Source organism: Podarcis filfolensis (assembly GCF_964270895.1).
Source record: "Podarcis filfolensis genome assembly, chromosome: 13".
In the NCBI taxonomy this organism is placed as follows: domain Eukaryota; kingdom Metazoa; phylum Chordata; class Lepidosauria; order Squamata; family Lacertidae; genus Podarcis; species Podarcis filfolensis.
In genome coordinates, this window is record NC_139615.1 from 15,795,762 (window position 1) to 15,846,688 (window position 50,927).

Below are 50,927 nucleotides of genomic sequence, written 5' to 3' on the forward strand. Positions count from 1 at the left end.
TATTAAGGGCATGTGGTCAATAAAGGTCAGTCAGTGTGTAGATGAACAGAAGTTGTAAATGAGTCAGCAGTTGAGTCTCAGAGCCGGATGGCTAGAGGAGAAGGAATTATGTTGTTTTGTTTTTTTTATTTGACCGGTGTAAGTTTTTGTAAATAAGGAAGATGTTTTGTTCTAGGCTCTGGCCAGGACTAGGGCTGGGCAATATATCAATATATCGTCCAAACCCAGTTTGTATAGCATGAGTCATGGTGTGTGTGTGTGTGTGTGTGTGTGTGTGTGTGTGTGTGCTATGCACAAATCAAAATGTGGGGAAAACCGTACAGCATGTCAGTGATTCTGGTTTCCCCCCGCAGAAATTTTTATTAGAGTTTTCATAATACAATATATCCAGATTCCTGCAGCCCCTGTTAACTCTGCTGGCTCAGCTACCCTCTGCCTCTTATGGAGGGCAGCGAATCACAAGAGCAGGCGCGGGCAAAAATCACGATGCAGGAAAAATCATGAGAACAAGATGCCGGACTAGATAAGCCATGGGCCTGCTCTTGCAGAGCTCCCTCTGCCTTAGCCTCTCTGGATGTTGATGATTTCCTTGCTGGTATCTTAGGGTTGTGCCCCACGTTAGTAATACACTGAATCACTGAAATCGAGGGACCTGACTAATGCAGGTCCATTAATTTTGGCAGGTCCACTTGGAGTATAACTTTAAATGGGCAACAAACCATAGGCAACTTTTTGTGTTGAGTTTCCTTTGGCATCAGTTTGCACAGCGGGACATACCGCTTCCTTTCCTCACCTGGTCTTGGCATAATCTTAATATATTCCATTCAGGGACAAGCAGGAAATAAGTTAGAACCTGCAAATACCTGGGGCGCAGAGCAACCCACACACACCTAAGCTGGCTTCATTGCCTACAACTCTTTGGGTTCACCCCGGTCTTTGTATCCTCAATTCCTCTCTCCCTATCACATGTCACAGGAGGACTTGAACTCTGCCCAGGATGTTCCGAGATAGGAGCAAACAGTCATTGGCAACAGATGCTTTTGTTTTCGTTCTGATTTTCCATGATAAGACTAAATCCAGATAACAGGCGGAATATAGGCTGGGTGCTGTGAAAAACAGGTGCATATGAGCAACACCGATCCCAGAATAAAACACCTGTCTGGAATAGAGATGGCCAAATGTATCCATTTTGTTTTCTCTCAGTTTCTCTTTTTTCCTACTCTAAAGGCCAGTTCTCCACATTTGCACAACCGTTTGAGATTGGTGTTTGTTTGTTTTTAAAGACCTCCTGAAAATTCACCAGCATGTTAGTACAAATTTCCCTAATATACACATTTATGCAAGGCAATTTCCTCATATACAGAGGTACCTCAGGTCAGTGGCGTAGCGTGGGTTGCCAGCACCCGGGGCAAGGCAAGTAATTTGCGCCCCCTAACCTGTGGATTTGCTCCCCCTAACCCGTGGATTTGCGCCCCCTAACCCGTGGATTTGCCCTAACCCCAGATGTTGCGCCCGGTGCGGCCGGCCCCCCCTGCACCCCCCACGCTACGCCACTGCCTCAGGTTACGGACGCTTCAGGTTACAGACTCTGCTAACCCAGAAATTGTACCTCAGGTTAAGAACTTTGCTTCAGGATGAGAACAGAAATCGCGCAGCGGCAGCGGGAGGCCCCATTAGCTAAAGTGGTGCTTCAGGTTAAGAACAGTTTCAGGTTAAGAACAGACCTCCAGAACGAATTAAGTTCTTAACCCGAGGTACCACTGTAATGCATTTCTGTATGTTATTTCCACTAACATATGCATTTTATGCACACCTTTAAATGCAAACTGAATCAAATTTCTCTTCCATCCATAACATGGAAGCGCCCTTGGTTTTGTACATTGCAAGAACTCTACCTTTTTGTAGGAATTTAGTGGACATGATTCCCTCCTCTGAATCAGCATATGAAAGCTAATGAAACTAAGCCATTTGGCAAAACAGTTTTATTCATCATAGCAAGCAGTTTTTACTTCTAATAATAAAGCATCAGGTTGAATCCTTCCCGAAACACCAGTTTCCTGTAGTGATACACACAGAGAGAGAGAGACAGAGAGAGAGAGAGACAGAGAGAGAGAGAGACAGAGAGATGCTAATAGAGCCATGGAAGGGGCAATGCACAGGCACCATTTTGTTCTTGTGCTCTTCCCCTTCCATGGCTAACTGCAGCTTCAGGAGGCATTTGAATTGGGTGTACTGGTTACACTCCCATTTATTTTGCTTGTCATTAATCTCAGTGGAAGACCCAGCTGGCTGTCTTCGGCCGGTAACTTTGGTGTTTTCATCCAGACAGCATAGATTATTCAGACCTCCAGCTATTCCTTGAAATGGTTCAGGCAGCCAGATTTCATATAGATAGGCAGGGCTGGCCCAGGATGTTTTATCCCTAGAGGCAAAACAGAAAGGATGCCTCTGCCGCTTTGCACCTGTTCCCGGCCAGCCTCTGTACGGTCTACGCTGTTAACGGAGAAATCTGAGGGCTCCTTTGGACAAAAAACAAGGACACCAGCCAGGAATACCAGAGCAAAACAGCAGCCAGTAGGCTTGGTCTTTAGTGAAGACTGTCGCGACAGGACTCCCACCTGCCACAAGGTGGAACAAGATGGAAGCCCTGAACAAAAGAGCCCCCAAACTTTTATTAGCAGCTAATCCCCATGTTACACCCCCCCAAACTACATCACTCATACATCACGGTTACATCATGAAAGGGGAGGTCTGGTGGCAGTAATCTGAGCATCCTGGACCCTGCCCCTTGGTTCTCCTTGCCCTCCACCAAACACCCATCAAGTGTAACAAAAAAGATATTTACATTTCCCTGTTTCCCAGACAAGTTAATCACACCCTTTTGTCTTCATCTGGGTTTGTTATTTCTGGAATGGCTACCTGCCTGGCACTCAGGTATCAGGATGCCAGGGATTATCACTCAGGCAGAGGGGCTGCTGAGTAGCTGAGCTCAGGTGTCTATATGAATTTCTGAAGTTTTCCCAGTGAGCCTGTACATAGATACATTTATCAGTGAATGGTTACGTTTGGTATCGTGCAGCAAAGGCCCTTTGAATAGATAGGAAGAAACTGTGATGAAGTGTTTTGTGGGGACAAATCACAAAAGTCACAAAAGCGATTGTGCTGGTTTTGGTAGTGGGCTGCCTGTGCATGATATCTGCTGGAGGGGCAACAACACCACCCCCAACCTATACATAAATTTCTGCAACAACGCAGTTGGCAAAAGTGCAGCGGATTAGGAAGCAGAGGTGGCCAAAAAGCACAGGAGATGGAGCGACAGCTCCTCCCAGTTTCTGTGTCTCACCTTGCCTCATGGGTAGGCTGGCCCTGTAGATGGGACAAAAGAGTCCTCATTTTAGAGGCAATTTTAAAAGGTGCATCTCCTACAAGCTTCCCATTGGTTTCAGGGCGGGACCTAGCCAGTCTTCTAATGTCTGTCATTTGAGTGTTTTCTACCCTATAGCCATGAAGGCTTCAGGCCTTTCGATACACCTCTGAAGGATCAGAGCAGCCACATTTCAGAAAGATGGGATAATGGGCTCCCACTGTACAGGCAGTTTTGAAAGGCACCCAGCCTGCTATAAGCTAAACAGAGCTACAAGGCCACAGAGCGGAGGAATGAGCAACATCTCTAAGAAAATATCCAACAATCTGATAGTTACTCTGACTTGGAGGTGCTGCTAAGAAAAGAATCCTACAGATAAAACACTTTCCCACTCTGACAATTTCACTGCTCTCTCTTCTCTTCATCCTTCTGTGTAACCTTCCCTTACCTGACAAAAAAGCAAATATCTGCAATATCCACACCCATTCCCATTTCCTTTGGAATCCTCCAGCATCCCTATCCTATTGTTCTGGAGGGACTGAGTGAAGAGGTTAATGGGAGAGCCAAACCTTCAGCTGTGTGATGGAAATCCATGAACAGTCATTGACCTCTCCTGAAGGAGTGTCTTCACCCCCATCGTTTAGCCCGGACACTGAGGTCCAGCTCTGAGGGCCTTCTGGTGGTTCCCTCGCTATGAGAAGTGAGGTTACAGGGAACCAAGGCAGAGGGCCTTCTCGGTAGCGGCGCCCGCCCTGTGGAACACCCTTCAGATGTCAAGGAAATAAAGAACTATCTGACTTTTAGAAGACATACGAAGGCAGCTCTGTTTAGGGAAGTTTTTAATGTTTGATGTTTTATTGTGTTTTTAATATTCTGCTGGAAGCCACCCAGAGTGGCTGAGAAGGCCCGGCCAGATGGGCGGGGTGTAAGTATTATTATTATTATTATTATTATTATTATTATTATTATTATTATTTCTCAAAAGTCTTTCCAAATGCATTTTAAATACTACAGTGAACTATGCATACAGATGAAGGGAAGAAAAAATGAGAATGTGGCCTGAAGGAAAACAGTAAGAAAAAGGTTTCGCTTATGGCAGGTAGTGGGAGATGATGTATTAGTCACTGAACTGCTGACAGAAACACCAAGAAATTACACCCATCGCCATCAGGTAGAGGCAGCCCAGGTGACTATGGGCATATCTTTTTGATGTTCCAGCTGCACAGGGGCATGGGAATGTGGCTCTGCAATTGAGTACTGAATTGATGGTGGAAAATTCTCCTCCCAGTGTTGTAATATGTCAGCAAGACATAAAAGACCCATTGTTCCCAACCTTTACCTTGTCATTCCTGAATCCTGAGTGCAACCCCTTTTATTTTGCTTCAAATATTTCCTTTTAAACAACAATAATTACAATATTCAGGTTTTTCTTTTTTTTTTTTTTTTTTTTTTAAATAATTTTTATTACGTTTCTTTTCATAATTTTGACAATTCAATACAATACAGAAAAACCCAAATACAAGAAACAATTTTTGATTTTTTTAACAAAAAAGAAAACCATTGGACTTCCCCACACCTTCCAGATCTGCGTTCTTTGTAGTAGCAATATCAGCAATTTGTTACCTTATTTCAAACCTTGTTGGAACTTTCCATTATTATGTACCCATATTCAGTATATTGTATCTTAACTTTGTTACCTTTTAAAATAAACATAAAATGTTTGATTCACATTGACTTCTTTTCTCATTTGTCATTAATTTTACCATTTGCTTAATCATATTTGCTAAAGCGTAACCTTTCCAAGAACATGCACTGTCTTAAAGTTCATACAGCTTATAGTATTTTTGCAAATAGTCTTTAAATTTTTTCCAATCCGCCTCGACTGATTCTTCATCCAAATCTCGGATTCTGCCGGTCATTTCAGCTAGTTCCATATAGTCCATCAACTGCGTCTGCCATTCCTCCAACGTGGGTAAATCTTGTGTCTTCCAATTCTTTGCGATGAGTATTCTTGCTGCTGTGGTAGCATACATAAACAAAGTTCTATCTTTCTTTGACACTTTCTGGTCTACCATGCCCAGCAGGAAGGCCTCTGGTTTCTTGGGAAAGGTATACTTAAATACCTTTTTCAGTTCATTGTAAATCATTTCCCAGAAGGCCTTCACTTTTGGGCAGGTCCACCAGAGATGAAAAAATGTCCCTTCTGCCTCCTTACATTTCCAACATTTGTTATCAGACAGGTGATATATCTTAGCTAGCTTGACTGGGGTCATGTACCACCGGTATAACATTTTCATAATATTTTCTTTCAGGGCACTACATGCCGTGAATTTTATCCCGTTGTTCCATAACCTTTCCCAGTCTTCAAACATAATGTTATGTCCGACATCCTGTGCCCATTTTATCATGGCAGATTTAACTGTCTCATCCTGTGTATTCCACTTAAGCAGCAAGTTGTACATTCTCGATAATACCTTAGTTTTTGGTTCTAACAATTCTGTCTCCAATTTCGATTTTTCCACTTGGAAGCCAACTTTTTTATCCAATTTAAAAACCTCTTGAATTTGAGCATAGTGTAACCAATCTCGCACCTTATTTTTTAGTTTATCCTTACTCTGCAGTTTCCAGTTGTCTCCAATTTTTTCGATTATTTCCCAATATTTCGGCCAATAGGCCTCCATATTGGGTCTTTTTCGAGCCTTGGCCTCCACTGGTGATAGCCACCTCGGGGTTCAATATTCAGGTTTTTCAATAATGGCTATAGTATTCATTAATAGTGTTATTCAGTGCTCTTCCCCCCCCCCAAAAAAAAACATGTTTAAGGCGTATTCTAATTTTCCTACTCATATTTAAATACTGCCCCTCACTGAGGCCAAACTTAGATGCACAAAATGTTTACGGGTATGCGTCCCACCAGAAAAAAAAGCAGTAGTGCTATTAGTATGGGGGTGCCAGACCCTTAAATTCCTGGATCCAATACATTCTAGAATTTAATCAAGCATCCTGAACCCCTGGGTCCAGCAAGGGTTGAAATATAAGCCAGGCCAATTTCATGTTGAGATAATTGCCTGGGAGATGATCCAGTAAGAAAACGAAAGAAAGGTAATGAGCCATTCAGAGAGCCAAGGAGACTGGGTGGGGGCCCTCCTCCAGCTCAGAGCTAGTTAGAAGACAAAGCCAGAGTTTGAATTAGAGTCTTTAGGGTTGGCTGTGATGTGAACGAGAGGAACAAAAGTTGCAGGCTGATAAAGGCAGCAAGCTGGAGAGCAGGTCAGAGTGTGGTGGTTGATTTTTGCTTGAATCCAAGGCTGTGGCTGTGGGAGAAACAAGACCCTTTTAGGGTGTTGGTACTGCGAACCCCTCCATCGCTGACTCACGTTGTAAAGAAGCCATATATCCTAAAAACACCAAAGTGTCTGCTTGGCCTCATTCCCAAAAGGAAACACAAACCCTGGGTTAAGCATCCTGACCCCCTGGAATCGTGCACCGCTCAGAGATAGGGGATGGAGTTATAAGAATTTTAAGGTCTTAGATATGTAATAAATGTTCATAAATGTACCAAGCAAACACGTACATAAATATATAAACCACATGTCTGGAGCAGCACAGGAAGACCATCCTGAAACCATTTTGACTCCCAAACTGACCAAATGTTTTCTCTGCAAGGAGGGAGGGGGTGAGGGAAACTTCCCATTGTCTCAGGAATTGAGTAATCACCATTTCAAAGGAATGGCCAGACTACCAGGAAAGGCAATCAGATAAGGCATTATCAGACAGGAAAAACAACAGCATTCAAATTTCTGTCGCAGACCGCATTTTCTGTGATGTAGGTGTGATGTTTGTGGGGGGTGGTCATGGGTTACACCCCTTCTGTGATGTAGGTATGATGTATGGAGGGGTGGTCTTGAGCTCCAGGGCAGGGAATTTAAAATGTTTATATAAGGGCAGGCATACCTGTGTTCTGGGTCCTCCTCCGTCCTCCTGCGTGTGAGGGGAGCACCCTGTTGCAACAGCTTTAATAAAGATCAGGCTTACTAGCTGCTTTGCTTCTCAATATTCTCCGGTTGGCCTCTGTTATTTTCTCCTACCGATGGAGAACCCACATAAGGACTCTATATGGGCTCTTGGATACCCCATAAGGGGGAAAGGGCAGATTTTGTTTACAACAATGGCATGCAGCAATACCTCCGATAAATAAGGCATTTTAATAACAGCTGGAATACACACAGACAGAACACAAAAAATGCACAATATTATAGCGGTATACCAAGGGTTGTATCCAATGCTACTGTTATTCAGGGTAGACCTATTGAAGTTAATTAACACAACTAACTTACTAAGAACAACAATGGGCTTGACATATCATCTGAAGCATATTGTCTAATACAGACAACTACCCATTCAATATGTGGGCGACTGCGCACATGTGTATCCTGATGAACCCAGAAATAAAAACGTCACAAAAAAGGGGGCAGAATGGGGCTTTTTCAGGCTTTTTCTACAGTGTTTCAATTTCACTGTCATGTGCCAAGCCTCGGATTGTGACCCCTGCGTAAATGGGGGGATTGCCTGTATGTCTGTCAGCGAAGTGCTTCAAATTTCAAATTCAAATCAGTCCTGACCAACAAAATAGATGTTGATCAGAAGGTCGTCAGATACATGTTCCTTTTTTTATAATTATATTTTATTGATTTTCCATCAAAAAAAGAAAAAAATACATTCACACCACATTACAACTTCTATTAATTTTTCCATTTTTTGACTTCCTTCAGCCTCTCTGCCAATCATCTGAATTATAACTTCTTTAATTACACATTTCCAAATTTTGCTATTGCCTTTATGCCTACCCCCCACTTCTATTTTGCCTTTTTACAATATTTCTTATGTTATTACAGAGCTTCTTTAAATGCCACTAGCGTTATTCCATTATCACTTATACATTCCCAATACTCAACTAACTTTCCCCAGTCCTCGATGAACTTTTGATCTCGTAGATATCTGATCTTCCCAGTCAGTTTATCGAGTTCTGCATAGTCCATCAGCTTCATTCTCCACTCCTCCAACGTTGGTATTTGTTCTTGTTTCCATTTCTGGGCCAGTAATATTCTTGCTTCAGTTACTGCATATTGGAAAAGTTTATGATCCTTTCTATTTATTTCATTACCGACGATTCCTAAGAGAAAGGCCTCTGGTTTCTTAACAAATATATATTTCAACATTTTTTCCAGTTCATTATATATCAACTCCCAGAAGCTTTTCACTTTCTTACATTCCCACCACATATGATAAAATGTACCATCTTTTTCTTTACATTTCCAACACTTCTTACATGTTTTATACATTTTTGCAAGTTTTAGTGGTGTAATATACCATCTATATATCATTTTCATAACATTTTCCTTTAATGCAGTACATGCAGTAAATTTAATACTTTCATTCCATAGTTTTATCCAATCATTAAATTGTATATTATAACCAATATCTCTGGCCCATTGTATCATAACTGATTTAACTTTTTCATCCTTTGTATGCCATTCCAACAATATCTTATACATTTTGGATAGAATTTTATATTCGTTATTTATTATTTCTATTTGAAATTTAGAATCTTTCTCTGCATATCCATATTCTTTAAAATCTTTTTTAAACATTTCATTTATTTGAAAATAGTGCAACCAGTCATATACCGACTCTTTCACTTCTTCATAGGGTTTCATTTTCCATTTCCCCCCTTCTTTAACAATAAAATTTCCATATGCAATCCAATTCTTTCTCATGTTATTTTTTTTAACACTCATAACCTCTAAAGGAGACAACCAGTGTGGAGTTTTTACTTCAAGTAGGTTTTTATACCTATCCCATATTTCTATCAACGATCTTCGGAAAATGTGGTTCTCAAAACCTTTATGGATTTTCTTCTTTTCAGCCCATAGATACGCGTGCCATCCAAATCTGTTATCAAATCCTTCTAGGTCTAACAACTCTGTATTTTCTAATTTTATCCATTCCTTTAACCAACAGAGACATGAGGCTTCATAGTACAATTTCAAGTCTGGCAAGGCGAAGCCTCCTCTTTCTTTTGCATCAGTTAGTAACTTAAACTGAATTCTTGGCTTCTTACCCTGCCAGATATACCTTGAAATCACTCTTTGCCATTCTTTAAAAATCCCAGTCCCCTTGATTATTGGAATCGTTTGATATAAAAATAATAACTTTGGCAGCACGCTCATCTTTATCGTTGAGATCCTCCCCCAGAATGACAATTTCATTCGTCCCCACACTTCCAGATCTTTCTTTATCCCGTTCCACATTGGTATATAATTATTCTGATATAAATCTATATTCTTGGGGGTTATCCAAATACCCAACTATTTCACTTTTTTCACCACCTCTATACCTACTTGTTGTTGTATTATTTCTATCTTGTCTGGATCCATATTCTTAGCAATTATTTTGGTCTTTTTCTTATTCAATATAAATCCTGCCACTTGGCCAAATCTCTCCACCTCAATAAGTATGTTTTTCATACTTTCCGAAGGCTCTTCCACCGTTATGACCAGGTCATCGGCAAAGGGATACATGTTCCTATAACAGCGCCATTGCTTCAGATATTGATGACGCCTGTCATCAATTTGCTCAGCTGGTGTAAAGGGCAGCATCTGCAAAATGTGGGGAGGGCGTTGGCCAAATATGATTGGCTGTTGTCCAAGGAAATGGCACTACTACATTCTGTCGCACAATCCACAGTAAGTGGTGGCTCACCTGTCACATGACTTTCTCGGTGCCTTAGGACAGAGGGGAATGATCATATTTCATCAGTGTACCACTGCAGGAGAGTCAGTGGAAAAATACACCTATGTCTACTTTTATTTTTCTCAATTGCTTCTCTCAACACCAGCTTCTTTTCAAGTTCTTTCCCACCAATGTGGGGATTTCTTCTCCTTCTTTTCCACAACTCTCAAAGCACTGATTTCACACAATAAACCCTTCATTGCAACACTCCTCATATTTTGGCATTCAGGTAGAATCCTCCAGGTTGCTGCAGCTGAAGTTTTTTCCAGTATAGGTGCGATAGTGTTGCTCCTTGTTTACACTGCCATTACAGAGATGAATTGAGCCTCAGAAGGTCAGCGGTTCGAATCCCCGTGACAAGGTTAGCCCCCTTTGCTCAGTCCCTGCTCCTGCCAACCTAGCAGTTCGAAAGCATGCCAGTGCAAGTAGATAAATAGGTACCGCTGCGGCAGGAAGGTAAACGGCGTTTCCATGCGTTCTGGTTTCTGTCACAGTGTACTGTTGTGCCAGAAGAAGTTTAGTCATGCTAGCCACATGCCTGTGGACAAACGCCGACTCCCTCAGCCTGAAAGCGGGATGAGCACCATAGTCACCTTTGATTGGACCAGGGGTCCTTTACCTTTACCAGACATGGACAACACCTTGTGTTTTCAAAACAATATCATTCTGCAAGATATCATGATGTGACTGGACTCATCAGGTGTGGCTTTTAAACAGTATTGTTTTAATATTATTCTCTATTATTGTGATTGCTTGTGTCCACTTACAGCTCTGCTATACTTCACCACCTTCCTCTATTTATATAAAGGAGGTGGTGTAATTTACTGCACCCCCCCCCAAAAAAAAGATTATCCAGGAACCCAATCAAGTTTGTAAAATGTTTCTGCACTTTGTTGGTTGGAAGATATAGATATTTATCTGTGTATGTTAGAGATGGGGCCAGACATAAGCTGCATAGCTAGGCTTTTAACATGTTAATGATCTCTGGCGTTATTACAGAAAGATCAAGAGACAGATTAAAACTCAAAGATGGAATTCCTAGGAGGAATAATTAAAAGCAAAAACAAGCTCAGGATAAAATAAGAAGAAGCCTGTTTTACTCTTGATCTTGTTGATTAAAACAACCCTAGAAAAACAAGAACCCTAGAATCTTTCCTCCAGATCTTTGCTCCTCCCTCTGTTTCCTGCCTGTTTAAAAAGCTTGTGTATTTGGGTCACTGTTTTGTGGTGGTATTCCGTCACACCCCTGCAAATCCAGGCTGTGCAACTCAAGCTGGTTTGGAGCTCTTGTGAAACAAACACACTGACCCCCAAAAAGATCTGGCACTTTTTCCTTCTTGGAAAGCGGTAGTGAAATGCACTGGAAAGTGTGGATTAACATTTGCTTTGTCGCAACGCCAACTGAAAGCAAGCCGACTCAAAGGTTGCACAAGGCAGGCCGAGCAGTGAAAGCAGGAAAGGCCAAAATACAGGTGATGTGTAAGGGAGATCTCTGATCAGATCTCCTGACATTTTGTGTTTTCCTTTAAAGTAGCCACAGGGATTGAGGTGTGTGGTTGTAGCCGTGTCCAGATTCGATCGGAGCATTGAGGGTTGGATGGGGCTGATTCAGAGCCTCTGTAGCTGCTCCCGAACTAAAAATACTAGGACTGTTTCATGATCACCTGCTTCCAGTTTGTCACATATAGGTGTGTTGAGATCTCTGTTGGAGGCCTGGATCCACCTGCTCAACTGTCTGCGTGCCAATGAGTAGGCATATGCAGGACTGCATTGTACATTTGCATTGTTTACAGAGTGGGCAGCAATAAATAATACTTATGGCAGGCTCTTGTGATTAAATTGCAAAGGAGGAACATACTACCGGTATGTATTCTCAGATAGGCATTTTCAGGACCTACTCTATTCCTGTGACTGTAATTTGTTTTAATTGTTTTCTCTGTAAGGTAAAGGGACCCCTGACTGTTAGGTCCAGTCGTGAACGACTCTGGGGTTGTGGCGCTCATCTCGCTTTACTGGCCAAGGGAGCCAGCATACAGCTTCCGGGTCATGTGGCCAGCACGACTAAGCCGCTTCTGGTGAACCAGAGCAGCACATGGAAACACCGTTTACCTTCCCACTGGAGTGGTATCTATTTATTTACTTGCACTTCGTGCTTTCGAACTGCTAGGTTGCCAAGGAGCTGGGACCGAGCAATGGGAGCTCACCCCGTTGCGGGGATTTGAACCGCCAACCTTCTGATCGGCAAGTCTTAGGCTCTGTGGTTTAACCCACAGCGCCACCCAGATTTTACATTGTTGTAACCCGTCCTGGGACCTGATGGCGTAGTATGGGTAATAAACTGAAATAGCAACAGCAATGGGGGCACGAATCGCCTCAGATAGACCATAGCTCTACAGGAGGACCATGTTGCCTCAGATGAGCTTGCCCATCAACTGAGATATACTTCTGAAGCCCTACTCTAGATGCCTCCACCTTCAGAGATTAGGCAAACGACTAATAGGAAGAGGGGGCTTTTTCAACTGTTGTGGAACAGAGTCCCAAAAGAGCTACTGCCTTTGCCTGCTGATGCATTTCCTATACTACAGGTGCCAGTCCATCCTGTTTGCCTGGACTTTTAATGCTAACCAATACCTGCTCATCACAATGGTGTTCAGCATTAAGCCTTGCTTAATCTGTTGCTAAGGGCAGCTCTCCTTGTTTATTCTTGTTGATGAACAATGCACAGCATGCAAACTGCCCAGGAGGCTATGTTGAGGGCAAAGGCGGGGTAAGCTTTAAAAATCACATACATACATTTAACCATCCTTTGCCTCTTCCATTAATAAAAACATAATCTTAACGTAAGATGTGGCATAGATGCAGATGGGACAGGAAGGGCCGGTGCCTCGTGCATCCTGTTCCTGCATCTTCATCTTATTTAACCTGGGATGTCCTCGTCTCCCTTGCTGCAGGGGATGCAGCGGCTGGGATTAGCTGATGAGCCACAGCTTTGTATGCATAAAAAAATTGTTCCTCAGCATCTCCAGATGGAGGATCTGAAGCTCCGTAGCTGATGAATGGGAAGTAGCCGATGGGAAACCATTTTAAACACAAGGGGTTTGGGGAGAGCCATGAAACTGCAGGCTAGCTGGCTCGACCTCTGTTCTGGAAAAGCTGGCAGAAAGCATTATTATCAGTGACATTGTTCCAGCCTACAGAAGAAAATAAGACTCGTTGAAGAAGGATCGCCATGGGAAGGGTAAGTCCTGTTTCACTAAATGTTTTTGAGAATAAATAAGCATGTGATTGGAGTGATCTGATAAGACAGCATGTATTTTGACTTTCAAAAAGCTTTCGATGTAGTCCTTCGCTAAAGGACAACTGTGCCAACTTCACAGTGGGATAAGAGGAGGGGCCTGTTGATAACCAATTAAAGTGCAGGGGAAGATTGCAGACTGCTGTGATTTTCATGAGGGATTCATTCACAAAGTGGCAAATTCAGATCGATCGGAAACCCTTGAACAAGAAAATTGCTTCCCCTGCCTCCTCTATGTTTCGCGACAAGGAAAGTGATGAGGAAATGCACTAGAAAGAGTGAGACGGCTTTTGCTTGATGCAACTTCGTCTACTCTCCCAGCAAACAAATCAGGGCAAATGCTCAATAAACAGGTCATCTGGAAGCAGAGAGACTAAACAGTTCACACAGTGGGCGGATGAAAGACGTGCTCCCCATCCCTGCAAAGGACTTCTATTTTGGGACCAGAACTTTTGAACTTGCTCATCCATGAACTGCAGACAGGAGTGAGCAGCGAGACAGCCAAGGATGCCGATGACACAATAGTAAAAGCAAAATGTAACCGTGAAGAAGTCCAGAAGGATCCGCCCCCAGACTAGAGGAACAGGCATAAAAATTACAAATGTGGTTCAGTGTAAAAAAAATGTGAAGCAGGGATGGGGGAAATCTGTTGGTTTCAGTTTTTCATTTTGAAAACCTTAAGTTCAGTTCTGCACTTTTCCATATTTCTTTGGGGTGGCTTTTTAAAAAAAAGTCTTCATAAAGCTTAGGAAATTTCACCTTAATATACACATTTTGGGGGACAGGGAGTTCCTTAATGCATTTTATGTTGTTTTCACTAATGCACAATACCAGATTACCAAATAGGCAGAGTAGGCACCAGCCTATGGGCCTTTTGGGTTCTCCACAACAGCGGATCAAAATAATATTGATTTGATCTTGAAAGAAAACTAAAACCTTGTTGTTGTGCCCAATATTGAGCTGGAAGCATGGATAAAATTATGGAATGTTGGTTTGAGATTTACAGGATGTATGGCTTTAAAGGAAAATGTATTAAAAATGATGTATAGATGGCATTTGACGCCAATAAAATTGGCTAAAATGTATGGGAAAAGAGACTGGAAATGTTGGAAATGTAGGGAAATAGACGGAGATTACTTTCATATGTGGTGGACTTGTGGCAAGGTAAAAAGATTCTGGGAGTTAATCTATAATGAACTTAAAAAGATATTTAAGTATACTTTCCCTAAAAGACCAGAGGCATTTTTGCTAGGTCTGGTGGGAAAAGAAATTAAAATAAAAGACCAGAACTTGTTCATGCATACGCCACAGCTGCCGCAACAACTTTACTGGCCCAAAGATGGAAAACACAAGATTTACCAACCATCCAGGAGTGGCAGGTGAAGATGATAGATTTTGCAGAACTTGCCAAATTGACATGAAGGATCCGGGACCAAGATGACCAGAGATACAATAACAATTGGAATAAATTTATTGAATATATAAAGGAGAACAACAAAAATATTAAGACACAAGCAGGAGTGGAATGACACCTCCAATGTAAAACAGTAGAGTTATGACAATAATATACGCAAAAAGTATGTGATGTACCGTATATACCGTCGGGAGGGAGGGACGTCAGGACTCGGCAGAGTCAAAGGGATTATAATGTGACAATAAGGATTGTTGGAAAAAGAATTACATGTTTAAAACAATAAAAATTTATTTGCAAAAAGCAAGAAAGAAAGAAAACTAAAACCAAGCTTTCTTAGTTCAATGTTATCCCACTAGAGTGATGCACGAGGGGGGGCCTGAGATTTCAGCTGCCTAGGAACCTCCACAGGGTTTAATCTGGCACAGCTAATATATGCATTTTAAAGTAAAAATTGCCCAAATGTATGCATTTTGCACACATGACTTGGCTGGGGAACTGCATTGCAAAATTCAGAACGTTGCACATTTTGAAGGATGGCTGTTTGTTGGTCCATGTATGGTTCTGGCAAGCGTGGCGTGTGAAGGTTCACCTTTAAATACAAACTGACTCAAATATCTAGTGTCAAGTCATGAACGTGGGGCAGTGTAGGAAGCCTAACTCCACATATGCATCGCTGACAGTGACAGATCAGGAAAGGGATGTTCAGGTCATGATGAATATCTCAACCAAAACATTGACTCAGTGTGCAGCAACTGTGAAATGGGTGGGTTCCATGTCAGGAATCATCAACCAAGGGATTAAAAATAAATCTGCCAGAATGAGTGTACAAATCTATGGTGCAACTGTACTTGGAATACCGGGTTCTGGTCGCCTGCCTCAAAAAATATACTGGAAAAGGTGCAGGAAAAAAGCAATCAAAATGGAGGTTGGGATCTATGAGAAAAGGGAGTTTTAAAATGGCAGGAGGGGACATGATAGAGGTGTTTGAAGTTATGCATAGTGTGGTCGATTGTGTGTGAATAAACATAGTATAGAGAGGAAATCAATGCAGAGAAGTTTTTCTTCCTCTCTCATAATACTAGACTCCTGGATGATCCAATAAAGGTGAATTGAAATTCGCCTTTCCCACACTGCACACTCCCTACCACAAGATGTGATGATGGCTGTCAGCTTGGGACGGCCTCTACATGGGGATTAGGCAAATTCACAATCGCTAGTAGTCAGGGTGGCCTATATAACTTACCTGCAGCGCTAGAAGCGGCAGACCTTTGAACACCAGTTTAATAAAGTGCTTTCCTCTCACCGCTGGAGAAAAAGACTTTTATCTACTTAATTTGCATTGTGTTCAAGAACATTAACAACCACAGCAGCCGATGAGTATGAAAAATAAAAATGTGAGACGAAAAGAAACAATCTTGCCAAATAGCAACAGCATAATTAAAAATGGATTCAAAAGGTTCCACAGGACAGGGATCTCCCTAAACCAAGGGGGGGGGGACCTGTGGTTCGTCAGATGTTTTTGTTGGACTACAACTCCCATCATCCCTGACTACTGGCCATGCTAGCAGAGGCTGATGGGAGTTGGAGTCCAACAACACGTGGAGAACCACAGGCTCCCTCATCCCTCGGGTGGGTTTGGTGTGCTTCCAGGCGAGTGTTCATTTATGGGATCAGTGCTCCTCATTCATGTGCAATTTTTGCAGCTGCCTCATGATGTCATAAAATGTTAGCCTGTATTTCCATCCCCCTGTTTAATTCAAATTCCTCTGCAGAGATCCTTTAAAAACAAACAAAAAACTGATTCTAACAACCTGTTTCTGATAGCTGAATGATCCACTTCCAACATTAAGTCCCTGTCTGGAACCACCCTCAAGGCCTGCTTAAATAAGCAAGTTTTCAACGTTGTGGGAAGAGATGGGTGTTGATGCAGTCCCCCTATTCTTTACTTTTGGTGCCCTTTGTGTCTGCCTGCCTGCATTACCTCTGATGGAAATGCATACCCACTATACCTTTAAAGCAAGTCTGAGGTACACTCTTTCCCTCAAAGAATTATGGGCACTGTAGTTGCCCCTCACAGAGTTCTGAGCAACGCTTAAACTACAGACCCTCCAAGTGTCCCTAGGGTATGGGAGGACATCCCTCTTTTCATTGGAGGGTTTGGAGGGCCCTCTGCAAAGCGACCCAGAACACTGCTGCCACCTTCAGCTGTCAGGTAAAGGCTACCAGAGTCTACCAATGGAGGAGGGATCCACCCAAAATCACATTGCCCAAAGCCCCCTGAAACCTGAAGCAAGCCCCAAGTAGCTGCTGGCATAGAAAAGACAATGGGACACTATGATGATCGACAGGCCCAGCCCTACTGTTGGGCAAGGAGAAGCAGGCTTCTTTGGCAAAACTGAGGGAGACAGGCATTGCTGTGAAGCATGGGTGCCTGAACCCTCAAAGTGTCCCAATTCCCCAGGGACAATCCCGGAATTATGAAGGCCGCTCTGGCTTCTGATTTGATCCCAGAATGTCCTGATTTTCCCCGCCAGTGCTGCCACTGCCAAGCTCAGGGATCAGGATGAGCCAGTGGTTGTTCTGAGTGGTGACAGCAGCAAGGGACCATCCCATTGCCTCTCCATGGCCTCTGCATGACTGCCGCATCGTCCCTTGGGCAGCTCATAGCAGCTGCTGAAGAGCAGGTGAGGAGGAGGGGAGACTGTGGCCGCCAAGGCCCTCCCCCCAACACGCCATGTGACACTGAGGGGCAGGCAGAGGTCACGGTCGCCCTGGGTGGGAAGAAATGAGGAGCAAAATCTTGTTTTTTAAATACGTAAAATGCTTTGTGAATCCCCATCTAATCTTGCCCATTTCGTTTCTTTCCCCCCCAAATTATTTATTTCCCCAAATTATTACAGATTGAACCAAATGAATTTAATACAGTTTCTTAAAAATGAGGTTTCCCATCCCTTTTCCAAACATACGATCATCATCATTTCCTCGCATAGCCGTATCATTTCTTATTTAGAGTCCAGTTGACATCCTTCACTTGCTGTTAAACCATTCTTCCAGCTGGCCACTTTTTTCACCTTACAAACAACACCTCCGTTACATCTTATAAATAATCCATTTCATTGTTGTTCCGGACCTCGTGTGCTGGGAGAGTTAATTACTATCTTCCATTGTTCGGTTCGTTGCAGGGTTTATATGGATGGTAGAAGGTCACATTCCATTCCTTCCTCTGTTTACAGACTAGCGTACGAGCTGCAGCCATAAATTCAGAGTGCATATCCAAACTCCACCATTAAAGTTCCACTTTGGAGTTCTTCCTCGGCGCACAGTTAAAAGCAATATCTTTTCTCAAATTCGGCTTCATTCACCGCATCTGTTCGGCAGCAGTTCATTCCCCACCCCCACTCCATTCTTCCAACAGCACTCCTAGTCCAGTCCCTGAATAATTTTAAAGAAATTGCATTCAACCTTGGTCGAATGAGGAAGGCATAGTAAAACCTTGTTGGTCCAGGAGCACCTCTTGATTAATGCCAATTGTCCAAATTATTGAGGAACCAACCACAAATCATGCCTGAGACAGAGGTTCATCCATGTCAGGGACACACTCCCAGGTCGCACTCACTCTGCCTTTCAAGTTGGCAGACACTGTCATAGTCCTGTTCTGCCAGCCACGGCAGAGAAGAAGAAGAAGAGTTTGGATCTGATATCCCGCTTTATCACTCCCCCGAAGGAGTCTCAAAGTGGCTAACATTCTCCTTTCCCTTCCTCCCCCACAACAAACACTCTGTGAGGTGAGTGAGGCTGAGAGACTTCAGAGAAGTGTGACTAGCCCAAGGTCACCCAGCAGCTGCAGGTGGAGGAGCGGGGAAGCGAACCCGGTTCCCCAGATTACGAGTCTATCGCTCTTAACCACAACACCACACTGGCTCTCTGTGTGAGGGGAGCTCAGTGGAGGGGGAAGCCAGCCAACCAGCCAAGTCTCAGAGGGGAACTTGCCTGGAGGCAGAGTCCGCAAAAAAGGTCCAGTCCTTTCCTAAGGTCAGGAGTATCTCAGTTCATGTAGTCAGACGATACGGGGGTCAAGAAAGCCGAGGGTCTGTGGTCACGAGAAGTAAGAAGCAGCAAGGTCTGGTCAGGAACAACGAATGTCATTTCCAGCAACTGACCGAGGCTGGAAACTCTGCTTTAAAAAGCTGGAGCCAGCAGGTTCTCATCAGGAGCAAGAAGGCTGATGGAGTCACTTCACTTCCTGCTCCTTCAGGCGGCTGCTCAGCAGGTGAAGCTGACTCCTGGCCCATGACAGACACGGGCTTGAGTGGTGCAGCGGGATGCAGCGAGCTCCCCAGACCCCACTGGGGAACATTGCCAGGACTTTTGCATCATAAATCCTGGCTTTCCCCTGCCTGAACCTCCTCACTGCCCGCAGAGAGCAGCGAGGAGTTACCGCCATCGACTTGTGACGTAGCTGGAAACCTAATCTTGCCCATTTCTAACATTTAGTTATTGGTGTGTGTAAATCTACCAAAGAATAGCATAAAACATAAGATGGATTTAGGGGTTTTCTCAGGACGATGGAGGATGTGTGGGCTGTGTCCCACTGGCATAGTGGTGGCGGCACTTGCCCTTCTTCTGACAGGAAGTGCTCTGCAGTTGGGGGACAAAAAAAGTGGGTTGAGGAGGGTCAGTTGGTGGGGAGTGAGCAATGTCTCTATTTTCATCTGAGGAATATGAGAGGGTACGTGTGGTGAACCATCTAAAAAAAGGATTGGTCCTAGCATGAGGAAGGTGTTTGGTGCTTTGCTACAGGCTGCAAAAGGCTCTCATTGTCATTCTAAGTTTGCAAAAGAGGCGGGTTTGCGCGTGAGTCAGAGAAAATTGGATAATCTGGGAGACGGATGGTTCTTTCCCATTATCTTTAGGAAAATCGGGAGCTGTCAGCTTTTCCCACATTTGCGGTTTTAGGGGCAGAGTCTCGGGGCTTTCTCTGTGTATGCAACAGGAACCTTTGCAAAATATCCTCGGATGCGGTCTCCTCTGTGCAGAAGCATTAATCACACTAATGATCGGGACAAGCCTTTGTTTTGCCACAGCAGCCCGAAATGCCCTGTGGGCGGTTGTGGAATTTCTTGGCAGCAGAAGTGAGGCTGCCTGGCCAGGGCAGGAATCCAAGTGAGCAGGGAGTGACTCAATATATTGTTGGGCCCTGCCACACGTTGTCGGTGTCTTCACCTGTGCTCTCGGTCTGACTGGCGGGTTGTTTGGCTGCCTCCAAACTAGGATATACACTGCAGGATTCAGGATCAGCTGTGGTTTGGCAAGAGGGTCTGGACTCCAAAGCAGGACGGATGAAAGAAGAAGGGGAAACCCACGTAGCCAAGTTATCAGGTACGGAGAGGAGAGTGAACAGGGGTACGTACATTTATTGGCTAACAGGGACAAGGAGCTAACTTGGCCCAATGGTTTTGTTCTCTGAGAAATAAAACGAAAGAAGTAACTTGCCAAGGGGGCGACTCCATGGCAGGTTAAGTCACTTCGCGCAAGAAAACTCAGAACCTTGGGACAATACGTCATGTGGTAGGAAGGTACCAGAGGATGAGAGAGCCTTGAAGGCAGCAGTTCACAGCTTAGGAGAATTCCACCGCATTTATTAACTGATTGTTTAAAATGAAGGCGGATTAGAAATCAAAGCATTTAAAAAAAACCAATAGTACTAAAAGAAAAATCTCACAAAAATAAGCAAACATATGTACCGCCAGACAAGACGCCACATTAGTGTAAAGTAGAATTTTGGAATGCATTGGCCCCATGTTTGCTGGAAGGGGAGAGAAGCAGAGTTTTAACCAAAGCCCAGTGCAGCTGGCAGCGGGGTGGTCATCTTATAAAGTAGTTGTGTTCTATGTTATAGCTCAAGCACTGCTAGGAGATTCCTGGGAACTGCAGTTTGTTATGGTGCTGGGAGTTGCAGTTCTGTGAGTGGCCAAGTACAGTTCCCAGGATTCTTCGGGGGGAGCCATATGCTCCGACCCTCTCTCCAGCTTGCCGCCTTTATCAACATGCACATCACTCTAGGTCACATCACAGACAACTCTCAAATCTCTGCTTCAAACACCGGCTTTATCTTCTAAGTTGACTCTCAGCTGAGTCTGGCACAGAGCCCCCTCTCCTTGGCTTTCTTAAAGGCCCATTACCTTTCCTCCTAATGGCTCATCTCCCAGGCGATCTCCTGGACATTGTGAGCTGGGTCCAAGGTTTAGCAGTCTAGCATCCAGTTTAGCTCCCCAAGCCTTGACTGAATTCTAACACCTACTGGACCCAGGGAATTAGGGGAGCCTGGCACCTAGAAACCCATAACAATATGTTAGTGGCTGAAAGATTCCACTGTTGGGATTAGATGAGTGAAAACATGTGAGGAGAGGCAAGTCAGAAGGAAGGAATATGGGGGCTGTGAAAATGTCCCACCAAAGAAACGTAAGAGAGAAGGAAACTTCCAGAGACAGTTCTACCACGTCTTGCTTCCTGTTGATAGGAGGGGGCCACAGAGGCACTGGCACCCGCACTAGACATTTAAAGCAATATCATACCACTTTAAACTGTCATGGCTTTCCCCAAAGAATACTGGGAAGTGTACTTTGTTAAGGGTGGTAAGAATTGTTAGGAGAACCGTACAGTGGTACCTCGGGTTACATACGCTTCAGGTTACATACGCTTCAGGTTACATACGCTTCAGGTTACAGACTCCGCTAACCCAGAAATATTGCTTCAGGTTAAGAACTTTGCTTCAGGATGAGAACAGAAATTGTGCTCCACCGGCGCGGCAGCAGCAGGAGGCCCCATTAGCTAAAGTAGTGCTTCAGGTTAAGAACAGTTTTAGGTTAAGTACGGACCTCCGGAACGAATTAAGTACTTAACCCGAGGTACAACTGTATACATTTGCCAGAGCTTCTAGGGAAGAGGGATTGGCTGTTAAACCTCTCTGAGGATTGTACCTCTGGGGGGGGGGCGTAGGGGGTCACCTAACAACTCTGGACACCTTTAAGAACCTGCAGTCCTTGCGGGAGGGAAACCATAGGTGTCTGGATGCTGCTTTAAATTCATATGGAGCCTTAGGTCTGCTCCATGTATATTACATAGAAATATGCATAGAAAGCACACACAAAGGAAAAGAGGCTCACCTATATAGCAGCAGATCCAGTACCTATATCAGATCTCTAGAGAGAGAGACAGATCCAATACCCTAAGCTTCAGTCAACTCAACACAACACAACTCCCTCTCTGTGTTCCCATCTTTCATTCAGAAACAAAGGGCACTGCCCGGTGAGCTGCACACTGAGCATGTATCCTGATTTGTTTGCAGGGAGATTAGGCAACAGCTGCATGCACACCATATCTTTAAAGCACGCACCCCAAAGGAATCCTGGGAATTGTAGTCTGTACCGTCACAGATCTACAAATCCTAGCTCCCATAACAAACTACAGCTCCCGGGATTATTTGGTAGGTGGGGAGTGGTGTCACGTTATTTAAATGTATAGGGTATATGCAGCTAGAAGCTATTTAATGAATATTCATTCTGATTTGCTTGTGGAGTGGTTAGATGGCATTCCTTCAAAGGAAGTGTCACCCTACATTTCCCAGTGCATTTCCCAATAGTTTTGCTTATCACAAAAACTCTGAGCTTTTGGGGGAAGTGGGTCTGCTGAGCAAAGCCTCAGAATCGACAAAAATTGCACAACCTGAGTTTGAAAGTGTGTGACTGAAACCCATCCAGCAATTTCAAGAGTCAGAGAGGTATTCCCAACCGTCAAGAGATCATCTCCTAACTATTAGTTCCCATGAAGGAAACATCAAGCAACCATCCTGGACTACAAACCAGCAATCTGCCTGACAAAGGAATATTCTGCTAGCAGCTGTCATGCTAATGTTGAAGGAAGTAAACAGGCCTAGCCCTGCAATCTGGGCCAAGTGACCCGCTTCAAGCGGAGCAGAGGAAGGCAGGGACTAATGCCTGAACAAGGCCTCAAGACCTCGTGAAAGGTTGGCCTTAGCTGTGGGCAAATCAGAGAAAGGGGGAGAAGGAGACAGAAGGAAAGAAACTGATGATGGAACAGGCATGAAGAAAGGAGTGGACAAAAGAGGATGACCGTGAAAGTCAATAGGAAATGGAAGTTGCGGAAGAGGGGAGGAAGGGAAGTCCAGTGCTGGCTGGACCAGAGGTTATCAAGCTTGAATCACTGCAGGATTACGGGGCTGGTATGCTCCAGAAAAGGTTTCCCCAAGCCTGGGTTGTTTACTGAGGTTTCACTCTGGAAAGGAGCAGAAGACTGGAGACAGAAAGCCAGGCATTAGCGAACCTGGCAGGTAAGGCTTAAACAGGGCACTTCCAGACCGCCACAGTTTTCGGTTGGGATTCGATCACATACCTGCCAGTTCAGGTTGCCCAGTTGCAATTGGTCAGGAAGTTTTGCACAAAGAAACCACTTTCCCAAATGTTTGGACTTCTTCCAACCAGGAAAGCTTTGGGGAAATGCTTTGGAAAGTGTGGCATAACTCCTGCTTGGTGCAAGTCATCTAACCTCCGCACGCGCAAATTGGGTTGCATGTAAGATAAGGCTGTCAGTGACGACAAGCCAGCAATAAGCCTCTGAGCACTAGTTCCTGGGAATCACAAATTGCAAACAAAGTGTCCTGATTTTCCAGGGACAGTCCCGGAATTACAAAAGCCATCCCGGTTTCTGATTTGATACTGCAATGTCCTTATTTGCCCCACCAGCACAGAGCTCAGAGAGGAGGATGAGCCGGTGCTGTGGTAGTGCAAGGGAGCATCCTGTTGCCTCTTCATGGCCACTGCTTGCCGGCCTTCCTTTGGCAGCTCAGAGAGCAGGTGAGGAGGAGGAGAAGCTGCCGCATGACAGCCAGGGGGGAATGGAGCGGACTGCGAGGAGTCTTGATTTAAAAATATATATTAAAAAAATGTTTTGTGCATCGGCATCTAATCTCACCCCTTTCTAAAATTTATTTATTGGTGTGTTTTTTTCTTTTTGTAAATATACCAAAGAATAAACTAAAATAAAACCAGGATTAAGCAGTTTTCTCAGGACGGTGGAGGGCGTGTGTGCTGTGTCTTGGTGGTATCACTTCTAAAAGGAAATGCTCTTCGGGGCATGGGACAAAAAAAAGAGGGGGTGTTGTGCAGGGTCAGTTGGTAGGGAGTGTGGAATGTCCATTTTCATCTGAGGAATGTTGGAGGATATGATATTAGGAAAGTGCTGTTGCGTTCAGGTCCTGCGTGGCAACTGTGAGAGCAGGCACCTGTCAGGGACCGTGCTGAGGAGGGCTGCAATGAGGAGGAATGGTAGGAGCCACCTCCTCCCCCTGCTCTGCTCCTGAATCTTCCAAGGAGCAGGAGGACAGTATAGATTTAGAACAGTGGTTTGCAGAGGGGCATAGTTCAGAAAGCAGAAGCTGGGAAGTACTGGATGGGGAACAGCTAGCAGAAGAAGCACTGGGAGAGAGAGAGTTAACAGATTCACAGTCTTTGGATAGTATCCACACACACACCCATCTCCAAAGTCATGGAGAGCTCAAAAAATGTAAGAACAGAAAACACAGAGGCTACAAGCCCAGAATACAAGACGTAGGAGTGCAGTAGATTAATAGGGATGGAGGGGGGAGTGACCCTTAATTGGGAGTACCTCCATTCTGGGTAGACGCTTTCTTTTGTTCTTCGCTGTGTTTATTAAAGAAACTAACTGGTAAGAACTCCTTTTGCTTGATCTGCTCATTTACGGCCATGGGGGAGGAAGCTGATTCCCTGATGTCTGACAGCTGCAGAACTAGATGGGCCTTTGGCCTGATCTACTGAGGCTCTTCCTATGTCCACCCTGGAAGCTGAGGAAGAGAGTTCTGTGCTTTTCCCCTTCACCCCACAGCCCAGTTTGGCTCACCCCAAATAATGCAAGCACATTGACTAGATTTGGGGGGGGGCAGGAGGCCTTCTGTGGGCACCCCTCCCCGAGCAAGTCCATCTTCTCTATGTCACAGTGCCTGCTCCCCATTTTTTTGCCATGAGCCCAACGTGGCTAACACTCAGAAGGAGAAGGCAAGGCAGATATAGACAGCCACTTCCTCTCTTCGCTTGTGTGGTTGCTTGCATAGGGCAGGTGAACAAGAAGTGAGGGCAAGGAGGGGGCTAAAGGCTCTGTGGGTCGACAGTGGGGCCTCTGTTGTGGAGTGTACCTCAGTTATTGCCCAGTGGTACCAAATCCCAGTGCTGGCCCTGGGTAGAATTCCAATGCAGGTTCCTGCCTGAGGCCTAACCTCCCCTTTCCCACCCCTACCCCTGTCTCTCCACAGATGTCCATCATCCTCTCAGGTCTTATCCATCTCTTTCGACCATTGCTATCCTCCCTCTCCGGTGCACTCGACTGCGAGGGCTTGAACCCATGGTACTTCCTGCTGGGCCTCCGCATCATGGCCATCTTCTTCGCCAACGGCCCCTGGGACAAGATCAAAGACGACACCAGCTGCAGTATCACCGAGGGCGAAGGCGACCTGTCGCGAGACTTCTGCACAGCCCTGTGCTACAACCAACATTTTCCCGTCTCCATCGCAGCAACATGGGGGCTGGTATTCATCGCGTTGATCCTTCTCGTAGGGCTCCTGCGGCTCACCACCCCCAAGGAGAAGAAGAAGAAGAAGAGGAGAGAGAAAGAGGATAGGGATAAAGGGGAAGGCTTGGCCATTGTTGCCACAGCATCCCACAGTGGTGTCCCCGACATATCCACCATCTACAACGTTGGGCGCCGTGGTCTCCCTAGGCACTATGGCCACGACCATGCCCACCATCGCCACCATGCCCACCACCCTTACTATACCCACTGGGATGACTGGCACGGGGGGCATGCGGCTCCCATGGCCGAAGGGTATGGCCCCAGTGTGAGCTACGGTCCAACGGACACTAGGCAAACCAAAATGGCCGCACATCAAGGTCACATGAGGCAAACCACTGCAGCATCCTATTGCGGTGAAAAGGAGCAGTGCCACGTGGCCACCAAGAGCACCTCGGCCTCCCTTAGCGGCTCACCTTACAAAGGCAAAATGCCCCCTCAGTCTTGGTCAGGTGACGAGCACAGAGAACCCCTCCATTGGAGATACGCCGACCCTCAAGAATCGGGTGGTTTGGCTAATGATGGGCATGCTATGGGCACACCTAAAAGATACATCGGCCAAGGTATCCATGATGATGGCAAATACAGCACGGCCACCAAATGCAAGTCAGACACCGAAGGCAGCATGGGCTATGTCCCTGCCCATCCCTGGGTAGATGACAAAGCAAACATGGCCATCAAACGCAGGCCGGCTCAGGGGTGTAAGGTGCACGGCCAGCGCCACGTAACCTTTGACACCACAGGCAGGAGTGATGGGAACTTTGGAGGCAATGTGTGCAACCAGCCATGGATGGCTGGAGACTCCCACTGCGAACCCGTTGGCCAGGCACAGGTCATATCCGGACCAGGCATGGCTGCCAGACCGATGCTGTGTTACCATGGAGACACGGCCTGCACATGCACCGAGGCTGAGCCATGTCACGCGACCCCGCCGTGTGAAGCTGCCCACCACCACGACCGACACAAAGAATCTTCTTCTAGGCGGAAGAAGAGGCCCAGGATCACTAACATCTGTGGTGTCCCCCTCTTTGATATCTGGGTGGGACTTATCCTTGCCTTGGAGATCTCTTTCCTCTGTGTCATTTTCATCTTCCAGATGCCCAGGCTCTGGGGTGCGTATTGGGTATGCACCCCGTCGACTACCAGGTGCCAGCAGAGAATTGAGTGCACCATAAATGGCAGGGCTGAGAAGCGGGTGGCGCTGTGGGGGCTGGTTTTCACCTCCATCCTTTTCATCATCACCTGCGCTGGCTACTTCCACCTGCGGATGTGCTGGAACGAGAGCTGCCAGAGAATGTGCGGGGAGAAGGAAGCGGAAAGCCACGAAGAAGTGTGCTCTGAGGAGTCGGAGGAGAAGGATGACAACAACAGAGGGCGTGAAGTGGGGGTGTGAGAAGGGTGGCGAGAGGCCCAGACAACCACCTCAAGCCTCGGATCACAGGCTCGCATCAGAACTGAGCGTTCCTCCATACAAGAAGAAGTCCCCTCTCAGGAAAAATCCAGAGGAGGATTCTGGGAACTGTAGTTTATTGAAGGTGCTAAGGGTTGTTGGGAGACTTGTATTCCCACCCCAAAGCTATGATTCCCAGAGTTCCCAGTGAAGAGGGATTGCTTGTTAATCTGCTCTGTAAATTGCAGCTATGAGTGGGGAATACGGAGGGTCTCCTACCAACTCTCAGCATCCTTAACAAACTACAGCTCCCATAATTCTTTTGGGGGAAGCCATGACTGTTTAGTGGTATCACAACCCTTTAAAAGTACCGTATTTTTCCCTCTATTACACGCAGATTTTTTCTCCTAAAAAGTAAGGGGAAATGTCTGTGCGTGTTATTGAGCGAATGTGTGGTCCCTGGAGCTGACAAACGCGAGTGAAGGCAAAAATCAGGCAAATATCAAATCGTCCGGAGAAGGGAGGAAAGCTGCTGCTTTCCTGCATTCTGCCTCAGGGTCTTACTGCCCACCCGCTTCTGTTTCCTTACTGTGTTTGCTCAAACGGAACAAAGAGCAGAGAAAACCCCTCCCCTCCAGGCAAGCAGAGCGTCTAATTCCTCTCCGTGCGTCTGGGACTCGAAGGCAACATGCAGGTTGGGGGGGGGGGAGAAAAAGAGAGAGAGCTGGCTGGCTGGCTTGTGGGGGGGGGGGACTTTTGCCTGCCTTTCCTCCCTCCGGTAAAACCCCTCTCCTGCATTCTTAGCCAGCTGCTTCTCTGCACACCCCTCTCCTTGTCGCTTCTATGTTTTTCCTTCCCTCCCTACTTAAAACATGGTTCCAATCACGGATCCACATGGATCCTCAGGATCTTTGCATTGAGTCACCCCAAATTCACCATCAGATCACATAGCAATGATCTGATGCAAAAACAGGGCTGCAATGGTGCAAAAACATGGTTACAAAGCACGGATCCACATGGATCCTCAGGATCTTTGCAATGGGTCACCCCAAATTCACCATCAGATCACATAGCATGTCCATGGCTACAGCCTGCACCAAAAAATCACGCACCCACTGTTGCCTGGGGCTGCAATGGTGCAAAAACGTGGTTACAAAGCATGGATCCACATGGATCCTCAGGATCTTTGCATTGGGTCACCCCAAATTCACCATCAGATCACATAGCATGTCCATGGCTACAGCCTGCACCAAAAAAATCACGCACCCACTGTTGCCTGGGGCTGCAGTGGTGCAAAAACGTGGTTACAAAGCATGAATCCACATGGATCCTCAGGATCTTTGCATTGGGCTACCCCAAACTCACCGTCAAATCACATGTCTGTGGCCGCAGCATGAAGCACAAAAATGATACATCCACTGTTTCATTCAGAATTTTTTTTTCTTGTTTTCCTCCTCTAAAAACTATGTGCGTGTTATGGTCTGGTGCGTGTTATAGAGCGAAAAATACGGTAAGGTGTGAGTACGGCCTCAGTCTGGTGAATTCCAACGTGCCACCCTGAAACTGCAAAGTGTGGAATTTTGTCACTTCTACATTAACTTAAAAGTCTCCGTTTTCCTATTCCAGGCCTTGTTCTCTCTGAGATTGTCAAGGTGTGTCTGGGGAGCAGCCCATGCAGCAGTCTGAAGTTTAGACTGTAGATGGTGGGGTCTCACGTGACTGAAGGTTCTTCCGTTCAAAATAAAATCTCTTACATACAGAAAACAATAGATTCTCTAGGTCAGTGGGGGTTTTATCAGCCGGAGCACACTGGAGCGCAGTTCTGGCACCTCTCTCATGGGCGCCACTTCTATTGTTGGAAAAATCTTTGCCAAGTTTAGACATTGCTTGATTTTCTTGTGCTACTGTTGGTGGTAAAGAATGCTAGCAATGTATTTATTTTACTTTCTTTCCTTTTTTGTTTTAAAATGTACCATTTCAGTGCAGTGCTTATTTGTGACAGCTCATGCTGGTTCAACGAATGGGGAGTACCAATTAGTCAAGAGAGATTTTTGTGGTAGATGAGAGTGGTATAAAATTAAAGGGGCGGGGAGGAGATAATAAAACAAGATGCTTCCTGAGCCATTTCCCTGCAGCAAGTGACCTATAATGACTTCAAGAAATCCCTTAAGATCTGGAATCAAAGGAATGTAATTTGGATGAAGTTCAGATGAAGGAGCAGAATGAATGCATACACAGGGAAGGATAATTTCATTTCTTTTTAAACCACAGCACGCTCATTAGTTTAATTAGCCTTTAACCAACTTGAGCGAAAGGGAGGAGTTACAACTTCATTGAAAGCACAGTCAAGAGGTAAGAAGTACAAACAACCGCCACCCTGAAACTGTGCCCCACCCCAGCCTGTAATAATGGCAGGCAAATCAACCCCAGGGTTGATTTAGGCCCCTAATTCAGGACCAGGCCTTCTCCTGTGTACCCATACAGATGAACAACCAGTTTCTATTAAAGAGAGCCCAGGAGTCCTGGCACAGGGGTCCTGCAAACTAATCGTATGCAAGATAAACACCACGAGCAGAGATTAGAGCAATTAATTCCAGCGTTCTGAACGCCGCCTTTGTTTTCTTTGAGATGAAGAGCATTTGTTAAATCACTTTTGCACCTTCATTGGCAAGATTTGAAAGGTTCAGATCATCAGGATATGAATGCTTAAAACTATTGTTTAATTGTATTCAATATCAATACTGTACTTCCAGGTTAGCGGAGTCTGTAACCTGAAGCAACTGTAACCTGAAGCATCTGTAACCCAAGGTACCACTGTAACCTGAATTTTAGTATTATACAATATAAAAAGATGGGTCTACTGCGTGTCAGTCACATTGTCACTCGGAACTGATTGAAATAGTGGGTTTTGACATTGTTCCAAACCACACTCCAAAAAATTAAACCAAAGTAAAACTTCTTTATTGATATATTTTGATACGGCAACACACAAAAATAAATCTCTGCAAAAAAACACAACAAAATGATGCAAACAGCAATTGAACATATAGTGAACACTAGACAGGGTTATCCAGAGGGTGAATGGAGGAGAGGCAAGTAGGGGAAATGGCAGATGGCCTCTTGCACAGGTCTTCCTATTTGTTTCATTGGGGCTTGTGCGGGCAAACACTGTCGCAGATTATGACCTGCAGCAGAAATCTAAACTGGACCAAAACCAGGATAATTGCCATGTTTTCTCCTCCAGTGAACTTTGGAACCTGTAATTCTGTGAGGATTTTAAAGCATCTATCTTGTGGTGCCCTAACACTGGCTTTCAGAAAACCAGTAAAAAACTTTTGTAGATTCTTTGGTTTGGTTTCCCTAAGTGCCTATTCACAAAAGTATCATTAACTATTTTGTACTAATAAGTATGAGATGATTACCACATGTTATCTCAGCCAAAACAACAGTGTGGCTTCTTTCATTTTAGGCAAACAAATTTTGTATGTGGCATAAGCATTCGTGGATTAGAAGCCACTTCATCAGATAAAGAGGATTCAAGTTCACGAAAGCTTGTGCTACTATTAATCCATTTGTCTCTAAAAGTGCCCTAAGCCTCTTTGTTGCTTTTGCTGCTGCACACTAATGTATCTACCTCTCAGGAAATTGTTGCCTCTCACTCCAAGAGAGTTAGAAACCTCAACTCCTGGGTAAATAAATCACGGAGAACCCACATCCCACCCACTTCAACGCCTTGATAATTGGTCCAAAAGAATGACCGAAGCATATTAAGAGGCAACAATCTGTAATAATGGGTCCTGAAAACCCACTTAACTGTAATGGTTATCTAGAAATAAATATTGCCCATTACTCCGGCTATACTCCTCCCATTTGTGGTCTACTTTAAATTATGAACATCTATACTCCGCTTACCCTGCAACAAATCTTGGAGAATTAGCTAATAAGGATTCATTCACTGGCTGCTTGAAAAGATGTACTTTTGATATGATACAAAGCAGTAAGCTGTCTGGTTGGAAAGATCTGGGATGATACCTGAATTAAATGAGAAGAGTGTCCATATGAACCTACATGCCCACTGGCCTGGATAGATTTAAAGAATAGGGTTGCAATAACTGGTTAGCCTATTCGCACTTCTGCGTTAAAAGTCCCCTGCAAACTGGTTCTGATAATAGGGCTCATTGCCCACAACTGTTTCCGACGTTGTGGAAAATTGCAGCAAATTTGACGTCGTCAATTTACCCTCTTTCTGAAAATGGCAACCAAGACTTTCTGCTACAAATAGAAGGCCGTTGTTTCTCCAGCGCAACCTCCCTCTTTGTAGCCCTGGATTTTCCACCTGTACAACCACACCAAGGTGTTTTCTGCACAGCTGCGAAAAAGCAACAGCTCAAACCCCTTGTCTTCTAGAAGGAAAAAGAGGTTTGGTGAAACTAAAGGTGGCTGGGAAACCAGGACTCCTGGTTTAAGATCACTGTCTCTACCTTGCAGATACCATACAAACAGGAAAAAGGATGTGGTCGGAAACACTGGTGGTGCAAGCGTTTCTCTCCTGGGCTCCTCCGCCCTTCCACCAGCTCCAAACGGACCGGGAACAGGGCCAATGGAGTGTCCTAATATACTGGAATGGGGGTAGAAAGGGGCATAAGAAGTGTGTCCTCCGTTGGTCTTTTAGGAAGAGGCTACTCCTGGTTAGCTGGGGGTGGAGGGAACACGATCTCCTGAGAGGACTGCATGGTGGGTTCTGGGAGTTTACCATTTGCTTGCCCAGAAGCCTCTGGGCTGGAGCCTCCGCCAGCATCTCCACAAAGCAGTTTCTGGTTCTCCCCGCTCTCTCCTTTCTCACCTATTTCCTCCATGGCTACCGAAGGCACCCTCGACTGACGCTTGCCGGAGAACGTGATGAGTGTGTTGCGCTTGGTCTCCTCTTCCTTTGCAGGCGCTGCCCCTTGCTCGACATCCCGATCCAAGGCCGAGTCGTCTGGCAGCGCCACCTGCCCTGCCCACCCCTCGTTGAAGCTGGTTGAGCCAGAGCGGCGCCTTCGCCTGCAAAGGAGGATGGCAATCAGGAGGATCAGGAACAGAAGGGCACAGAGGACAGCGGCCACAATTATTCCAGTCTGGCTCTTCTCCCCAGGGCTTGCTCTTGGGCCAAGGACAGCGCTTGTTGTTTGGGGGACAGCTGTCGTGGTTGAGGGCCACTGAGCAGGCCAATGGGTGCTGTTGTCCATTGTTTTGGTGTCATCTACCACATCTTGTTCTGGCTTCGGACTTGGCTGTGCTTCACCCTTGGTAGTCTGTTTTGAATTTGACCTTGGTTTAAGGCCGGATGAACTCCCAACGGTAGTCTCGAGAGGGGCTGTTGTTGTATTGAGAGGGTTCGCCATGCCACTGGTTGTACCAGTTTTTTGTCCCACAACAGCTGCTTCTGTGGTAGGGCTGATTGCAAATTTTTGTCCCACAACAGCTGCTTCTGTGGTAGGGCTGATTGCAAATTTTTGTCCCACAGCCGCTGTTTCTGTGGTAAGGCTGATCGCAGGGCCGGTAGAGGGATGGGGGCCTGATGTATTGTCGGTGGTAGTTTCATCTTCATCTGTGCTGCTATCTTGGAGAGTAGTCTCAGTAGTGGCTGCTTTTAGAGACAGATTTTTAGATGCAGCAGTGGGCTGAGACAAGGGGAGAGCTGAAGGCTTGGCTGGAGAGGCAGAGGCTGCAAGCTCTGTGCCCACCCTTTCAGTTGTGAAAGTTGACGTGGGGGGAAAGATGGTGGTCCCCACAGACCGTGTGTCTGAAGTAGCAGAAACTTGCCCATCAACATGTGCAGCCACAGTCAAAAGAATAAGGACGCCAAAGGGCATGCCGTAGCCAATTATTTGCCTGAGAAGGGATCGCGTTTCCATGGCGGCAGAACTCCAGAGGGCAGGGCCTGCTTGGCTAGTGATATGTAGTGGAGCAACACGGAACAGCAACCTGGGAACAAAATGTGAAAAGTTTTTAAAAAACATTTTCCCCCCTGGAAGATTGCACTGAAAAGAGAGGGGAGCAAGAGAATGTCTAAACACCTGGGTTTTTAAAATTAGGGACCCGTGAATCCTTCTGATGGGTTGGGGACTTCGTGCTCAGGACACCCCACAGCAAAATTCCTTTCCAGCGTTTAACAAGGTCTGGAGCTGACCGCACTCTTTCTCTAGTCTTGCAAACTAGTTTTATTTGGTGAATTGATTTGTATTGCTTTAATGTAAAAGTTGTTCGCTAGTAACAGTAAAAGGAAGCTGTCTTATACAGAGTCAAACCACTTGGTCTATCTAACTCAGTGCTGTCCCCACTCACTGGTGATGGCTCCCCGGGATTTCAGACAGGGATCTTTTCCCCAGCCCTGGGGATTAAACCCGGGACATTCTGCACTCAAAGCAGATGCTCTAACCACTGTGCTATCAACCTTCCCCAGTGGCTTTGAAATGAACATGATATACATTGGATAAGAGCAGGGCCATCTTAAGCATATCCGGCACTGTGTGCAAAGATTCCTTTGCCGCTGCCCCCGGCAACTCCAAAACAAAGGAGGGGGTGGTGGAAAATGCCCTCTGCCTCCCCCACCGCCCCGATCCCTGGCGTGGTGGCAGCGATCAAGCAGGAAAACGTGCTGGCAGACATGCTCTTCAGCATCGGGCCGCCCAAGAAGGAAGCCCGGGAAGGCTGTGCACTGCCTTTCGCCAGGAGGCAGGAGGAGGACAGCGACCGGGAGCAGGGCCATCTTTAGCAGATGCAGAGGCTAAGCCTCTGTGGGGATCGCTCTCTTCCTGCGGAGGCTTGGGAAGGAAGCTGCATGCCCGCCAGCCATATAGTTGGCGGGGCACAGCTGGCGGGTGTGCAGGGAAAGGGGAGGCTGTCGGCAAAGCCACGCAGCTCCCCCACTCGCTAGGGCGCCCCTGAGAGGCCAGTGCCCTGGCGCAAGAACCACTAAGTCCAATGGGAAAGACGGCTCTGGATAAGAGAGAAAAGAAAGAGAGTTGTATGCAAATCTAGAAGGACAGAAGCATATGATGAATAAAATGATGTATTTGTGGGATACTCAGTCCCATATAACCAACGTGCTTAACTCTAATTAATGCATGGAGGGGTTAAGACCATAGAGTAAGCTGTCCTGCCAGGCTTAGGTCACTCTCTCTCATCTTGAGAGAAAGGGTTATCAAGCCCTCCTTCTTCCCATTACACCATTTGCACTCCTGCAAGTAAGGAGGCTAAGCTGGTTGCTCCAGCTTAGCTTCATGGCGTTCTGCAAGCCATGCTTTTGTTTCTAGGCAAATAAACATTCACCACTTTGGAACCTTAGTTTTACTGCCTGTCTTTTTCTGACTGCTATATGGGAAAGCCCATGAACCTGGTCTTTGAAGATTTTGTATGTAAACCATTTTTAACTTGCCAGACATGTAGTCTCTTTCTATGCTAAGGGAAGAGGAGGACTTAGGAAGCATCTTAGAAGGGGATATTGTAAAGACCCAACAGCCTATATTTCCATGCTTTACTTTGCTGTGTATTTTTAAAAAATGTAAATCTCTGCTTGGGTTCTCTTACCAAAGAGTATTTGTGCCAAACATGGATCTTGGCATCTGTGAATTCTCTTTTAAACCAGGCAACAAATGAACCAGCAGTATTTTCAAGTGAGGTGCGTGAGAACTTTAAAAAAATGAGGCTCCAGTCAAGAGGAGCACTCACTATTTTCCAATCAACAGGAGCACTCACTATTTTGTGCCTGGGGACTGGTTGAGGGCAGAACTGCCTACAACCGTTCTAGGAAGGGTTACCACAAGGAGTGGCACTTCCTACCAGACAGACACAGTTCTCACATCTGAAATCCACATACATCTACAGGAGGGCAGCAACTGATGCATCACCGGAAAAGGAGGAAATGCATCACTCAAAAAAAGTTTACAAATGATGGCACATATAATTTATAGGCATAGCTGAAAATTTAGAATGATGGGGAGGGGCTGAGAAGAGAAATGTTAATTTTGTCTTTCATGATATATGGCCAGTTAAGCAGTTAGGTGGAGAAACACAGCCAAGTGTCGACAGGTGGGCAGGACAGCCCATTTGTCAATCATGTGACATCACTGGGGTTTCATGGGATTGACAGGCAGATTGTTCCTCCCACCTGTCAAAATCTCTTGTGTGAGGTTCCCAAGCACCCGACAGCCAGCTTGACTGTTGGTGCTTGACCCTTTGCTTATTTTTTTTAATCAATAATTTTTATTGAGTTTTCAGTTTCTTACATTTTTTTTTTACAAACTTTAAAATATCCAGTGACTTCCCTTCTTCTCCTTCCATGGTTCATGTTACATATCACACATTCCTGCATATTTTACTATAACCATTCAAATCAATTTTCCACTTTTACACCAATCAAATATTGTTTACTCTGTTGAATGCTGCTAGTGTTTTCAGCTTACAATTATTTTCCATATATTCAATAAATATGTTCCACTCTTCTTTAAATATATGTTCTTCTTGCTCTCTTATTCTGTGTGTTAAGCCTGCAAGTTCTAACATCTTAAGTTGCCAATCTTCTTTACATGGGACCTCAATCACTTTCCATTCTTGGACTAACAGAACACGGGCCGCTGTTGTTGCATACATAAAATAAACTTCTGGCACCTGGGAAATTCTGTCTGGGTTATTCCCAACAAAAAGGACTCTGGTTTTGGGGGGAAGGTAAATTTAAACATTTTTTTCAAGTCATTATAAATCATTTCCCTATATTCATTTACCTTTCTGCATGCCCACCGCATATGAAAAAAAGTTCCTCCCATTTCTTTACATTTCCAACACGTATCTGATTCAGCTTTATACATCTTAGCCAACCTACTCGGAACTAAATACCATCTATGAATCATTCTCAAATAGTTCTCTTTCAGAGAATAATGTGTGGTAAATTTCAAATCTCTTTTCCAGTGTTTCTCCCAGAGGTTTAGGTCGATATTGTGTCCTATATCTATTGCCCAGTGTGGAGTGCTTGACCCTTTGGGAAGTACTGAACAAAGGGCTGGAAAAGTGTGTCTTTCTCTCTCCCCCCCCCCCAAAAAAATCAGCTGATAGAGGCGGAGACAGAAGCTCAGATTTTTCAGGTATCAACAACATGGAGGGGAACTCCTTCGTATAGCCCACAAAATGCTTCCACAACAAGGCACAGGAGCGCATCTTGCTTCAGGCAAAAGAACAAGTGGGAATTTCCTTTAAGCTCCCAGTAGTTCCTGTGAAGCCACACCTGGGCATGGTTTGGGGGGAAACAGCTCTCATGGGCCAAATTGGGACCTCTGGCAGGTCAGGTCTGGCCCATGGGCTGGTGGTTCCAGATTGAAGGGATCTCTTTTATTAGGGTTCAGGGTCTAGAATTAGCACACTGTGCCACTTGGACGGGACACACCTTCCTACAGAGGAGCCATTCAAACAAAGGGCTGCTGTCCTCTGTAAAGTAGGAGACAGGACCAGTTTATTTCTGCAGCCTTCTCAAGTCTTACCCCACAAATCAAATTGAACAAGGAGGAACTGAAAGAGACAGGAAGGGGCGGGGAGGAAGGCTGATGAGGTTTTTGGGGGGAAGGAAGCAGGGATCGGAATAGGAAGGTGTGGAACGAGCCGATAGCTGAGAAAGACAAGTGAGGAAGACCACATACGAACAGGTTTCCATGCTCCAGATTTCCCTTGTGGTTTTAATTTGAATGCATTATAGACACGAGCATTTTTTTTACATTTCAGAAGCTTCCAATCTTTTAGAATCAGTTAGAAGCTGCCCAGAGTGGCTGGGGAGACCCAGCCAGATGGGCGGGGTACAAATATGATGATGATGATGATGATGATGATGATGATGATGATGCACATTGCATGAGTGATGGCTCAGAGCTCAGCGGCAGAGCCCATGCATTGAGTACTAAAGATCCCAGGAGCTGCGATGTAAGATGAGCCCTATCAGACCAGGCGTTGTTCAGGACCTGGAGAGTGGCTCTGTATAAATGCCATGCATATATTTGGGGAGAGAAAAAAAAACCCAGAGAAGAGCCTAGAATGGAGTTGCCATCTTTGGAATCTCATTTGTGCTTATGCATTTTTCAGAGTTATATCATGCCTGAGCTCTTTTGTGGCAAGAGCCTGCTGGATCAGGCCAGTGACCCATCTAATCCAGCATCTGTTCTCACACGCAGCCAGAGTGTAACCCTCCTGTGCTTTCCAGCAACTGGTATCCAGCAGTATTACTGGCTCCAGCAGCAGAGGCAGAACGGAGTCACCACCATAGCTAGTCATTGATAGCCTTGCCTCCATGAATAGGTCTAATTTTCTTTTACAGCCATCCAAACTGGTGGACATCCAAGCTGTGGCCTAGCCGGTGAGGCTGCCCAACTCAATGGTTCGGAGGGGACAGAATCTCCCCACCCAGCAGCGCCACACCCAGGATTTTCCACTCAGGAAGAATAACACATTTTGCTGACGGAAGTGGCCTGTAGTACAAGCGGCAGAGCTAACCGCTCACAATGCCACCTCGCCACTAATGGGCAGCTAGGGGGCAGGAGGAACCATTCGATTCTGTCCTCATTTAAAGGCGAGCCTTTCACTTTCTGAAACAACACACGAACCAAAACGCAGCCGTCCTTTGCAGTTCGCCAATTTTGCAGCACGGTTCTCCAGCTGAGTCACGCGTACAGAAATGCAGCAAAGTGTGCACAAAAAAATGCACATGTGGGTGAAAATATTGTACAAAAATGCATTCTATTGCATCCTTTGCAAAAATGTGTAGACTAGGCACAATTGCATACAAAAATAAAAATACGTATATTAGGAGAAATTAGCACTGAAATTTTCACCTAGACTCTTTTTAAAAAATTGCCAGTTGATGTGGAAATGTGAAGAGTTGAAGGTATGAGAAATGGAGGTAAACTGAAAATGGGCAGATATACCCATCATTCCTTCCCGGTCCAGTGGGTGTGGTCAGAGGGAGATTTGGCCACACTGGGTGCTGAGTATAGGAAGCGGTGTAGGTGTGATATAGCAAATAGATCAGAATGGAAGGCGAGAGGTGGGGCTGTCAAATTTTGGCCCTGCAAAGGATGCCGCTGAAATTTGAAAGAGCAAAGTCCGCTCTTGGTGTGGTCCAAAGGCACATGAGTCTACTCCCTTATGGATGCAAAGAAGGCTCAATGCTGAACAGTGCCTGGATGGGAGACCAGCTGAGAACTTACATGTGTACACTGCCTTGAGTTCCATAATAAGAGAAAGGCAGGATACCATTGTAAGAAGCACGGTAGGAATCAAGCCAAAGCCTGCTGAAATCCCATGCTGGCTGGATGCTGAGGCAGAGGGCAAGCAAATGGCCCAGTCCTCATGCCCGCCCAGAGGGAGAGGCTAGCAGAGACTGCAATTCCTTCAGCTCACTTGTCACATTTTCCTCCCTCACTCAGTGAAGGTTAGCAAAAAGCGGTGGCAGCCAGGGCTGGCGGTTAGTCCCCTGGTCAGGAATGGACACCTGCCCAGCCATACCATACCCTCCAAGACCTTGAAGCCAAAATCCAGGACGCCATCTTCCTGGGCTGCATTTTCCCATTTTTTATCATGAGAACATCATGGCCATGGTTCCCCCCCCCCAAAAAAAAGAACGCTTTTTTGGGCAAGGCACCCAAAAACGAATGTTTGGGGATACCATGTGAGATCACGTCCTGAAGAAAGTGCTTTTCCGGGGGTGGGGGGATTGCGCCGCAAAACCATGCAAGATCACAGCAACCAAAATGGCCACTGTTCTCTCGCGATTAAAAAAAAAAAGGATGCCCCATTCTTTCCCGGGACACTTGTGGGGTATGCAATATCAACTTCTGACACCTCCACCATGCCCCAGAGCTGGGATTAGGAATATGTGTGTATGTGTGTGCCTGTTGAATAGGAAGCTGGCAACTGGTGGTGGCCATGAAGAGATTTCTTCAGACAAAGGACCGTTTCCTCTCATGGGAACCTGGCCGCTCTTCCATATCAACAGGGAAGACCCAGACTAGGCTTTCCAGAAAGAAACATCCAAGGGTGGAGTCTGGAAAGTTAAGATAGAGCACATGACATAGTATTTGGGGGAATACTTCAAGGGCAAGTGGCATTGCTGAGGGAGTTGGGTGACGCAGTGGAAGCTGAAGCCCATTGAGGGACATCTTGGTCAAAGCCTGCTGTGAAACCTTAAACTGGCACTGCCCAAGGCCCTACCTGCTGCCACTTGCAGCTGAAGAATTTCCCTCACGTACCAAGTCATGTGCCCAGTCCAAATATCCCTGCCAACCACTTTGGCACCACAGTAATTATGGCCATTAGAGAATTACTGTAAACTCAGAGGCTCCTTATATTTTGCCACCCTTCCTTCATCTTAATAAGCTGCCAGGCTCCTATGAAAGGAGACGGCCCTTTAGGTATCCTAGTCTGACGTTGAGACATTCTCTTAATGAGATAATTGTGTGGAAATGCTGCTTGTGTGCTGCAACACTGTTCTGTTGTGTACGTTTATTATATTTCTATCCTGCCTTTCAGCAGGAAACCACAATGTGTCTCATGGAAGGAACGTAAAACAAAAATGGGCCAAAGGAGGCCAATGGAAGGAGCCTCACTGTGTGCGCCCCACAAAATGGCTGACCGCTGAGAGAACCTGGGGAGAGGAGGGGCCGGGTGGCAGTTGTGTAAGGCGGGTGGATGGAAAGGGCCGCTCCCTCTTCCTGCCACAGCCTGCTGCTTCTCTTTCAAGTGTTTCTCTCATACTGCCATAATCAAAAGAAATAGAAGCAATAAAATATAAGAAAGAAAGAAAGGTGAATGATCAAGGTTGTTCCAGCCCACGACAGTTCTCTGCCTGAAGCATTGCCTCATCCCTGCTAGGCCCAACCCTCTAAAAAAATATTGCAGTGCCGTTTGGACACCCATTTCATTGTTGTCTCTCTACAGGGCAGGCTCCAAGTCAGAGGAAGATCCTGGTATAATATTCCTTGGAGCAGCTTATCCTCCACCCTGAGGAGAAAGGATGAATATATCTGCCCATTTCAGTTTCTCTCAGTTCCTCAGTTTCCCAGTCTTAAACTAACATCTTTGCATTTCCACAGCAAATTGCAATCTGTTTTTTAAAAAATCCTCATGAAAATTCCTCAGTTTTTTGAGTGCAAAATTCTCTCCAAAAAACCCCCATATTTTTTAAAGGTATGCAGTTTTGACTATTGGGCACATTTTTTTGTGTAAGCGATTTCCTATAATGCAATGGATTTTTCTACATTATCTTTGCTAACGTATGCATTTCTGTGCCTAACACAGGGTTCCCAAATTGTGTTTTACCAGTGGATTACCAGTGGCCCATAAGCTTCATTCAGGTGGTCTGTGCCATCTCTGCAAACGACACTTGCACTCTGAAGTCTATCAAATTCTATGGAATTTAAAGTGCAATCAAATACAGTATAACAAATAAAAGCAGCAACAAAAATGCATTTCAAAATCATGCAGCGTCTAGCATGGCACACTGCAATTGCTACAGCAGGCAGGGAAAAAAATCATCAAGTGGTCTGCCAAGACCCTCAACAATTCATGTGGGAGGTGGAAAATTGGAGAAGCACTAACATACGCATTTTTGCACACCTTCTCGGTTTGGAGATCTACACTGCAAAATCTGGAGAGGTGCAAATTCCAAAGGATAATTAATTGTGCATTGGCTTGAGAAGCGTGGATTAGGAAGTTTCTCATCAGAATGCAAAAAAATCTGAATTTCTCCCTCATCCCATCCCTTGAGGGACCAGAGAAGTTCTATGAGAGGCTGCCCTGAAAGAAACTTGTCATCTGAGTGCTTTTCCTGCAGTTTTTGGGAGGGGGATTCCCCCCACCTCACCACAATGGACCATCCTCTGTCAGTTCCTGCGTAGGAAGCCCAGACAGGAGATGCCAAGAGTGTGCACATTGTGTCTCCTCCACTGCGTCTCTTCTGAATCTACTGTGAGATATCGTAATCGAAGGTGGGTGTAGGGGAAACTTGAGGGCTGCGCAGCACTTTCACTCATCCACGCAGCATGGAATCTGTGACTTATCACTATAGAAAAAGCGTGCTCACTGACTTTCCACGTTTCGGCATGTGTTATTCATGAGCAGCAAAGAGTTTAAGAAATGCATCCAGCATCCAGGAAGGAAAATGTGGCTGTAGACTATAAAACTATATAGCTGCCTAGATTATAAGAGTGAAATCAGGACCAGAAACCTGATTTAGTCCTGTGGAGACTCCTGTGCCAACTCAAGTCATTATGCCGCCTGAAGCTGAGCCCCAGAAGTACTGCCTCCCTTCTGTTAGGGCCGGCACTTCAAAAATTCAAATTCCTGCCTTTCCCCATCTCTCTATCATGGTCCTGCCTGAAGCAGATTTCTCTATTTTGCCACTTGGTCGAGATGCTGGATTCTCTGCATATAGCAGCCTCTTTTCCACTGTTCTTTCAGCTCTTAATCCCAGCTCAGGGCAGACTACTTAGCAGACAAAGTGTTTGATTTAGAGCCAGGTTCAAATCCCGCCTCGGCTAGTCGCTAACCTACCTCACAGGTTTCTGTGAAGATAAAATAGATGCCCAACAGAACTCCTTCGAGGGATGCCAGGTGGACGATACAACAAACGCACTTTAACAATACACCTCTCATTTCCGCAGGCCGCCACCCCACCTTCCCCACAACCATTTCCACACGATACTTTGCAATTTTGCTCTATCCCAAATGACCAATGTCCCACCATCCCGCTCCCCTCTACCTTTTGCTTAGGAAGAAGGCTTCACGCAACGCTGGTCCCACCTGTTGAGGGAAGAAGGTTCTTGTGGGGCAGGCCTCAGCTTTGCCTTCGCCTCACCAATATTCTGTTTGGCCAGGCAGGAAGGAGTGAATGAAACCGAGGAGGAGGTGGCGGTGGAGAAATACTGAAAAAGAAGAAGCAACCGTTAAATGCACACAGCGAGAGGAAGTGGTGTAGTCAGCTTGGCAATGCATCGCGGGTGTGAGAGGGGCCTGCCCATGTTGGGACATGTGGGGAGACCAAGAAGCTCTTGGAACCAGGGACCACCAAAGTTATCCACCCTCCCACACAAAATGCTAGGGCGGCCGATGTGAAGAAAGGGTGCCTCAGAGCTCATGCAGAGTGCACTTGCCTCACCAGTAACCAAGCACGATCAGCCCCTGCTCAGCTCCGCTTCCTGCATCCACAGCGGAGGAAGGCACAACCACAGAACGGCCGAGGAAAGTAAGATTGATGGGCTGCCAGGCAAGCAGACTGGCCGTGCAAGTGGATGGTGGTTTTCATCCTGCTCAGACTAGGGCAGTAACGTCCCCTTTTAGTCATCTAGATATCAGTATGGCAACCACAGGCTCTCTGAAGCTGGCAAGCGCTTATCTTCTTTTGCACATCTTCCCCTTATTGCTGTGGGACTGGGTGGGGTATGTGTCTGGGTGTGTGACTTCTTTAAGTCTTCCTCTAGAACATCCAGACCTGAGAATATCTCGGTGGTTCCACTTCCACCATCTCTGGGCAGCCGCAACGGAGAGGGTCAGCGTGGTGCAGTGGTTAGAGCATCGGACTAGCTGATGGGAGTTGGAGTCCAATAGCATTGGGAGAAGCACAGCATCGCCATCCCCGTTTTAAATGGTTGGCCCAAGGGCTAGAGGCCCATTTCAGGCAGCAAAACGTTTTTGTTACCTCCACAGTCTCTGTATCCACCAGTGTTGTGGCGGATGTATGCAAATCTTGTGTGTCATGCATGTAAGACTACCAGACTAACCTTGTCTTCTAAGAAGGAAAGCGCATTGCACTCTAGGGAGTTTACTCCCAGGTAAGTGGAGTTAAGTTTGTAATTAGACTGGGTCCCTTTCTGGCCTGCCCCATGTCTGCAGCCTGGTTCTAGTTTGTCTAATACAGTGGTACCTTGGTTTTCGAACAGCTCAGTTAAAGAAGAACTTGGAATCTAACACTGCAAAACCGGAAGTAGGTGTTCTGGTTTCCGAACTTTTTTTGGGAAGCCGAATGTGCTCCGTTTTGTGTCCCCATGTGTGTTTCCTGTTGCGTTGCTAATTGGCGCCCCCCCCCCAATTGTAATTCAAGCCTTCCATTTCCGATTACAGTGTTCTAAAGTGATATTTGGAGCTTATATTTGGTGCTTTTGTTTTTGCTATTTATTATTTATTTTGAGTTTTTTTATTTGAGGCTTTTTCAGTTAATTTGTTTTTGTGACTATGTGGATCCCAGTTCAGCTACTGATTGATTGATTGATTGATTGATTGATGGAGTGACTGTGAAAATGGATAAAAGCCTCCCATCCAAACAATGACTATCATCGGTGCAGGTAAGAAAAAAATTTAATTTTAATTTTTATCATTTACAATACTGTTTTATTTATTTTATTTTATATAGCTGAGGAAACCAGGAAGTACAACATGTCAAAATCCTTTGAACAGTAAATGCAAGCCCATGATTACACAGCAAACTCAAATGATCAGGAAAATCCTTCCCCAATATCCTCTACACTCCCCAAATAATATTTAGTCATTTGATTGATCATAAAATATTTATATATTTTTATTTAATATCTATATATTCCACTATTCATTAAAAAAAATCAGTCATTTTCAACAATAATATAAATAATCACACACATATCAGAAATCAGCCAACTATTTTGAAAAGATGCATTCTTCATTGCCTGCATAAGCCTGACTGAATAGAAAAGTTTTTGGCAAGCTTTCAAAAGCTGAAACAGAAGGTGCCTACTGAATCTCTGTTGGCAGAGTATTCACAGGACTCAGCTGATGACACTAAAGACTTGGTTTCTTCCCAAGCGACTCTTGGGAAGACAATATAAAGACAATATAAATAGATGTTTCACTTTCAGAAGTAGAATTCAGGGCTATTTTAAAATAAGCACACACTGAGCCCCTGGCCCACCTCGCCTAGTCTTGTACCCTCTGTGCAGTATGGGCTCTCCAGGGTCTTCAACACTGTGCCACCATTATGTATTTCAGCTGGAAGAGGGAGCTGAACCTTGGAAAGGCCATAGCTCAGTGGCAGAGCAAACACTTTGCACACACAACTTCGCAGGTTCAATTCCCAGCATCTCCAGGGGTAAGACTTGGAAACACCCTGGTGGAGACCCTAGACAAACCACTATGCTCCCCCATGGGACTCCCTGCTCAGCTACCCCTGAATTGTGGCCCAAAACATGGAGATTCAAGGAATTGGACCCAGGGCCTTGTGCCCCCCGCCCCTGAACAAACAGCCCACTCCTAGTGGCGCAGCAAGAAAACTGCTAGCACATTTGCAAAGCTAAGCAGGGCCCAGTATGGTTTCAAACTGGATGAGAGATGGTGTTTTGAGATGCCTGCATCGCAGCGGTTCGGACTACATGGCCCACGGGGTCCCTTCCAATGCTACAATCTTATGATAAACTGCTACGCCACTTGGGCTTCATGGCGGACCCTGTCAGCATGGTGCATTGGTAAGGCAAATTTAAGCCTTTTCTCCCCTGTTGCAGTCTCGGTAAAAATGCCCCCCCCAATGGTTGATTCCAAATGAGATGTCTGGCTCATTTGGGGCCTCAGCAGGGGTGGCAGAGCAAAAGGCTTCTCAGCGCAAAGGGAAGCTTTTCACTTGCTGAGTTCTGGCATGGCAACGTTTTGTTTCAGGCTGCAGGGCACGAAGAAACGAAAGTCACAGAAGGGATGCCTGTCTGGGGCAGCCTGATAAGGGCCCATGGACTGCAACGGTTGAACAACAAAAGGAGTCGATAAGGCAAGACCAACACAGGAACGGCTGGGTGGTTAAACTGCAAAGCTAGATGGGTTAATCTAGGTCTTCAAGGATGCGCTGGTGTACATACGAAACTCTTGAGGTGAGAGGAAGGTAATAGAGGAGTAATACAGTCTCACCACTGTAACACAGTCCGAGAGCTTAAAGGGCTGATCTCAGAGCGATTCTTTCAAAAAACATAGAATTTATTTCACACAAACACACTATATTTGGGGCTTAGGTGTTTGGAAGCGGAGGAGATGTCCCAGGGCGTATTTTCAGCATTACTACAATCCTACCACATCCCTGAGTGAGTGGACTTCATGGCTTGGGAGCCCCACGTCAACCAAGGGGGTCAGACGAGGGTCAGAAGCAGAGCAGGAGAGAGAGGACCACTGCCATGAGGATTCCAAGGCTGGCTGTCAGACCACCAGATCCAGCTGTTGCAGCTGGTGTGGTAGGTGATGGTCGGCAGCCAGCCGCACAGCCCTTGTTACCATGGGTTTGGGTTGAATTCCTCTCATCTGACTTAGGCAGTGCCCTCATTTCTCCTTCTCCCTTAGCCTGTCCTGGTTTTGCGCTTGGTTTTTTGCCAGGTGACCTCTCAGTGGTGCTGATGGTCGCGTTCGGAGGCTGTTTTGCAGCTGCAGTCAGTTCTTTGGAAAGAGGCTTCAAGGTAGCAGAATACACTTCTCCAGAGGTTTTGTTCTTTCCATTTTCTGTGGATGTATGAATTGTCTCCGAAGCGGTTTCATTTTGAGACGATTTGTTAGCTGCAACAGTGGGATGAGGCAAAGATTTGTCTGGAGGTTGTGTGGGTGCATGATCATCACCATTTGTGGCCACAGCCAAAAGGATAAGGAAGCTAAAAGGCATGCTGTAGCCCATTATTTGCCTGAGAAGAGATCTTGTTTCCATAGTGTCAGAACTCCAGAAGGCAGTGGAGCAACAAGGAACAGCAACCTGAGGACAAAATGTAAAAGAAATATCCAAGAGCTAATTGGGTTGAATTAGCAAAAATGACGACAACAATTAGAGTGCAATCTAATCAAAATCTCAAACAGGAATGGAAATGTGTAGAAGAATACATGACCAAAAGATGCTCCAACAAGAATTTATTGATATGTATAGACTGATTTCACAAAGTTAAGTTAAGCTAAACAGATATATAAGATTGAATTTAATTATTAAGATACAAAATTACAATCTCAATAATAAAGTTACAAAATAATAACAAGGAAGTCACGCAGGGGTGGAGGGAAGACACAAGGCAAGAAATAAGAAATGGATAAATGTTGGTACGTAATGAAATGTGAAAGTGTGAATTTACAAATATAAAGTATATGTATCATTATGTAAAGATTTCATATACCGTATGTATTGCAACATTAATAATAATTAATAATAACATTAATAATAAATAAATAAATGGGGGAAAAGAAATATCCAAGAGCATGCATTGAGAAGAGAGGGCAGCCAGCAGCTACCTCAACTCATAGGCTTTTAAATCAGAGAAGTACAAGTTTGAAAGGGTAGTTGGCGTTTGGTTCATTGGTTTGGAAAACGCAAATCTGATGCGTTTGAATTTCTACCTAATTTGTTATGAATGAATTCCTCTCCATCTCTACAGTTCAACCCCATCACCATGTTTTTCCAGTTGCAAGGGTTTCATTATGGCCTCTTCCCGTGTGACAGAGTTTGGGTGGAGATGAGCTTTCCCTTTCATGCATCAACAAGGATGGTGATGCCTGTCTCCACTGGCTTCCAGAGAGATCACTTCCCCCACGCAGCAACTGACCGAGGATCTGGACTGAGGATTTCTACAGCGCTTGGGGACACGACCCTAATTAGGTGGTATCAAGGTGGTCCGAGGGCTTGATTCCCTGCTATAACCTGGTCTCTGGGAATGCAGGGAAGCAGCTGCACTAGGTGCCCAGAGGGGTGAAATATTTTAAATACATATAATTAGCAATCGCAACCTGCAGCTCAACATATTAAAAGGGTGCAGGTGGTGAATCCTAGAATGTGGCCAGGCGTGCAGAATCCGGCTGAGACGCTGGACTTGCCATGTTTCAACAGGCCTTTTTCCTCATCATGTGGCAACCTTATCATTTCTAGACAGCTGTCAGATCTCCATTTTCAACTCACAGCTGGCGCCGCCAGGCAAGGCTGGGCATCTGTCATTTGCATGGCCCAGAAAGCAAACAAAAGATGGCATAGATTTATAAGGATTTTGCATGTGTAAATGTATATGTATAGCTGGTATATGTATAGCTGCAAATTAAAACTAACATTGACTGTCGGCGACCTGTCTACCTCCTTGGCCTATTGTTCATATATTATATATATATATTGTTATATATATTATATATATATATATATTGTTAATATATTAGTTATATCCTGCCCATCTGGCTGGGTTTGCCCAGCCACTTTGGGTGGCTCCCAACAGAATATTAATAATAATAAAGCAATGGCAACTGTTGGTGGGCAACTTCCAGGCACCTCCAGCAATGTACGCAGCATCATTTAAATATCTGGCAGTTGGCCCCTTTAAGATAGTGTTTGCATACATAGCCAGGCCCTTGCTGAAATTTCTGAAATGTCTGGGAAAATCCTGGCCCATGTCGGAAGTGTCTATTTTGGCGAATTTCCTTAAAAATAGCTCTTAAATTATGAATAAAAAAGCTCAACCAATTTTATGTCTGGATTTTCACTTTTTGAAATGTGGCAACCCTACTTTAAGAGAAACAAATGATTCAGAGGGCTGGCCTTGTTAGAGAGCTTACTACTACGCTTTGCAGGCTCCCAGGCCTCGTGAAGGATAAAGTTCTGTTCTACTATTAATTCGGTTTGTCATGAATTTTTTTCATAAACAACAGAATGCATCTCTTTATGACCTAATACTATTATCAGTATTACTATTCTATATTCCACCTTTTCTACAAGCTCAATGTGGTGTGCATGGTTTCCCGTCTCGTCATTTAATCCCCACAACATCCTTGTTAGGTAGGTTAGGCTAAGAGGCAATGACCGGCCCCCACAGGTGAAAACAGGAGCCTATTTCAGCTTTCATAATGCATGAGGGCAGCTGGGGAGCAGCGGGGAGAGGAAGACTGGATAACTTTATTAGCCCCATTAGATTTATCTGTGGCTGAAACATCCTTTCTGGCAGAGCTTCTGTGCTCTTGGTTGCAGTGGGTACAAGCTCCCCTCCTCTGGCATGAAGGCAGCATACTACACCTGTTGAATTTCTACCTGCCACCCAGCGGCTAAATTGCAGAAGACCCTTGCCAGGGCTCCACAGGCTGTCCTGCGGGGAACGCAGTGCTGGCCTGAGACTTTTTGCTGCTTGAAGCTGAGTCCAAATTGTGGGCATGCACGCACATAAACACAGCTAAAAATTCAAATTAAAAATTCAAATTCGTGCCTTCCTCTATCACAGGAAAGAAAAAGAAGAGACAAAAAGGTGGGACTCAGAACGGAGCAAAGCCTTACCCACTGAAAAACGCCATTCCCAACCCTGTTTCTGCCCCCACCCTTTTGAAAAGCAAAAACCATCAGGGAAGGGCAGCACTGGCAGAGACCAAGCGGGTGCATTGGGGGCGAGTGGGGTGGCTTCTTCGCCATACCTGCCAATGGTCTTGTCGAGCAGTTGCGTCCAGACTAGGCTAGCAAGGTCCCTCTGTGAGCGTCTGCACATCTGCAAGGCGACAAACATTTGTTGACGCCCTCGGCTGCTTATCTCCCCTTGCCTGTCTCATTATCGGCGCTGGACTGCAGGTGGTGGGAGGGCTTTATCCAGGCCCTCCTCCCAGCATCTTAACATCCAGTCTAGAGAATGGTGCCACCGTTATTCAGAAGCCGCTATGGAGAGGGCATGGTGCTGGAGGAGACTCTTGAGAGTCCCATGGACTGCAAGAATTTCAAACCTATCCATTCTTAAGGAAATCAGCCCTGAGCGCTCACTGGAAGGACAGATCCTGAAGCTGAGGCTCCAATACTTTGGCCACCTCATGAGAAGAGAAAAAGACCCTGATGTTGGGAAAGATGGAGGGCACAAGGAGAAGGGGACCACAGAGGACGAGATGGTTGTGTAGCCTTATGAGGCTTCTTGAAGCTACCAGCATGAGTTTGACCAAACTGCGGGAGGCAGTGGAAGACAGGCGTGCCTGGCGTGCTCTGGTCCATGGGGTCACGAAGAGTCGGACACGACTAAACGACTAAACAACAACAATGGAGAGGGCATTCTCAGGGGTGGTCCCAGAGCTAGCTGCCTCCCGGCCCAACAACTCAAGGAGAAGTATGGGCTCCCCAGCCCTGTCCGAGATAGTTGCTGCATGTACTTGGGCTCTGCTTCAGGCAGCAAAATGCCTTGGGCCTTGTCTTTGTCACCTGCTCTCTCTCTGCCCCCATCACTGTGGTTGTGGCTAAGATCTTTGTATGCTCTGGTCCATGGGGTCATGAAGAGTCGGACACGACTAAACAACAATAAACAGTTGTGTGTTGTGTATGATGGCACTAGACTAACCTTCATAGAGTTTTTCTCTCTGAGTGAATCTGGCAGTAGCTAATGTAGGTGCCTTTCCTTGCATTGATGGGCTGACTGTTGCAGAAGCATTTCATAGGCCCATCACCAAAGTCATTTGGCGATATGCTAACCCAGCAGCCATTTTGTGTCTGGCGCCCAAGGAGACTTTCTCAAAATTCCAAATATGCCCACTGGCCCCCCAAATGTTGGCACCTCACATTGTTCAATAGCTATTTTCCCCCACCCGCCAAAGCCACTGGTTGCCCAGAAAATTGATATGACACATACATTATTATTCGAGCTAGTAGTAGTATCTTTTTCTAGAACAAAATGGTGCATGTTCCTAAATAAATAGTATTAGCATCGAGGGCAGCAGCTCCAAACCCCATTTTACCTGTACTTGTGACTGGTGCTGTGATTCAAATGAGTTTTAAAATGCAAAACTTATTCAATATCACAGAATGCAATTCCTTATTCTAAAATCAGTTTTAAAAACCAACCGTCTAAACCAGTTAAAACTTATTTAAAAACTCTGAAAAACATCTTTGAAAGAGTAAGCAGTGTGGGCAGGGATTATTGGTGGGATTGTCCCTGTTTTCCTGTGACATTAGCAACCGTCTAAAAAATGGTGAGATTTAGCAGAAATTTATCCAGGTATGGGGAAAGTGTGAAGGGAAGATTTTCTCCTGCTCAATTTTGGCATGTTAGCCTGTCCTTAAATGTTGTGGGGCAAGAAAAACAAAAGAAACATGAGGAGGCGAGGTCTTTGACAACCTGAGAATGGCTTGAGTACAGCAAGAACTGAGATAAACGCAGAAGACACCACAAGACCAACCACAGGAAAGGCTGGGCATGGGAACTGCAAAGGTTTTGCGAGATAATCTGCATCTAGTGTGTTTCGAAGGACGTGATGGCGCGTTTATATCTGAAAAGCCTGCTTCTTAATATAAGCAAGAAGTAGATAGTTGAGAAAAGATGCAGGTAATCTAGGGTAAGATCAGGCCCAGCCAAATATCTTGAGGGCCAGTGCTTGGTGCGGCTGCTTCCAGAACATATAGAGGCCACATTCGCATGATACATTGAAATTTCTGTGGTACCACTTTAAACTGTCATGGCTTCTCCCAAAGAATCCTGGGAGCTGTAGTTTGATAAGGCTGCTAAGTGTTGTTAAGAGACCCCCATTCCCCTCCCAGAGTTACAGTCCCCAGAGTTCCCTGTTAAAGGGATCATCTGTTAAATCGCTCTAGGGATTTTTGTCCTGTGAGGGAAACAGAGCTCTCCTAACAACTCTCAGCAGCATCCTGAACAAACTACAGGTCCCAAGATGCTTCGGGGGAAGAAGCCATGATGGCTGTTTAAAGTGGGGTCATAGTGCTTTCAGTGTGAATGTGGCCAGAATGTGCTTCTTATACACATATAACCCCTTGCTCTGTTGTGTGCGTGTGGAAGTCAAGGTGCCCCAGGGCGCATATTTTCAGGTCATAAGGCAATCCTCACTGATCTGGCATCATGATTTGAGCCACCCACCCCACTTCTACAGGCAAGAGAGGACAGTGGGCCCATTTTACCAGTGAGGGTCAGAGGGGGTGAGAGCAGTGGTGCAGCTACATAATTTTAGTCCATGTGGACGGCCTCATTTGTGAAGCACACAATTATCATTTATTTTAAATCCCTTCTGCAATCCA

The 50,927-nt window shown here is 45.5% G+C and overlaps 2 protein-coding genes across 2 annotated transcripts; one reads left to right on the forward strand and one right to left on the reverse strand.

Moving 5' to 3' along the window:
• The first annotated feature begins 20,018 nt into the window (after window positions 1-20,018).
• LOC310747237 (uncharacterized protein) lies at window positions 20,019-29,784 on the forward strand. The gene is made up of 3 exons (XM_083581577.1): window positions 20,019-20,244; window positions 25,211-27,286; window positions 28,430-29,784. Exon 2 carries the CDS (start codon window positions 25,211-25,213, stop codon window positions 26,915-26,917), a length of 1,707 nt encoding a protein of 568 aa, XP_083437703.1. The 5' UTR covers window positions 20,019-20,244; the 3' UTR covers window positions 26,918-27,286; window positions 28,430-29,784.
• Window positions 29,785-29,853: 69 nt separating this feature from the next.
• On the reverse strand, window positions 29,854-32,811 carry SPN (sialophorin; the record flags this gene model as incomplete). The annotated part of the gene is made up of 1 exon (XM_083581579.1): window positions 29,854-32,811. One exon carries the CDS (start codon window positions 32,809-32,811, stop codon window positions 31,594-31,596), a length of 1,218 nt encoding a protein of 405 aa, XP_083437705.1. The 3' UTR covers window positions 29,854-31,593.
• Window positions 32,812-50,927: the final 18,116 nt, after the last annotated feature.

Bases quoted from the DNA above. Each gene is read 5' to 3' on its own strand.
- LOC310747237 (XM_083581577.1), top strand. From the start codon at position 25,211: ATGTCCATCATCCTCTCAGGTCTTATCCATCTCTTTCGACCATTGCTA.